Genomic DNA, 68,472 nt, shown 5'->3' with positions numbered 1-68,472 from the left:
GGTCTCAGGATACAATTTTGCCCCTAACATAAGGTCCAGGGCACATGCAGAAAGCAGAAGGGAGGGGCCAGGAAACCATGGGGACAGCCAGTGCTGACTGATGGACCATGTCACGTCTGCTGGTTCTTTCAAATTTCAAGTTATCCTCATACGTGCTCTTGGAGACCAGGCGTAATTAATCTACTTAAAAACTAGGGAGGCATTAGTCAAAGCGTTCATGTTTTAGTTATACAATATGGATAAATCCTGGAGATCAATTGTAGAACACAGAAACTATAGTTAAGAAAGCTTCATTGTATACTTTACAATTTGCTAAAAGGGAAGATCTTATGGTACGTGCTCTTATTGCAAAAGTTAATAATAAAGAGGGCAAGAGGAGACTTCTGGAGAGGATGAACATGTTTATGGCATTGATTGTGGTAACCATGATGTGTACTTATCTCCATCTCATCAAGTTGTATGCATTAGCAGTTTTTTATATGTCAGTCATTCCTAATAAAGTAGTTTAAAAAGAAAGATATTAATGTAGCTAGCATTGCACAGGCTCTGTACTCAAGACAGAACTGGTTTTGAATCTCAGTTCTCATCTTAGCTGACATGAATAAAATGATTTTTAAAATTCCTCCACTCTGTAGGATTTTGGTGAGGAGGTATGGACTTCCCAGGTGGCGCTAGTGGTAAAGAACCTATCTGCCAATGTAGGAGATATAAGAGACTCACGTTAGATCCTTGAGTCAGGAAGATCCCCTGCAGGAGATCATGGCAAGCCACTCCAGTATTCTTGCCTGGAGAATCTCCATGAACAGAGGAACCAGGCAGGCTACAGTCTACAGGGTCGCAAAAGAGTCAGATATGACTGAAGCAACTTAGCACACATGGAACATAGTATTTGGGCAAGCATTTAAGTGATGGAGGTGATAAATAAGCATTATTTTCCCTTAAACATAAACTAAAAACAAAACTAATAATTGTGCAGCACTTACTATTTTATATACCATACACACTGGAAAGTGCTTCACAGAGTAATTCTAAGATCAGTATCTCTAATACTAGTAAAGGGAGGAAATTGAGGCTCAGAGAAGTTAATGACTTGTTTGTGGTCACCGAGCTCATGGCAGAGCTGGGCTATGAACTTGGGTATTACTGATTCAGGCCCGGAGCATGTAACCACTGGTTCAGATAACATGAGGAACCCCCAGTGACACTACAGACACGACACTTGTGCTGGGAAAGGAGACCACTCTAGAGCCTATGGGTTCCTTTACTAACTCTCTCAGGTTGCAGAGTGCCCACCTCTACTGTGGACTCCTCCACAAACACTGAAGCTCCCAAGACTGGCAGCACTGATGATAGTGGATTCTGTGCCAAAAAGTCTGACAGTCTATCCCAGCCCCACCAGCAAGCATGCCTTCTACAACTGCGTGGATGGACATACCTATGAGGAGGCTTGTCAGATAGGCCTGGTCTTTGACACAAGCTGCTCTTGCTGTAACTGGGCTTAAGCTATCCCCTTGTAGGGTCTACCAGGGACTCTAGGAACAGAATGATGATTAAATGGAAGTTTTGCCTCAGAATGCCAAGTATCTACTTTGATTTATAAGTCTGTGTGATACTCTCCTGTTTGTAAAAGAGAAGTCCTGCCTTCCTGCTCCCTAGACGGCTGGAGAGGTTGGGGCTGGGAGAGGAGGGATAGTGACTGGGACCTCTCTGAGCATCTCTGTGGGAAGTTCTGGAGCTCTGGGCTCCTACTGAGGCAGAAGGGGAGTGGAAATGGGAAGGTCTCAGAGGAAAGAGAGATCAGATCCATATTCTTTCTCATACGTATGTTCCAAATGGACCTCCAAATGGCTGAACTCAGAACACTTAATTTTCTATATCTCCTCCTTCAGGAAGCTCTTCTTTCACCAGGGTTACTCATCTCCAGACTCCAGGGCTATACAACCCAAGCAAACCATACTTGTTTGAGGACAGAGCATGACAGCCAACTGCAGGACAGCCCACACACTCCACTTCCATACCTGTGAGCCTAGGAATAAAGTTCATCGGCATGATTTCAAAATTAGCTCACTTAAACAAAATTAGTTCATCATCTTCATTGCCACAACTCACCTGAATGTACCTTCAATTCCCTAAGGGAAAGCACAAAGAAAATGAAAATGCACATTACAGCAGGGGTGGGAGATCTCGCTCCTGATATCTCCAGGGTGGCATGGCCCCTGCTCCAAGGAGCTGAGGAAGAGAGCAGCTCACCAAGCCAGGAAGAGCTTCCACACTAACCAGCTCATTTTTTGGGTCAGGGAAGGGTGGTTCTGGGCGTCATGCTCTTTGGACAAAACCAGTGTAAACAACAAGCAGAACCCCTGGAAGTTAATTTCTTTCCTCCCCATCTCATCAGCTGAATACAAGCAGGGTTTCTATCCATCTCTGTTTGTCTGGGATAGTCCTGGTTGTTAACTATTGTCCTTGCCTCCTGTTGATTTAATAAATTTTACTGGTTTTAAAATTTTGCTTAATTTTTTTTTTTTTTTACTAGCCATAGCAAAGTTATCTGGAATGGATTTGACACACCTCCACTTTATACTACTTCCAATTTCTGCCATGGTCTGTACACATGGTTAAATCTAAATGTTCATTGGTGATAACCCATCTCTCTTTTCCTGGTTGTTTTCTGGGTGGTGCTGTGCTTAGTTGCTCCATTGTGTCCAACTCTTTGCAAGCCCATGGACAGTAGCCTCTCGGGCTCCTCTGTCCATGGGGATTCTCCAGGCAAAAATACTAGAGTGGGTTGCCATGCCCTCTTCCAGGAGATCTTCCCAACCCAGGGATTAAACCCAGGTCTCCCACATTGCAGGCAGATTCTTTACCATCTGAGCCACCAGGGAAGCCCTGTTCTTCTCTGACAAAGCTTAAATTATTGCCTCTTACAATGACCACTTGCAGATGCTCACTGACCAATGAGCGTGTGCTTGGATGGAAGTGGATAAGGACAGCTATTTCCTCTGGTTTGCCCAGCTAGAGTGGAGAAGGCAATGGCAACCCACTCTAGTACTCTTGCCTGGAAAATCCCATGGACAGAGGAGCCTGGTAAGCTGCAGTCCATGGGTACATGAAGAGTCAGACATGACTGAGCAACTTCACTTTCACTTTTCACTCTCATGCATTGGAGAAGAAAATGGCAACCTACTCCAGTGTTATTGCCTGGAGAATCCCAGGGATGGTGGAGCCTGGTGGGCTGCTGTCTATGGGGTCGCACAGAGTCAGACACGACTGAAGCGACTTAGCAGCAGCAGCCCAGCTAGAGGGGGAGGTCTTGATACTGCTGCTCTTTGGTGGGCCACCTACTGTGCTGTGCCCTGAACCATGGCCTGCAAGATGCATAAAATCATCAGGTCGCCAACATGGGATCAGTGGGAAGTTTGGGAAAATACAGGTTAGAATTATGTGAAATATGAACAGGAGAAATCAAGCAGTCACACCATTGAACTTGTAGAGAGTAATCCGAATGCTCTTGCTACAGGGTTTGTCATTTGTTGTGTGGCATAAATCTACAACCACTTATTTTATTCTCTGACAACACTTTCTATTTTTCAAGCAACTGCTTTTGTTAGCCATAAGCTATATACAATTAAAGTGACTATATAATGAAAAATTAAGTACTGAATTTTCATACTCCAAGAAAGTTGAGATGAATGTATAACTTGTATAAGATGTTAGTTGACATTAACTGTCTACCATAGGGTTGTTGAGTATTGCATGAAAACCAGAGGACACAAATCTGCTGAATAAGCATCACCATCTATTTCTAAATTACTAATTAGTTTAAGAGGATTTTACTTAAATTTGATTACTTAACAGAGGTAGTTACTAAAGGTATTTTATATCACTTGGTGAAGCATAATATGTCAATTTAGGTAAATATAAGAACACTTTTCCTATAAGAACAGAAGTACCAAATACATTTCTTTTTCTATTGTGTATGTGTGCACACAATTATTAAAGTCAAACTCTGTTTGCAGAATAAATTCACAAGCTTTTACACAATACCAAATTTATATTGATGTAATCTGATGCATTATATAGAAAATCAGATAAGTTAATTCTAATAATAGTTGAATTTTTTCACCTAGTTCATGAAATCAAAGTAAAGCTTTTTGTGGTTCATTTAGTCAAAGGTGAAACATCTGACATTATTGTAAATGCTATTGTAAATTCAGTTTAAAAGTTAAACATTAAAAATTATTTTTGTGGTGATGAATTTAAATATCAGTGGAAAACAACATTATGTAAAAAATATATATATTCTTTTAAATTTAAAAAACCCTACAGAGCAGAAATGTCCTGGGAGTTAGCTGAAGTCACAAATCACTCACTAATGTGTTTTAAAATGTGACAGTCTATCATTCAAGATAAAAGTTATAAAATTTTCAAATATTTTTATATGTAGAGAGCAACTGATCTAAAACTTTTTAGACAATGCTGGTGTTGAGTCAAGAAAATATACATCGATGTGACAGTACAAGCTTCTTCTCTTTGCTGCCTATTTTCTGTTTGATTTTAGAAATGTTTGGACCATTACAGAATTATTTCTTAATTAATTCAAAGTGTTCCACAGTGGTGCTGAACTTAAAAAAAATCTGTATGTCTTCTGCATTTTGGTTGCATTTTATTCCCAACTGGTTATAAATGTTTTATCAAAGTATTTAATGGAGAAGCTCTAAAACATTTTAATGTTTGAAGTTTTCATAAGCTAATATTATCAAAAAATAATTTTGCAAATAAGAAGACTCTGAAAGAGGCACTGAACAAATTAAACAGGAAGTGCTCAAATGTATATAACATACAAATTTGAAATTTTAAAATTTTGAAACATTTCAATTTGTAAAGAAGACCATTTTGATAGAGCTACTATTTTTAGTATGATTTTTAATTGGATATATTTATTGCTAATTAGATTAGAGGTGTACTGAAGAGGTGTACAATCTTGCATCTAAGTTTGGGGAAACATTCGAAAGAGTATGAAGATAGTTGTTGAAGAAATCTTCTATGGATGGAAGCAAAAATATAGCATCTGTGAAAATATTAGCGTTATAATATTAAAACATTTTAATAGAAAAAAACAGAATTGAGAATCTCCCCCACTTAGAATATCCCCCATTTAGCAGGCTTCTGAGGTGGCTCAGTGGTAAAGAATACACTGCCAAAGCAGGAGGTGCAAGAGACACAGGTTTAATCCCTGGGTAGGGAGGATCCCTGGAAATGGAAACCTGCTCCAATATTTTTGACTGGAAAATTCCATGGACAGAGGCACCTGGTGGGCTATAGTTCATGGGATCACAGAATTGGACACAACTGACTGACTGAGTACAAACATACCCATTTAGCAGAATTTCCTCTGAGCATCTGTAAGGAGAGTTTTCCTCAATTAAAAATTTTCTGGCCTAGAAAGAAAAATCAGGAGAGTTATTATGGACTGAATTCTATCACTCCAAAATGCATATGTTGAAGTGCTAACCCTAAGTACCTCAGACTGTGACTGTACTTGGAGATAAGGCCTTTAAAGAGGTAACTGAGGTAAAACAAGGTCATTAGGGTGACCCCTAATCCAACATGACTGGTTTCCTTATGAAAGATTGGGACACACACACAGACAAACAGAGGGAGGACCACATGAAGATGTGGAGAAGACAGGCATCTATCAACCAAAGAGAGAGGCCGCAGAAGAAGCCAACCCGGCAGATACCTTGAGCTTGGACTTCTAGACTCTAGAACTATGAGGAAATAAATTTCCATTGGATAAGCCATCTAGAGTGGCATTTTGTTGTGGCAGCCCTGGCAATCTAACATCAAAGGTATCAACATCTTTGAAATGATTAACCATGAAAAGCAATTTTAAAGATTTCAAGCAACATTATGAAAAATAATAAAACCATACTGAAAAATCTTTATTCTTCAGAAAAATGCCAGTAACACCTTACTTAGAAATATGGCTAACAAATTGATTGATGTTTGTGAATATATAGCAAGAATAATTATTTGATATTTTAAATATTTATTTACTGTGCATATATATTCACTTTTTAGAAAAAAATCTTTGCAAATAGTTTTAACAGAACTATTTAAGTTCATTTGTATAGCAAAACACTAAGCAAAAGTAAACGTTTCAAAAATTACATATTTCTTTTTAAAATAGGCATTAGAATTTTATTAATTTTTATTGGAGTATAGTTGCTTTTAAAAATTATGTATTTCTAATGCCCCTTTCACTCTCAAGCGTGTCTGGGTTTGGATGATAAATTATGTGAAAGGACTCAGAACTGTTGATCAGATATTCCACTGTAAACTGAATGTCCTTATACATTTGCAGAAAAGAAGATCCCAGATGTACACAGAGTGAGGACCCAGTCATTTTTTAAACGAACTAAAAAAGGAAAACTTGAACTTAATTTTTTGTGGATCTGACGTATTTCACAGCCATTACAGCACCTCTGGCCCAGAGATCTGCATCCCTCTGTGATCCCCGTGGCTTGCACTCTAGCCTTCTGTAATGTGTCTGGATTGCTGTCTTCATCTGGAGAGTCCACACACCACACGGCTCCTTATCGCATTGCTCCGGCGCTGCCAGGAAGGAAGTCACCTTCGGTATTCCCCCCAGAACTCTCTCCAAGTCCCTTCCTGCTGCTTTATTTATTTAACCAACATTTACATGGCACTGTATGAACAGGCCCGGTCCTCAGCACTCTAATAAACATCAGGTCGCTGGATTTCCGTGAGGACCCCCTGCGGTAGTCATGGTGATTATTCCCACTTTACAGGAAACCGGCGCAGAGAGGCTGGGAGACTTGCCTAAGGTCAAACGGCTGGAAAATGCTTTTCAAAGCTGCCGGCATGGCTCAGGTGTCCGTGATCTTAGTCCACACTCTGCTGCCCTTTGGCCCAACCACACCCTGAGGCCACTCTTCATCCCAGTCCAGGCTCCAATCTTTGGATCACACTCAGACCTGAGGGGGAAAGCGAGTGGAGCGGTCAGGGGGTCAGCACTCGGTGTTTTAGGACCTGGTCCCCTGACTGCAGCACACCCCCTTCCAGGAATCTGAAGTCATCACGCTGCGCCTGACTGTCTGATCGCCCTCGGGGCGGGGAAAGGACCTCCAAGCGGGAGCCGGGGTGGTTTGGAGTAAAATGACAGGTGGTGACCCAACCGCGCTGCCCCAGGCGACCGGGCGGAGCAGTCGGTTGCCCAGAGCTGTGTTGCGGAGAACCACCAGCACCCGCTCCTGCAAGGAAAGATCCACCCCGCACGCCGGGATGTGAAAGCGGCTGCCCCTCTTCCCCCTCACCCCCGCCCTCCCTTCCCCATCCCGGCCCCTGGGCGCTGGAGCCCAGACGGAGCGGCCCCAGGTGGCTTCCCTGGCGAGCGCACTTGCAGGCACCTGGGCGCTCTCTCCTTTCTTCTACCGGTGTCCCACCCCGCATCTTCCATCACTCCCCTTTCTCAGGCCGAGGGGTGTGGAGGTGGAGGCGCCCAGAGCAGAGGTAAAGGGCAGAGGGGCCAGCCAAAATCTCTTAGGTTTGTCGACTAAAGAAAGATGTACAACTTGAGAGTTGTGAGTTAAGTTTTATTTGGGGCAAAATGAGGACTGCAGCCTGGGTGGCAGCAACTCAGATAGGTGAAAGACTGCTCTAAAGTGACAGTAGAGGAAAGTCAATATATAAGGTTTTGGTGAAGGAGGAGTTCAATACCATGAAGCATTCAATTTACAAAAGGTGTTTTTTTCTAGTCATGAGGGTCTGATGTCACCATGAAGGGATTTAGTGCTTCTCTAGATACTTGGGCTTCCCTGGTGGCTCAGAGGTTAAAGCCTTTGCCCGCAATGCAGGAGACCTGGGTTTGATCCCTGGGTCAGGAAGATCCCCTGGAGAAGGAAATGGCAACCCACTCCAGTATTTTTGCTTGTAGAATCCCATGGACGGAGGAGCTTGGTGGGCTACAGTCCACGGGGTCACAAAGAGTCGAACACGACTGAGCGACTTCACTTTCACTGAGATATGAAGAGATGGAAGCACTGAGATCATAAATCTGTTCCTAAAAACATCCAACTATCTAAAGACCTGTCCCACCAGATTGCCTGGAGCACAGAGTGCCTCACTCCACCCTGAACTCCCTCAGGGATTGTTGAAGCTCAACAGCCCTAGTAGCATAGGGTTCAATCTTCATAGAGGCAGATGGCAAATGCCATTGTTGTCCAGTCATTGGCAATGCTCTTGGTAAGTGCCAATTTGTAGCTGATAAGTTGAAGAAGAAAGCCTGCTTGCCTTCCCGGCCTGGACTGGACAGGAAGGGTGGGGGAGCCCAGTGAGGAAATCCCCATCCCTGTTCCCAGAAGGAGACAAGTGACAGCGTGTTGGAGGTGCCAGTGATTCACATCTCCTGCCCTTCACAATTCTCCCAGCTACCTGCACTCTTCATCCACACCCACAGACTGGGTGAACCAGTGCTAAAGACTGGCAGTCCCCACCCCTCACCCCACCCCCCAAAACCTTGGTAGAGGCGTCCTATGTTGGCTTGAGCTGTCAAGGTCAGAATCCAAAGGTGGATTCTTGGCTGGAGGGAGCGGCCTGTCCTGGGTCCTGCCCTGGGAAAATCACCAGGGAAGTGAGGACCCTCTCACCTGCAGGGACCCTGGACTCCTAAGGCTGCTTGGTGCTGGCTGCCTGGGTTCCCTTCTAACCAGTCCATCTAGCTGGAGGCAGCTGCCACCATTTCCAGCAACAAGAAACAGGTGGCCACGCCCTGGCTAGAAAGAAAAAAAAGTGAAGTTGCTCAGTCATGTCCAACTCTTCGCAACCCCATGGACTGTAGCCTACCAGGCTCTTCTGTACATGGAATTTTCCAGGCAAGAGTACTGAAGTGGGTTGCCATTTCCTTCTCCGGGGGTCTTCCCGACCCAGGGATCAAACCCAGGTCTCCTGCATTGTAGGCAGACACTTTACCATCTGAGCCACCAGGGAAGGTGTTCCTTAAAACCCTCCTGGGTAGAAGCTCTGAGAACCCAGATGGAAGGCAGGAAGTCTATTGGACCAGGTGCTCAGACCTTGCGCATTATTCCTACTCATGGATGCTCACCTGCCCCACTCTTGTTCTGCTGTCTCTAGTTGCTCACTCCATCACCAGTTTTTTTTTTTTTTTAAAATCAGTATCAGTGTTATCATTTGGATCTGACAAGTGACCCAATCAGCTGCAGTGTCTCACAAAACATGCTCTGAAGAACAGCAGTGGTTTGCAAACTGATAACAAACAGAACACATTTGGGGAAATGTATCCTATATTCATACTACGTGTCACGGATTTGTTTCTACATTTCTAGTAGCCAGTAAAAAATAAAAAAATAAATTAGTTACACAATATATAATGTCTGAAAGAGCAGAACAAACCAAGAAGACAAGCCCAACTATTTTAGATTCTAAGAACAAAAACAGACTTCTCCCCAGGATTTTCATAAAGAGAACACTTCCCGTTATAACGGGAAGATGAGCATCCTCCCAGTAAACACAAGGCCTATTTTATAGACAGTTGCCTCCTATAGCATCCCTCAAAAGAAGGGGAGGGCCTAAGTCGAAAATGCAATCAATCAGAGCCAACCAATAGCAAGCCTATAACGTAAGAGCCAAACCTGGCCTTTCTGCTGGGCTCTCTGGAGATGGGCTGTCCAAAATAGTAGCCATGAGTCACAGGTGACTACTCAGCACTTGAAACGCGGCTCATCCAAACTGAGATATATATTTAAGCTGAAATACACACCAGCTTTGGAAGACTCATAAAGGAAAAAAAAAAGTAAAATATCCAAGTAACTTTTACATAATTGATATAAATGAGTAGTCCCATGATAAAATGATATTATAGATCAATTAGATTAGTTAAAATATTATTAAATTAACTTTACCTGTTTCTTTTTACTTTTCTAAATGTGGCTATTACAAATTTTAGAGTTATATGGGGGCTCCCAATATATTTCTACTGAACAGAAGCAATATTACTTAGACTATATTCTATATATAATAAATATATAAAAATATATAATATGATATAATTACATATAATATATATGCAGCATTTCCCCAACATATTCAGCCAAAGAACTTTTTTCGTCCTGAACACAACACTCATTGACACAACTTTGAAGGGCAGTTGAGGGAACACTGAGCTAAACAATATGTCTCACAGGACTACCCTGGTCCTCAAGTCTGTTGTGTGGCTTGTAGTTAAACTCTGAAGTCTCTTCTATTGCTATTTCCTCCAACTAATATCTAAACCACTATTTTCATCAGATTTCAAGTCTTTATCCCAGACTTAATGAATCAAACCCTTTGAGACTATTCTTTTAATATCAGTTAACTTTTACTGCATGATAAACCTCCCTCAAATATAGTGGCTTATAATAGTGACCATTTTACATGCCACACCATGGATGAACTTTGCAGAGTGAAATCAACCCATCACAAAAAGACAAACACTGTATGATTTCCCTTTCAGGAGGTATCTAGATTAGACAAAAGCATGGGCACAGAAAGTAGACTGTGGTTAGAGGGGACCGTGGGGAGGGGGAAATGGGCAGTTTTGTTCAGTTGGTATGGAGTTTCAACTTGGGAAGATGAACACGCTCTAGAAAGCTGTTGTGCAACAATGTGATTATAGTAAACACTGCTGAACTGTACACTTAAAAATGGTTAAGAGGGTGAATATTACAACACATGTTTTCTACCACAATTCAAAAACTTTAAATTAAAAAAAAAACCAGCAACAATGAATTTAGTGCTCAATTCTATGAATCAACTATTTGGGCTAGGATGGGCTGGGTATTCCTTCTCCTGGTCTTGGCTGGGCTGACATATGCCTCTATGGTCAGCTGACAGTCAGCAGTCTGGCCCGTTGTTAGGGCTGCCTGGCTATCAGCGAGGGCCAGTAAAGTGACAGGCCACATGTGTCTTGTCTTCCCTCAGGCTAGCCCTGCTCACATGGCAGTCTCAGCATTCTAAGACTGTGAGAGCAAAAACCACATGGCCTCTTCAAAACTAGACCAGGAACTCACACAGTATTATCCCTCCAACTGCTCTCTATCAATCAAAGCAAATAGCAAGGCCAAATCAAATCCTGATGCAAAGAGCTATAAACCAGCGTGGCTACTTTTACAATGGTCCACACTTGTTCTGTAGCCCCATTTTCCAGAATAATCCATTATTATCTGTTTCTTATGGTTTATATGTACAGAAGCACATTATTTTGTATTTCACTTTTTTCGCTTTCTCAGACATATCATCTGTAGATGAGAGCTATTTAATTTTTTTAGTGGTGAATTTTTGCATTATCACTTTGTTAAGCTTCCCTTGCCCCCATCTTTCCATAATCTTAGTACTAAATGCAGGATATTCTCAAGATGATCTTTTCCAAATACATTCTATTGATTCCCTCTATCTACCTCTGTCCCTTCCCTTTGGAATCCTTAACTCCAGATGCAGCGCTGCCCTCTCCTCAAGCTGGGCTCCCTTTATTTGGCTCTAATAGTTGGACCCAATTAAATCCAGACCAATTTGTGTTATAGAACTTAATTCACCAGATCATAATTTCCCACTTATTTACCTATCTGTACCAGTGACAGTGAGCCCTATGTCTTGTTTACTTGTATAACCGAGCATCCGAGCATCCTCATGGTACCTGGCACAATGTAGGCATTCATTAGGTCATTATTAAATAAATAAATGAACATTAATGAATAGTTTGATACAGGTACAGGCCGATGATTTTCATACAGTATCTGTCTACAAGGTTATAAGGGCTGGGAACTGTACCTCCTCCCTTTATTTCTTCCAACCTGTGACTAACCTTTTCCTGGAAGAATGCCTTCTTTTAATACCTATTACCTGGCTTCCCATATGCTCATTCCTATGGCAACACTCAGATTTCTGTGTACATGTTTATGAGTACCGCCTGTTAGATTCTGTCTCTCTATCAGAGTATTTCTTCTTTGGATGTACTTTAAGTGATGGGAACTCTCTGGAAACAAGTATCCTTACACTCCTTATTCCTTCTTGTACACTTGAAAAGCAAGATTGTGCAACTGTGGATACAGTGATTTATATATGCAAATTAGGTCAAATTTATTAATAATCCACTAGATCTAGACATTACTGACTTTTCTATGTTCTGTTAAAATGGAGAGATACTTTGACAGTTCACAGTGTGATTTTGAACTGTCAATTTCTCCTTTCAGTTTTGTCAATTTATATATGATAGAGATTTTCAATTTTGATATCTTTTGTTGATCATTATAATAACTGATCTAATATTTATTATTATACTAATTAATATTATATAATAATTCATAATTATTATAAAATGTCCTTCTTTATTCTCAAAGACTACTTATTATCTTTAAGTTTACTCTTTCTGATATCAGTATAGCTACACCAACTTCCTTTGGCTAGTGTTTATGTTGTATATTTTTCTCATCCTTATACTTCAGTCTTGCTATTTATTTGTGGTATGTGTCTCATAAGCAGCATACTTTTAAGCAGTTTTAAAACAAGAAAATAAATGACCAATCTTTGACTTATGCCTAGAGTATTTAGCCCATTTACATTCACTGTGATTACTGGTATAGTTAAGGTTTGCGTGTAGCTTGCTATGTCGCTTCAGTCATGTCCAACTCTTTGGAACCCTATGGACTGTAGCCTGCCAGGATCCTCTGTCCATGGGATTCTCCATGCAAGAATACCGGAGTTGCTTCCCTTTAATTTCATGGGTTGCCATGCCCTCCTCCAGGGGATCTTCTCCACCCAGGGATCAAACACATTTGTCTTAGGTGTCCTGAATTGGCAGGTGGGTTCTTTACCACTAGCACCACCAGGGAAGCCCCATAGTTAAGTTATCAGTTGAGTCACTCAGTCGTGTCTGACTCTTTGCGACCCCATGAATCGCAGCACGCCAGGCCTCTCTGTCCATCACCAACTCCCAGATATCGCTCAGACTCACGTCCATTGAGTCAGTGATGCCATCCAGCCATCTCATCCTCTGTCATCCCCTTCTCCTGCCCCCAATCCCTCCCAGCATCAGAGTCTTTTCCAATGAGTCAACTCTTCGCATGAGGTGGCCCGAGTATTGGAGTTCAGCTTTAGCATCATTCCTTCCAAAGAAATCCCAGGGCTGATCTCCTTCAGAATGGACTGGTTGGATCTCCTTGCAGTCCAAGGGACTCTCAAGAGTCTTCACTACAGTTCAAAAGCATCAATTCTTTGGCACTCAGCTTTCTTCACAGTCCAACTCTCACATCCATACATGACCACTGGAAAAACCATAGCCTTGACTAGACAGACCTTTGTTGGCAAAGTAAAGTCTCTGCTTTTCAATATGCTATCTAGGTTGATCATAACTCATAACTTTTCTTCCAAGGAGTAAGCGTCTTTTAATTTCATGGCTGTAATCACCATCTGCAGTGATTTTGGAACCCCCCCAAATAAAGTTTCTCACTGTTTCCACTGTTTCCCCATCTATTTCCCATGAAGTGACAGGACAGGATGCCATGATCTTCGTTTTCTGAATGTTGAGCTTTAAGCCAACTTTTTCACTCTCCTCTTTCACTTTCATCAAGAGGCTTTTTAGTTCCTCTTCACTTTCTGCCATAAGGGTGGTGTCATCTGCATATCTGAGGTTATTGATATTGCTCTCGGCAATCTTGATTCCAGCCTGTGCTTCTTCCAGCCCAGCGTTTCTCATGATGTACTCTGCATATAAGTTAAATAAGCAGGGTGACAATATACAGCCATGACATACTCCTTTTCCTATTTGGAACCAGTCTGTTGTTCCACGTCTGATTCTAACTGTTGCTTCCTGACCTGCATATAGGTTTCTCAAGATATAAGCATCTGAATGCAGAGTTCCACAGAAGAGCAAGAAGAGATAAGAAAGCCTTCCTCAGTGATCCATGCAAAGAAATAGAGGAAAACAACAGAATGGGAAAGACTAGAGATCTCTTCAAGAAAATTAAAGATACCAAGGGAATATTTCCTGCAAAGATGGGCTCGATAAAGGACAGAAATGGTATGGACCTAACAGAAGCAGAAGATATTTAGAAGAAGTGGCAAGAATACACAGAAGAACTGTACAAAAAAGATCTTCAAGACCAAGATAATCATGATGGTGTGATCATTCACCTAGAGCCAGACATCCTGGAATGTGAAGTCAAGTGGGCCTTAGGAAATATCGCTACAAACAAAGCTAGTGGAGGTGATGGAATTCCAGTGGAGCTATTTCAAATTCTGAAAGATGATGCTGTGAAAGTGCTGCACTCAATATGCCAGCAAATTTGGAAAACTCAGCAGTGGCCACAGGACTGGAAAAGGTCAGTTTACATTCTAATCCCAAAGAAAGGCAATGCCAAAGAATGGTCAAACTACCACACAATTGCACTCATCTCACATGCTAGTAAAGGAATGCTCAAAATTCTCCAAGCCCGGCTTCAGCAATACGTGAACTGTGAACTTCCAGATGTTCAAGCTGATTTTAGTTAAGTTATAGTTAAGTTTAAATCTGAAATCCTTTTTTTGGCTGCTCCATTCAACTTAAAGGAAAATTAATTGAGACCCAAGCCTAAGGGAATACCACCCTACAGAGCAGGAGGGGCTGTAATGGACCTTCTTCTTGAGGGGCAGGTTGTTGGTACAGCTTGTAACATTTGGCAGTGTAGGGGTGCAGATGAGGGAAACCCTTGGGACATATTACCTTGTCAAAGTGATAGTTCTGATCTAACTAGTGGAAATAATGCCACCTGGTAGGTGAAGGAACAAGTTCAGAATGAAATTTTTCTGGATATTGTGAGTATTGAAATGAGTGAGTATTGAAACCCTCCAGCTGTTTGCCCATGAAAATTGGAAGCTGCTGGATAGGTGGGATGCCCTCTTTGTCTTGAATTTTGCCTTTGACATTCCTTTGACACCTTTGACACGGTCACTGGGCTCAACCTCAAGACCAAAGACCCCATCAGTGTCTCACAAAGATTTGCATCTCTGCATCTTCTTACTGGCTGCCTCATTGAAGAGAAAGAGCTAAACCTACAATCTTTGTGATCCACATGCTTTATATTGTTTTATTTCTCCTTGAGAAGAACAACAATTGTGAAAAAGGGGAAGCAAAGAAGGAAAATTTTCAGATTATAAACTTCATTTTCAGGCAGATGAATTCTAGTGGCAGGTACACAGGAAATTTAAGAATCTGGACATTTGTTCCATTCCAAAGCATTGTTAGATATTCTAGTATCAGGAGTGAAGGTACAGGGGAAAGGGAGACAGGGTGAAGCATGTTAATCTGCTTCTGGAAATATTAGTTGCTTCAGTCATGTTCATTCTTTACAACCACGTGGCTTTTATCCCACCATGCTCTCTGTCCATGGAATTCTCCAGGCAAAAATACTGGAGTGGGTTGTCATTTCTTCTGAGAAGGACCAGTGAGATTGTTTGCTACAAATGCATGAGCTAGGAAGCCGGCAGGATTAAGTGATTTTCTCAAGCCCCTCAGTGTTAGTGGTAGAGGCTGCACCAGACTTCTCCTAAATTCCAAGTCCAGGATGTGTTTTCATCCATTATACCCTGTACTTGGATTAAGGGTTGTACCTGCATTTCGCCCTTCTCCCTTGCCCTACCCTCATCTCCACTGTAGTCCTAGTCCTTACAGTCCTTTGAGAGACTGTACCTGCTGTAGAATCATACTCCTGCTTTAGAATCATAGGCTGGCTTTACTGATGAAAAAAGACCAGAATGAAAGAACATTAATAGCCCTGTAAGGGCTTTCTCCTTATTGCAAAATTCAGACTTAAATTGAAGAAAGTAGGGAAAACCACTAGGCCATTCAGACATGACCTCAATCAAATCCCTTATGATTACATGGTGAAAATGGCACATAGATCCAAAGGATTAGCTCTGATAGAGTGAAGAATTATGGACAGAGTGAAAAATTATGGACAGAGATTCATAACATTGTATGGGAAGTGGTGATCAAAACCATCCCCATGAAAAAGAAATGCAACAGGCAAAATAATTGTCTGAGGAGGCCTTACAAATAGTTGAGAAAAGAAGAAGTAAAAGGAAAAGGAGAAAAGGAAAGATATAGACATCTGAATGCCGAGTTCCAAAGAATAGTAGGAAGAGAGAAGAAAACCTTCCTAATTGATCAATGCAAGGAAATAGAGGAAAACAATAGAATGGGAAAGAATAGAGATCTGTTCAAGAAGATTAAACATGCCAAGGGAACATTTCATGCAAAGATGGGAACAATAAAGGACAGAAATGGTATGGACCTAAGGGAAACAGAAGATATTAAGAAGATGTGGCAAGAACACACAGAAGAACTATACAAAAAAGATCTTAATGACCTAGATAACCATGATGGTGTTATCACTCACCTAAAGCCAGACATCCTAGAGTGTGAAGTCAAGTGGAGCTTAGAAAGCATAACTACAAACAAAGCTGGTGGAGGTGATGTAATTCCAGCTGAACTATTTCAAATTCTAAAAGATGATGCTATGAAAGTGCTGCACTTGATATGCCAGCAAATATGGAAAACTCAGCAGTGGCTTCAGGAATGGAAAAGGTCAGTTTTCATTCCATTTGCAAAGAAGGGCAATGCCAAACAATGTTCAAACTACCACACAATTGCAATTAGTTCACATGCTAGCAAGGTCATGCTCAAAATCCTCCAGGCTAAGCTTCAACAGTATGTGAACTGAGAACTTCTAGATGTACAAGCTGGATTTAGAAAAGAGAGAGGAACCAGATCAAATTGCCAACATCTGTAGAATCATAGAAAAATAAAGAAAATTCCAGAAAAATATCTAGCTTTGCTTAATTGACTATGTAGATCACAACAAACTGAAAAATTTTTAACAGATGGGAATACCAGAACACCTTACCTGCCTCCTGAAAAACCTGTATGCAGGTCAGGAAGCAACAGTTAGTACTGGGCATGGAACAACAAACTGGTTCAAAATTGGGAAAAGAGTACATCAAGGCTGTTTATTGTCACCCTGCTAATTTAACTTTTCTGCAGAGTACATCATGTGAAATGCAAGGCTGAATGAAGCACAAGCTGGAATCAAGATTGCCAGGAGAAATATCAATCACCTCAGATATGCAGATGACACCACCCTAATGGCAGAAAGTGAAAAGGAAATAAAGAGCTTCTTGATGAAGGTGAAAGAGGAGAGTGAAAAAGCTGGCTTAAAATTCAACATTCAAAAAATGAAGATCATGGCATCCAGTCCCATCACTTCATGGCAAATAAATGGGGAAACAATGGAAACAATGGCAGACTTTAATTTCTTGGGTTCCAAAATCACTGAGGACAGTGACTGCAGCTATGCAATTAAAAGACACTTGTTCCTCCTGGAGGAATCAACCTGCCTGACTTCAGAATATACTACAAAGCTACAGTCATCAAGACAGTATGGTACTGGCACAAAGACAGAAATATAGATCAATGGAACAAAATAGAAAGCCCAGAGATAAATCCACACAGCTATGGGTGCCTTATCTTTGACAAAGGAGATAAGAATGTACAATGGAGAAAGGACAATCTCTTTAACAAGTGGTGCTGGGAAAACTGGTCAACCACTTGTAAAAGAATGAAACTAGAACACTTTCTAACACCATACACACAAAAAAACCTCAAAATCAATTAAAGATCTAAATGTAAGACCAGAAACTATAAAACTCCTAGAGGAAAACATAGGCAAAACACTCTCTGACATAAATCACAGGATCCTCTATGACCCACCTCCCAGAGTAATGGAAATAAAAGCAAAAATAAACAAATGGGACCTAATTAAAATTGAAAGTTCTTTCACAATGAAGGAAACTATAAGCAAGGTGAAAAGACAGCCTTCAGAATGGGAGAAAATAATAGCAAATGAAGCAACTGACAAAGAATTAATAAAAATATACAAGCAGCTCATGCAGCTCAATTCCAGAAAAATAAACAACCCAATCAAAAAATGGGCCAAAGAACTGAACAGACATTTCTTCAAAGAAGACATACAGATGGCTAACAAACACATGAAAAGATGCTCAACATCCCTCATTATCAGAGAAATGCAAATCAAAACCACAATAAGGTATCATTTCACACCAGTCAGAATGGCTGCTATCCAAAAGTCTACAAACAATAAATGCTGGAGAGGGTGTGGAGAAAAGGGAACCCTCTTACACTGTTGGTGGGAATGCAAACTAGTACAGCCACTATGGAGAACAGTGTGGAGATTCCTTAAAAACTGGAAATAGAATTGCCATATGACCCAGCGATCCCACTGCTGGGTATACACACTGAGGAAACCAGAATTGAAAGAGACACATGTACCCCAATGTTCATTGCAGCACTGTTTATAATAACCAGGACATGGAAGCAACCTAGATGTTCACTGGCAGATGAATGGATAAGAAAGCTGTGGTATACATACACAATGGAATATTTCTCAGCTATTAAAAAGAATGCATTTGAATCAGTTCTAATGAGGTGGATGAAACTGGAGCCTATTATACAGAGCGAAGTAAGTCAGAACGAAAAAACCAATACAGTATATTAATATGTATATATGGAATTTAGAAAGATGGTAATGAATACCCTATATGTGAGAGAGCAAAAGAGATACAGATGTAAAGAACAAACTTTTGGGCTCTGTGGGAGAAGGCGAGGGTGGGATGATTTGAGAGAATAGCACTGAAACATGTATATTATCATATGTGAAATAGATTGCCAGTTCAGGTTCGATGCATGAGACAGGGTGCTCAGGGCTGGTGCACTGGGATGACCCTGAAGGATGGGATGGGATGGGGAGGGATATGGGAAGGGGGTTCAGGATGGGGGACACATGTCCATTCATGGGTGATTCATGTGAATGTATGGCAAAAACCACCACAATATTGTAAAGTAATTAGCCTCCAATTAAAATTAATTAATTAAAAAAAAAACACTTGTTCCTTGGAAGAAAAGCTATGACAAACCTAGATAACATATTAAAAAGTAGAGACATTACTTTGCCAATAAATGTCCATAGAGTCAAAGCTATGTTTTTTTCCAGTAGTCATGTATGGATGTGAGAGTTGAAACATAAAGAAGGCTGAGTGCTGAAGAATTGATGTTTTGGAACTGCAGCGTTTTGAGAAGACTCTTGACAGTCTCTTGGATTGCAGGCAGATCAAACTAGTCAACCCTAAAGGAAATCAACCCTGAATATTCATTGGAAGGACTGATGCTGAAGCTGAAGCTCCAATACTTTGGCCACCTGATGCAAAAAGCCAACTTGTTGGAAAAGACTCTGATGTTGAGAAAGGTTGAAGGCAGGAGGAGAAGGGGATGACAGAGAACAAGTTGGTTGGATGGCATCACTGACTCAACGGACATGAGTTTGAGCAAGCTCTGGGAGATGGTGAAGGACAGGGAAGCCTGGCGTGCTGCAGTCCAGGGGGTCGCAGAGTCAGACATGACTGAGTGACTGAACAACAATGACAAAAGGCAAAGATGAGTCAGATAACTTGACCCTGGAAGTATAGGGAGTCATGGCAGAATCTGTACCTGAAGCCAGGACTCTCGACTCCTACTGGATGGTTCATTTTTTGCCCTTAGTGAAATTACTCCTCAGGGAGACAGCTACAGGTATTAAATAGACATACACTATTATTCTTTCTGTTTCCATTTCCAAATGAGTAAAATGGGAGTAATGGAGTAAATATAGTACTGACCACGTGGGGTTTTAGTGAGAGTTAATGAGTGAATTTAATCATTAATAATTTACTCAGAGCACTGCTTGGAACACAGCACATGTTTTAAGTAAGCATTAGTAATTGTTAATATTAGCATGTAAGGGAACTAGAGTACATTTAAATCAGAGTTTTCCAGTTTTAAGGTTTCATTTTAGCAAAAAGCATTGATTGATAAGGTTTAAAGTTTCCTCTTAGTGAAACAGAGATACCGCTAAGAGATACCATCAGCCCTGAATTGCCTATAAATTACAGGTTTGCTGTAATACACAAGAATCTCATTCAGATCCTCCCCTTCCCTCTTCAGATTTAAACAGAAAAGTTATTTGGAAATATGTGATTTCTTAAGCAATCTGCAACTCTCCAGGGAGCTTTCTCAGTGAGAGTTTCCCACTCTATTCCTCTGGGAAGTAGGTTCTGCCCACCAGCTGACCTACTACTTCACCAACTAGGCCAAGTACCTGCCAGGTCTGGGACACTTCAAGCCTGGCCTCACCTCTACCTTTATACTCATCTGATCTATGCCTTTGCTGGAATGTGGGAAATGAGATCACACCATCAAAAGAAAGGATGTGAATCGCTATCAAGCTCTCGTTGACCTGAAAGACATGTAAATGATGAAAGGACTGTGAGTTAAAATCTTTTCACCTTCAAGAACAGGTTGAACAAAACCTTCCACAGCAGCCCCCAGGCAGAAATTCCAAACAGGCCAAGAAGCACACAGATTCTTAATGTTTCCAGTACAGTGATGACTCTAACATAAGGGAAATCGTTGGCTCATAGGAAGTGGTTGTCAATTGAAACACAGCTCCACCACCAAGGAAAATTTAGGAAAAGTCCACATTCCTATGGACTCAGATGGAAACAATCTTTCACTTAGAATCCATCCAAAGCTGGTGTTGATGAAGCATTGTGTCCTTAGTCATGGACTTCACTCCAAGGGGAGTAATTAGAACAGTAGAGACACTGAAACATAGCAGCTTGAGGTCACCTACTCCAACCACTCTCACAATTTAGGAAATAAGGATGAGAATAAAGAAAGTGAGCATGAGAGGCAGTGTGAGACTCCTGGCTTCCCAGTTACTCCAACAGCTGATGTTGAAATGATCAGTCAATCTTTCTTTCCATTTGTTCTGATGCAGCGCTTTGCTGCTTTTCCCTCAGTAATAGACAAATGAACATTCTCCTGGCTCTTGGCAACTGGGGCTTTGGAACTTCTCCATTAATTTTTCAAGATGACTTTCTATTTTGATTTTACTACAAGGTGTTTGGACCACCAAGGTCTTACTCTACCTTCTGTGGGTTTCTCTTAGTTTTGTTGCCATGGTATCCACTCCTGAGAACCACTCAGACTTTTGGTTGGGTCACAAAATTCCAGCTCCACTACAAGTGTGATGGGTTGGACTTTGGAAGCACCTTGGTTTTTGTGGGAGCATTCCTTAGAATAATCATCTCTTCACTGTCCTGATACAGGCGAACTATGTTCTGTATCATTTTGACTGGAAAGCACACAATCAGTCATTTATGAAAGATCACTGAGGCCATATAGAAAGCATAAATCCCTACAATCTCAATTGGAGATGAAGGATCTGGAGACTCTATTCTGGTGAGAATGCTGAAGAATGAAGGATGGGAGAGATTAATGTAATTCAAAAAATAGTAATGCAAGTCAGCTTAGAGTTGAAATTTATGGAATTTCTTCTATTCATGTACAGGAAATGTGTGAACCTTTTGAATGGAAGGCCAAGTAGATCAACAAGTCCAGGCTGATAGTCACCACTTCTGCAGTTGCTGGCATCCTCACCAGCCAGTCAGCCTGTGAGATTTCCCCACCCGTTCCAGTGAGCAATAACATGTCCCATAACTTCTCTGGGTATCGCTTATGCAGGAGACATTCATCTTGGGAGGGCTACTCTGGAGAGATCAGCTGTCTCTACAAATACCCAACTGGAAGCAACACCAACCTCAGTGTGATGAGTCCCTGCACAGACCAAAATACAGCCCAGGGATGTTATCAACTACATGGAGATACAGGGACAAAGGGATCATAAATTTAGAGCAAGATTAACAACCAGTACATTTTTCATCAAAGAAAATGAAGTCCATTACTCATTTTTTCATAAATTATAAAATGTTTCTCTCACCTTTCCCCTCTTCCTGTTCCCTTTTTGCTTTGCCTATTTTCTGCTATTTTAATTCTTGGACACGTATGCTGTACAGACTTTCAGTCATTCACCAATGAATCATACCAGAAAAATTATGAAAAAAAAGAAAAACCTTTCGTACTTCCCCTATTTCTGGTGGGTAAGGTATATCTAAAGTCTGTGTGTGTATGTGTGTGTGTATCAATTGCTCAGTCATTTCTGACTCTTGGTTTACATGGTCTGTAGCCCGAGAGGTTCCTCTGTCCTTGGAATTCTCCAGGCAAGAATACTGGGATGGGTAGCCATTACCTTTGCCAGGGTTTGAACCTGGGTCTCCTGTATTACAGGCAGATTCTTTACCATCCGAGCTACTAGGGAAGTCCAATAGCTTTTGGGCACTTATTTGCTGGGAGTGCTTGTTAAGTAGCTTCAGTCATGTCTGACTCTTTGCGACCTTATGGACTGTAGCTCACCAGGTTCCTCTGTCCATGGAATACTGGAGTGGGTTGCTATGCCCTCCTCCAGGGGATCTTCTCAATCTGGGGATTAAACCCACGTCTCTTATGTGTCCTGCATTGGCAGGAGTGTTCTTTACCACTAGTGCCACCTGGGAAGTCCTTAGTGGGAAATTAAGCTGTTATAATGAATTAACTAGTTCTTTTTTACTAAAAATTCACCAACTAATTACCCTGTACTGACAGTTTTATCAGATAAGAGACAAGAAAACAGCCAGCGCTTTTTTAATAAAAGAAAATGAAGAACAATTACTCATTTTTTTCATAAATTATAGAATGTTTCTTCCACCTTTCCCCTCTTTCTGTTCCCTTTCTGCTTTGCTTATTTTGTACCATTCCAGTTCTTGCACAGAATTTTAGCCATTCACCATTCAGCAATGAATCATACCAGAAAAATTACTAAAAAAACCAACCAAACAAAAAACCTTTAGTGGGGGGGTCCATCTAAAGCAGCCAATATGAGTGCTTATCTAGCCTTCCTGCCAAATAACCTTGAGTGTCCACTAGTAGCCTCAACCACTAGTTAAATGAACGAAGTCCTTCTGTCATATGTTTTTAGTGTGAAGGGTATATATAAAATTGTGTGTGTGTGTGTGTGAATTGCTCAGTTGTGTCTAACTCTTTGCTACCCCATGAACTATGGCCCACAAGTTTCCTCTGTCCTTGGAATTCTCCAGGCAAGAATGCTGAGGTGGGTAGCCATTCCCTTCTCCAGGATTTTTCTGATCCAGGGATCAAACCCAGGTATCCTGCATTGTGGGCAGTTTCTTTACTGTCTTGAGTCACCAGGGAAGCCCCAAAGCCTATATATTGGGATGTTATTGTCCTTCCAGTAGTTCTTGAGGTAATCCAGCAATGGCAGGCAGCTTAGCTAGAGGCCCTATCCAGTTGATGGCCTAGTAATTAGATATTAACCAAACTTCTTGGTATGGTTTTACTTGCTGTACAAATTTACCTACTATAAAATATTTGCAGTGCATTTTAGAGCATCACTGATATAGTTCTTTTGAAATCGTATGTCTCTATCTCAAAAGACTCCTTTTGATAACATAGCCACCCTACCAAAAAGTCTATTTAATATCTAATTATTAGGCCATCAACTGGGTGGGGCCTCAAAATAAGCTGCCTGTGATTGCAGGATTATGCCAAGAACTACTGGAAGGACAATGGGCCCCAGCTAAGAAGCTCATAGCTGGATTCCCAGTCTATGAACACACCATCATCCTGAGTAACCCTTGCAACCACGAAATTCATTCTTCTTCTACTGGCCCTGGCTCTCCTGGGTCCTCTACCAGTCTAGGTTCTGGGCCTACTATGAGGTATGCTCCTGGAAACCATAGAATGAAGGGGATAGGTAGGTTTCTCTTAGTCCATAAGTTTAACATGAAAAACAATACTCAACACTTCTTGGTTCATTTAACTGGTGGTTGGGGCTACTAGTAGACACTCATGGTTATTTGGCAGGGAGCCTAGACAAGCACTCATATTGGCTGCTCTAGTTGGACCCCCCACTAAGGGTTCTCATAGGCTGGATTCCAAATAAGAGAAAGTAAGAAAAAAAGATATCATCAATGAGATTATATCAATTTATAGATACTTCTAAGGAATTGCCAAGATATTCTTTGATTTGAGAACTTCTCCCCAAAGTGAAAAAAACATCTAAATATGAGAAAGAACCAAAATCCTAAATTAGATTTGGTATTTTTTCCTATTTCTAAAAAAAATGCCTTTGAGATTTCAATAGGTATTACATTGAGTCTGTAGGCTGCTTTAGGTAGTGTAGACATTTTAATACTACTAATTCTTCCAATTCATGAACACAGATGTGTTTATTTGTGTTTAATTTATTTCAGCAATGTTTTATAATTTTCAGTGTACAAGCCTTTAGCTTCCTGGATTAAGTTTATTCCTCAATATTTTATTCTTTTTGGTGCTGTTTTAAATGGGATATGTTTTCTTAATTTACTCTTTATCTTGTTTATTGTTCCTGTATAGAAATGTAACTGATTTTTGTACATTTATTTGTATCCTGCAACACGGCTGAACTGGTTTATTAGTGCTATTTGTGTGTGTGGCGGGGAGGGGGATATTTTTGCTTCCCAGGTGGTGCTTGTGGTAAAGAATCCACTTGCTGATGCAGGAGACAAAAGACTGAGGTTCAATCCTTGGATCAAGAAGATCCCCTGGAGGAGGGCACGGCAACCCATTCCAGTATTTTTGCCTAGAGAATCCCATGGACAGAGGAGCCTGGTGAGCTACAGTCCATAATGTTGCAAAGAGTCAGACATGACTGAAGCTGCTTAGCAAGCACTCCCAGCAGATAAGCACCAAAAAGCTATTGGACTTCCCTGGTGGCTCAGATGGTAAAGAATCTGCCTGTAATGCAGGAGACCCAGGTTCAAACCCTGGCAAAGGTAATAGCTACCCACCCCAGTATTCTTGCCTGGAGAATTCCAAGAACAGAGGAGCCTCTCAGACTACAGACCATGGTAAGAGTCGGCTACAGTCTCATGGGCTCACAAGAGTTGGACGTGACTGAAGCGATTTCGCACACAGAATGCACGTGGAGTATTTTGGATGGAAATATTGGGTTTCCTACATATGAGATTGTGCCTCTGCAAACAAATAATTTTAATTCTTTCTTTTTAATTTGAATGTTTTTATTACTTCTTCTTTTTTTAAAGATATCATTGACACATAACAGTGTGTAGGTTTAGAGGCCAAAGAAGGAGGGATGTGTGTGGTAGAACGCAAGCGGAGTCAGGTGTCTGGAAAACCAAGGAAATAAATGTATCAGCAGAAGAAAGTGATCAATTGTGTCAAATACTACTGATATTTAAGTACGATATTTAAGTGATATTTAGGTAAGATGAGGTCTGAGCACTGACTGTTAGATTTAACAACATCGCAATAAACTGTGGAAAATTCTGAAAGAGATGGAAATACCAGACCACCTGACTTTCCTCTTGAGAAATCTGTATGCAGGTCAGGAAGCAACAGTTAGAACTGGACATGGAACAACAGACTTGTTCCAAATAGGAAAAGGAGTACGTCAAGGCTGTATATTGTCACCCTGCTTATTTAACGTCTATGCAGAGTACATCATGAGAAACGCTGGATTGGAGGAAGCTGGAAGCTGGAATCAAGATTGCCAGGAGAAATATCAATAACCTCAGATATGCAGATGACACTACCCTTATGGTACAAAGTGAAGAGGAACTAAAGAGGCTCTTGATGAAAGTGAAAGAGGGGAGTGAAAAAGCTGGCTTAAAACTCAACATTCAGAAAACTAACATCATGGCATCTGGTCCCATCACTTCATGGGAAATAGATGGGGAAACAATGGAAACAGTGTCAGACTTTATCTTTTTGGGCTCCAAAATCACTGCAGATGGTGACTGCAGCCATGAAATTAAAAGATGCTTACTCCTTGGAAGAAAAGCTATGAACAAGCTAGACAGCATATTAAAAAGCAGAGACATTATGTTGCCAATAAAGGTCCATCTAGTCAAAGCTGTGGTTTTTCCAGTGGTCAGGTATGGATGTGAGAGTTGGATTATAAAGAAAGCTGAGTGCTGAAGAATTGATGCTTTTGAACTGTGATGCTTGAGAAGACTCTTGAGAGTCCCTTGGACTGCAAGGAGATCCAACCAGTCTACCCTAAAGGAGATCAGTCCTGAGTGTTCATTGGAAGGACTGATTTTGAAGCTGAAACTCCAATACTTTGGCCACCTGATGCGAAGAGCTGACTCATTTGAAAAGACCCTGATGCTGGGAAAGATTGAAGGCAGGAGGAGAAGGGGACGACAGAGGATGCGATGGTTGGATGGCATCACTGACTCAATGGAGATGAGTTTGAGTAAACTCTGGGAGTTGGTGATGGACAAGGAGGCCTGGAGTGCTGCGATTCATGGGGTCACAAAGAGTCAGAAATGACTGAGTGAGTGAACTCAACTGAAGGTCATTAATAGGGCACTTTCCTGGTGGCTCAGATAGTAAAGAATCTGGCTGCAATGCAGGAGACCTGTGTTCTATCTCTGGGTAGGGAAGATCCCCTAAAGGAAGAAATGGCAACTGACTCCAGTATTCTTGCCTGAAGAATCCCAAGGACAGAGGAGCCTGGCGGGCTACAGTCCATGGGGCAGCAAACAGACACAATAGATCGACTAACACACATACACACAGCACACACACACAGGTCATCAGTAAGAGTCGGTTTATTACATGGCTTGGTGGCAAAAGCCTGAGTAAACTAGGTTTAAGAGAGGATGAAAGTAAAAAGATAGTAGACAGGTACACAAACCTGTCTGAGTGCTTCTCAAAGGGAAGAGGTTAGAATTAAAAGATAATGCAAACTGGAAGCTGAGCTTACTGATTTAACTCAGTTTTATATATATGAAAGATAAAAATTTAAAATTTTTTATAAAATTTTTTATAAAAATTTAATTTAAAACTTTTTCAATAGCTCTCACCTCTCACCTCCCAATTTTTATGTTATTATTATCATTCAGTGAAAAAATTTTAACATCACCATTTTATAGTAGAGCTAAAGTCGTATTTGAATTAATGTGTTGTCCCCCAGGGGCTTAGCAGGTAAAGAATACACCTACCAATGCAGGAGAAAACAGGAGATACAGTTCAGTCCTTGGGTCGGGAAGATCCCCTGGAGGAGGGCATGGCAACTCACTGAACTATTCTTGCCTGAGAACTCCATGAACAGAGGAGCCTGGTGCGATCCCTGTGTTCATGGGATCACAAAGAGTCAAACGTGACTGAGCAACTAAGCTTTCACACATCACCAGTACTTATACTACAGCTTCTCTAATACTGAATTCTTCCTTTGTTTTGGCTTTCTTTGCTGAGAAGGGCTTATGCTGCCTTCCATTTTTTTGCATGTATGAAAAAACCTGACTTTTGTCTTTATACTTGATTATTAGCTTGTTGAACATAAAAGTTGTGGCTCACTTTTTTCCAAAATTTTTTCACAAGTTTTGTAAGTATTACTCCCCCACCCCCAGCATTGCATATTGAACTAGTTTTTTGCGTATGGTTTTTTTTTCATTTACTTTTTTTTATTGTTGTTGTTTACTGGTTTCTCATGGAATAGTTTTTTCAAATAGTGCTGCGGCTGCAACAGTTCTTGAGTTCATTCATATTTGAGAACATACAGTTTATACTTGAAAACTTCCTGGCAAAGTCCAATAAGACAGGCTAATACCTTCTTTTCCTCAAAACTATTCTCTCTGCTTTACCCTTTACTTCAGCAACTCAGGCAGCAACCAGTTCTGCATAAGCTCAGTCACCTTTTGGAGTTGTAGACCTTTGTGTTGCACTTCTTGCTTCTCATCCTGGGGCTTCTCAGATACAGACTTCTAGTGGAACATGGACAACCTAGACTTCAGAGGAGTTAATGTCATCCCTAGGGATCAGGGCACCATGTTGTCTCCATCTTTCTTCCCTGATAGTCTTAAAACAGATTTCACAGGACTTCTAAAGAGAGTCCCAAGGGATTGAGCATTCAGCTGTCCCAATTAGTGGGCAACTAAAAAATATACATTTATGTTGGCCCTCCTTCTTCCTGTTTCACTCCTCTATCTATTCCTCCTGCTCCAAATTCCACTTTTAAATAATTTATTCTCACATGAGCTGCTTTCAGGTAAACTTGGTTTTAGATAGTAAGTATTGGTCCATTGTGTTCTCGCATTGAATGTAGTAGTGAGGATGTTTGAGGCCAATGGATACTTACTATGCCTTTATAAACCCATATCTTCTAAACTATTAATACCTTTCCTATCCAGTGCCTGAGGAGTGACTTATTTATCCTTGAAGTTCCATAATTCAACTAGGATACACTTTGATTATGACGGTTCTTTATCATTTGCTCCTAGAAGACAGTTGAAAGGAAAGGGTTAATTTAAACAATACCCTGCAGACTTGTTTCCTGGAAAGAAATTTGGCCTGTTGCCTCTGAAAACCAGATGCATCCTAGGGTTTGACACAGTCTATCCTGGCAAAAAGCTGACATGTTAGACCAGGGCTTCAGCCAAGTTTCCACCAAGTAACAATGCTGTAATCCTAACAGTTATATCACACCAAGGGAAGGCCAAGTGTTCTTGCAATCAATCAACAGTGAGACAGTGGGTAGAGCTGAAAGCCAAGGTTTTGCAACACCATTGTGCTATTAGATCCTATACCCTAATCTCACTAGGAAGACTTTGGTTTTTAAAAACTAAGAAGTTTAAAAACTCCAGCATCCAAGATCCAGGGTCTCCCTCTTAGACCTAGACTTGCTCTCTACTAGATTGTTGTGTGCTGCCTGGGAACAAGATGGTCACAGGAGGATCAGTCACTTGCTATTGCTTTAATATGTGGGTTTTCTGCCAATAAAAATCAGTGCTGGAAAGCCTAGTTTACATGCTGCTTGATCAATCACCTTTAATTGCTTGACAGCTGGTGCAGAGATCTGGGTTTCTGCCTTGTGGCATCCAGAATGGCCTTCTAGAAGTGAACCAAGGGACTTGGGACTAAAAAAAATCTGCCTGGAGTATTGTGACCCATCACAGTCAAAGTTGTTGTGGCAGTCATGGAGTCTAGTGTCCCAGATTTGAGGATACAGAGAGATGAAAAGAGACTATGTAGTTACTGCTACTGCTAAGTCACTTTAGTCGTGTCCCACTCTGTGCAACCCCATAGACAGCAGCCCACCAGGCTTCCCCATCCCTGGGATTCTCCAGGCAAGAACATTGGAGTGGGTTGCCATTTCCTTCTCCAATGCAGGAAAGTGAAAAGTGAAAGTGAAGTCGCTCAGTCGTGTCCAACCCTCAGTGACCCCATGGACTGCAGCCTTCCAGGCTACTCCATCCATGGGATTTTCCAGGCAAGAGTACTGGAGTGGGTTGCCATTGCCTTCTCCGCTATACAGTTAAGATCACCCCTAATATTTGATGGTTGCTATTAATGATCTTAGAGGAAGTTGCTCAAAAGAGGCCTGAAGGAACCCTAAACTAGCATCTGTGATGAAATCACAACTTGAAGGCTCTGATTAGTTAAATGTGAAATGATTTCTTATATGGCCATATGCACATAGGATCAAACAAATAGGCCGCTCCTCTGACTCTTTTCTTGTGACTAGTAAGGTCAATTTAAAATGGCATGGGTAATTTGCATACCAGGGTGCTACACACCCCAGTTAAATGGGGACAAAGGAGGGGACAGAATTACAGTATGTGACCTATATCATTAGTTTCCCACAGTAATTGAAGAATAATCACATGTAGGGGAGACTGAACCAACAGAACTTCTGGGTAATTTCCTGATATGTTACATCTTAGAAGCCTGTGCTATTATGGCTTTTAAGTGAAGGGCTCAAACATGGTGGCTATTACGATGGTACTGAAATGTTGCTGCTGAACCATGAAAGACGCCAGGATTCTTGCCCTCTGGAGGAGAAGAATTCAATCTGGGACCAGAGACGAGGCTTGATTGCTCAGAGCTTTTGTGTAATAGAGTTTTATTAAAATATAAAAGAGATAGAGAAAGCTTCTGACATAGACATCAGAAGGCGGCAGAAAGAGTGCCCCCTCACTAGCATTAGCAATGGAGTTATATACTTTTAATTAGTTATTACAGTAAATCAAAAGAATGTCTGGAGGTTGTAAAGACTTTACTAGAACCACTCCCATAATTTACATTTTAAGATTACAGGATTAGCCAGAAGGTTTTTTCCAGAAACTGTCTTCAAGCAGGATATGTCATTGTTATACAATCCTAAGGAAGTAGGAAGGCTGAGAGGAGCTACTCCATGTCCAAGGTCAGGAGGGGCAGCCATGAGGAGATACCCCTTGTCCAAGGTAAGGAGCAGCGGCTGTGCTTTGCTAGAGCAGCCGTGAAGAGATACCCCACGTCCAAGGTAAGAAAACCCAAGTAAGAAGGTAGGTGTTGCGAGAGGGCATCAGAGGGCAGACACACTGAAACCATAATCATAGAAACTAGCCAATCTGATCACACGGACCACAGCCTTATCTAACTCGATGAAACTAAGCCATGCTGTGTGGGGCCACCCAAGACGGGAGGGTCATGGTGGAGAGGTCTGACAGAATGTGGTCCACTGGAGAAGGGAAAGGCAAACCACTTCAGTATTCTTGCCTTGAGAACCCCATGAACAGTATGAAAAGGCAAAATGATAGGATACTGAAAGAGGAACTCCCCAGGTCGGTAGGTGCCCAATATGCTATGGGAGATCAGAGAGAGAAATAACTCCAGAAAGAATGAAGGGATGGAGCCAAAGCAAAAACAATACCCAGTTGTGGATGTGACTGGTGATAGAAGCAAGGTCCAATGCTGTAAGAGCAATATTGCATAAGAACCTGGAATGTTAGGTCCATGAATCAAGGCAAATTGGAAGTGGCCAAACAGGAGATGGCAAGAGTGAATGTCGACATTCTAGGAATCACTGAACTAAAATGGACTGGAATGGGTGACTTTAACTCAGATGACCACTATATCTACTACTGTGGGCAGGAATCCCTTAGAAGAAATGGAGGAGCCATCTGGTCAACAAAAGAGTCTGAAATGCAGTACTTGGATGCAATCTCAAAAATGACAGAATGATCTCTTTTTGTTTCCAAGGCAAACCATTCAAAATCACGGTAATCCAAGTTTATGCCCCAACCAGTAATGCTGAATAAGCTGAAGTTGAACGGTTCTATGAAGACCAACAAGACCTTTTGGAACTAACACCCAAAAAAGATATCCTTTTAATTATAGGGGACTGGAATGCAAAAGTAGAAAGTCAAGAAACACCTGGAGTAACAGGAAAATGTGGCCTTAGAATATAGAATGAAGCAGGGCAAAGACTAATAGAGTTTTGCAAGAGAATGCACTGGTCATAGCAAACACCACCCTCTTCCAAAACAGAAGAGAAGACTCTACACATGGACATCACCAGATGGTCAACGCCGAAATCAGATTGATTTTATTCTCTGCAGCCGAAGATGGAGAAGCTCTATACCGTCAGCAAAAACAAGACCGGGAGCTGACTGTGGCTCAGATCATGAACTCCTTATTGCCAAATTCAGACTGAAATTGAAGAAAGTAGGGAAAACCACTAGACTATTCAGGTATGACCTCAATCAAATCCCTTATGATTATACAGTGGGTGTAAGAAATAGATTTAAGGGACTAGATCTGATAGACAGAGAGCCTGATGAACTATGGATGCAGGTTCGTGACATTGTACAGGAGACAGGAATCAAGACCATCCCCATGGAAAAGAAATACAAAAAAGCAAAATGGCTGGCTGAGGAAGCCTTACAAATGTCTGTGAAAAGAAGAGAGGCAAAAAGCAAAGGAGAAAAGGAAAGATATAAGCATCTGAATGCAGAGTTCCAAAGAAGAGCAAGAAGAGATAAGAAAGCCTTCCTCAGCGATCAGTGCAAAAGAAATAGAGGAAAACACCAGAATGGGAAAGACTAGAGATCTCCTCAAGAAAATTGGAGATACCAAGGGAATATTTCATGCAAAGATGGGCTCGATAAAGGACAGAAATGGTATGGACCTAAGAGAAACAGAAGATATTTAGAAGTGGTAGCAAGACTATACAGAAGAACTGTACAAAAAAAGGGTTTCATGACCAAGATAATCACGATGGTATGATCACTCACCTACAGCCAGACATCCTGGAATGTGAAGTCAAGTGGGCCTTAGAAAGCATCACTATGAACAAAGCTACTAGAGGTGATGGAATTCCAGTGGAGCTCTTTCAAAGCCTGAAAGCTGATGCTATGAAAGTGCTGCACTCAATGTGCCAGCAAATCTGGAAAACTCAGCAGTGGCCACAGGACTGGAAAATGTCAGTTTTCATTCCAATCCCAAAGAAAGGCAATGCCAAGGAATCCTCAAACTACCACACAATTGCACTCATCTCACACGCTAGTAAAGTAATGCTCAAAATTCTCCAAGCTAGTCTTCAGCAATACATGAACCATGAACTTCCTGATGTTCAAGCTGGTTTTAGAAAAGGCAGAGGAACCAGAGATCAAATTGCCAACATCCGGTGGATCATAGAAAAAGCAAGAGAGTTCCAGAAAAACATCTACTTCTGCTTTATTGACTATGCCAAAGCCTTTGACTGTGTGGACCACAATAAACTGTGGAAAATTCTGAGAGAGATGGGAAAACCAGACCATCTGCCCTGCCTCTTGAGAAACCTATATGCAGGTCAGGAAGCAATAGTTAGAACTGGACATGGAACAATAGACTGGTTCCAAATAGGAAAAGGAGTACGTCAAGGCTGTATATTGTCCCCTGCTTATTTAACTTCTATACAGAGTACATTATGAGAAACGCTGGACTGGAAGAAACACAAGCTGGAATCAAGATTGCTGGGAGAAATATCAATAATCTCAGATATGCAGATGACACCACCCTTATGGCAGAAAGTGAAGAGGAACTAAAAAGCCTCTTGATGAAAGTGAAAGAGGAGAGTGAAAAAGTTGGCTTAAAGCTCAACATTCAGAAAATGAAGATCATGGCATCCGGTCCCATCACTTCATGGGAAACAGATGGCGAAACATTGGAAACAGTGTCAGACTTTATTTTTTGGGGCTCCAAAATCACTGCAGATGGTGATTGCAGCCATGAAATTAAAAGACACCTACTCCTTGGAAGAAAAGTCATGACCAACCTAGATAGCATATTCAAAAGCAGAGACATTACTTTGCCGACTAAGGTCCGTCTAGTCAAGGCTATGGTTTTTCCTGTGGTCATGTATGGATGTGAGAGTTGGATTGTGAAGAAGGCTGAATACCGAAGAATTGATGCTTTTGAACTGTGGTGTTGGAGAAGACTCTTGAGAGTCCCTTGGACTGCAAGGAGATCCAACCAATCCTTTCTGAAGGAGATCAACCCGTGGAATTCTTTGGAAGGAATGATGCTAAAGCTGAAACTCCAGTACTTTGGCCACTTTATGCGAAGAGTTTACTCATTGGAGAAGACTTTGATGCTGGGAGGGATTGGGGGCAGGAGGAGAAGGGGACGAGAGGGGATGAGATGGCTGGATGGCATCACTAACTCGATGGACACGACTCTGAGTGAACTCTGGGAGTTGGTAATGGACAGGGAGGCCTGGCATGCTGCAATTCATGGGGTTGCAATGAGTTGGACACGACTGAGTGACTGAACTGAACTGAGTGGTTTTGCTGGTTTTTTGTTTTGTTTTGCATATCTTTGACATAACCTTAATTTGATACAATTCCTGCTCTTCATCCCAACCATATTCTCCTGGGTACCTCGTCCATAAGCCTCTTATCCTTATCTATCGGAGGGCAGACAGAAAGAAAATCACAATCACAGGGAACTAACCAAACTGATAAAGTGGACCACAGCTTTGTCTAACTCAATGAAACTATGAGCTATGCCATGTAAGGCCCCCAAAGACAGATGGGTCATGGTGGAGAGTTCTGACAAAATGTGGTCCACCGGAGAGGGGAATGGAAAACCACTTCAGTATTCTTGCCTTGAAAACCCCATGAACAGTATGAAAAGGCAAAAAGATACAACACTGAAAAATTAACTGTCCAGGTCAGTAGGTGCCCAATATGCTACTGGAGAACAGTGGAGAAACAACTTGAGGAAAAATGAAGAGACAGAGCCAAAGTGAAAACAACACCCAGTTGTAGCTGGAAGTAAAGTTCAATACTGTAAAGAACAATATTGCATAGGAACCTGGAACGTTAGGTCCATGAATCAAGGTAAATTGGAAGTGGTCAAATAGGAGATGGCAAGAGTGAGGAATCAGTGAACTAAAAAGGACTGGAAAGGGCAAATTTAACTCAGATGACTGTTACATCTACTACTGTGGGCAAGAATCCCTTAGAAGAAATGGAGTAGCCCTCATAGTCAACAGAAGAGTCTGAAATGCAGTACTTGGATGCAGTCTCAAAAATGACAGAATGATCTCTCTTCGTTTCCAAGGCAAACCATTCAATACCACAGCAATCCAAGACTATGCCCAAAGCAGTAACACTGAAGAAGCTGAAATTGAATGGTTCTATGAAGACCTCGGAGAAGGCAATGGCACCCCACTCCAGTACTCTTGCCTGGAAAATCCCATGGACAGATGAGCCTGGAAGGCTGCAGTCCGTGGGGTCGCTAAGAGTCGGACAAGACTGTGCGACTTCACTGTCACTTTTCACTTTCATGCATTGGAGAAGGAAATGGCAACCCACTCCAGTGTTCTTACCTGGAGAATCCCAGGGACAGGGGAGCCTGATGGGCTGCCGTTTATGGGGTCGCACAGAGTAATACACGACTGAAGCGACTTAGCAGCAGCAGCAGCAGCAGCATGAAGACCTACAAGACCTTCTAAAATTAACACTCAAAAAATATGTCCATTACCTCATAGGGGACTGGAATGCAAAACTAGGAAGTCAAGAGATACCTGGAGTAATAGGCAAGTTTGGCCTTGGAGTACAAAATGAAGTAGGGCAAAGGGTAACAGAGTTTTGCCAAGATAATGCACTGGTCATAGCAAACACCTTCTTCCAACAACACAAGACACAACTCCACACATGGACATCACCAGATGGTCAATACCGAAATCAGATTGATTATATTCTTTGAAGCCAAAGAAGCTCTATACAGTCATCAAAAACAAAACTGGGAGCTGACTGTGGCTCAGATCATGAACTCCTTATTGCAAAATTCAGACTGAAATTGAAGAAAGTATGGAAAACCTCTAGACCATTCAGGTATGACCTAAATCAAATCCCTTATGATTATACAGTGGAAGTGACAAATAGATTCAAGGGATCAGATTTGATAGAGTGCCTAAAGAACTATGGACAGAGATTCATGACATTGTACAGAGGGAATGAGCAAGAAAAAAAATGCAAAAAGGCAAAATGGTTGTCTGAGGAGGCTTTAAAAATAGCTGAGAAAAGAATAGAAGCTAAAGGCAAAGGAGAAAAGGAAGGATATTCTCATTTGAATTCAGAGTTCCAAAGAATAGCAAGGAGAGATAAAAAAAGCCTTTCAAGTGATCAATGCAAAGAAAGAGAGGAAACAATAGAATGGGAAAGACTAGAGATCTCTTTAAGAAAATTAGAGATACCAAAGGAACATTTCATGCAAAGATGGGCACAATAAAGGACAGAAATGGTATGGACCTAAGAGAAGCAGAAGATATTTAGAAGAGATGGCAAGAATACACAGAAGAACTACACAAAAAACATCTTCATGACCCAGATAAGCACGATGATGTGATCACTCACCTAGAGGCAGACATCCTGGAATGCAAAATCAAGTGGGCCTTAAGAAGCATCACTATGAACAAAGCTAGTGGAGGTGATGGAATTCCAGTTGAGCTATTTCAAATCCTAAAAGATGATTCTGTGAAAGTGCTGCACTCAGTATGCCAGCAAATTTGGAAAACTCAGCAGTGGCCATAGCACTGGCAAAGGTCAGTTTTCATTCCAATCTCAAAGAAAGACAATGCCAAAGAATGCTCAAACTACCGCACAATTGCACTCATCTCACACACTAGCAAAGTAATGCTCAAAATTCTCCAAGCGAGGCTTCAACAGTATGTGAACCAAGAATTTCCATATGTTCAAGCTGGTTTTAGAAAAGGCAGGGGAACCAGAGATCAAACTGCTAACATTCGTTGGATCATTGTAAAAACAAGCGAGTTCCAGAGAAAACATCTATTTCTGCTTTATTGACTAGACCAAAACCTTTGATTGTGTGGATCACAACAAACTGTGGAAAATTCTTAAAGAGATGGGAATACCAGACCACCTGACATGCCTCCTGAGAAATCTGTATGCAGGTCAAGAAGCAACAGTTAGAATCAGACATGGAACAACAGACTTGTTCCAAATCAGGAAAGGAGTACGTCAAGGATGTATATTGGCACCCTGCTTATTTAACTTATTTGCAGTGTGCATCATGTGAAATGCCTGGCTGGATGAAGCACAGGCTGGAATCATGATTGCCAGGAGAAATATCAACAACCTCAGATTTTCAGATGACACCATACATATGGCAGAAAGTGAAGAAGAACTAAAGAGCCTCTTGGTGAAGGTGAAAGTGAAAGAGGAGAGTGAAAAACTTGGCTTAAAACTCAACATTCAGAAAACTAATATCATGGCATCTGGTCCCATCACTTCATGGAAAATAGAATGGGAAACAGTGGAAACAGTGACAGGCTTTATTTTGGGGGGCTCCAAAATCACTACAGATGGTGATTTGGACCATGAAATTAAAAGACACTTGCTCCTTGGAAGAAAAGCTATGACCAACCTAGACATCATGTTAAAAAGCAGAGACATTACTTTGCCAACAAAGGTCCATCTAGTCAAGGCTATTGTTTTTCCAGTAGTCATGTATAGACGTGAAAGTTGGACTTAAAGAAAGCTGAGCATTGAAGAATTGATGCTTTTGAACTGTGGTGTTGGAGAAGACTCTTGAGAGTCCCTTGGACTGCCAGGAGATCCAACCAGTCCATCCTAAAAGAAATGAGTCTTGAGTATTCTTTTAAATGACTGATACTGGAGCTGAAACTCCAATACTTGGCCACCTGACTCATTGGAAAAAGACCTTGATGCTGGGAATGATTGAAGGCAGGAGGAGAAGGGGAAGACAGAGGATGAGATGGTTGGATGGGGTCACCAACTCGATGGACATCAGTTTGAGCAAGCTCCGGCAGTTGATGATGGACAGGAAATCCTGATGTGCTGCAGTCCATGGGGTCACAAAGAGTCAGACACAACTGTGCAGCTAAACTGAACTGAACCTTATAGAATCTCCTCTCCCAGTTCAACCTAGGACACCAACTAGACCACTTTATATAAGGAAACAATGCAGAGCAAATATTAAGAGATTTCCATTAAGGACACCCCTAGTCTTGGCACTGAATCCAGGACCTGGTGCTTAAGATTTGTTTGATCAATTTTCTCATCTACAAAATTGAGGTGACAGTAATAATCCTTTCATAGGCTAAATAAAATAATGATATGGAGCCCTCTGATGAACATTAATTGTTTTTTAGTCTTGCAGTATTCACTCTCCATTCTTTTAGAACTTCATTTTGTGGCCAATCCAGATGGAACTTTAAATCCAAGTGCCCTGTTCTTTCCTTAAGCAAAAGAGTGGCTCAAGCTCAAAGCTACACAATCAGACTATTTCTCCCAGGACTTGATTCTTGTGTGGACTGACGCATGAATAAAAAAATAAAATTGGAGCTTATTGGTCCTAGGCCCACCTCCTACTTTGCTAACCTAAGAAATGTGATTTTTGTTGTTATCAGTGGCACATCCCATATTCTTATCTTTGATTCTGTGAGCTTCCTCATATTCTTCTAATGTAATGTTTTGTGCTTGTTAGAGTTGGGTTTTTGGTTGTTGTTTGTTTGGTTATTTTAGTCACTAAGTCTTGTTTGACTCTTTTGCAACTCCATGGACTGTAGCCCTCCAGTTTCTTTGTCCATGGGATTTCCCAGGCAAGAACACTGGAATGGGTTACCATTTTCTTCTCTAAGGGATCTTCTTGACCCAGGGATCAAACCCACATCTTTTATGTCTCCTGCATTGGCAGGTGGATTCTTTACCACTGAGTCACCTGGGAAGCCCAAAGTTGGTTTTATTCACTTGCAAAAAATAAATTCTTAATAATATAAACATCAAGCATGATCTCTGGCATACATAGGTGCTTGTAATGTTTGTTGACATCATTTTTATAACTGAAATTCCTGGCAGCACTTCTACCAAACTTTCTTTAGTCCTATGAGTGGGAATCAAATACTCAGGACCTAATTATCACTGGGTGAATGGATACAATATAGTTTTTAAATGTGACAAAAATAAAAATTAGTCTATATCTACAATAAGCCTGCTAAGTTGCTGGCATCCCATGATGGGCACTCATATGTCCACCAACTGCTTTCCAGGTACTGTCATAAGACAGCATCATGGAAGCAAGCACAAGCAATATGCACTAGAGGACATAAGTATTTCAGAGGAAGGAGAGATCATTGAGCTTCAAAGAGAGGATCCGACCTGGGCTTTGAAGAACTGTAATAGTGCGGTAGGCACTGAAGAGAAGAGGACATTACCTGCAAATTATGGAGAGACAGTGTGAGCAAAGGCATGCAAAACATGTTGGGGACAAAGAATAGGCCATTCTGGCTGAAGCAGAAGTTTTTTTATAGGATAATAGTAGTGCATAATGTTTAGGAGGGTGGACTGGAATTAATTTTAAATCAAAAAAATTCTGTACAAGGTGACGATGTAAATATTTCTATCAAAAAAACTCTTCAATATCATCACTATCATCTCTCCACAGTACAAAATATTTTTGAACATTTTCTAGATGTAATTTGGACCTGTGGATTAGGGAGTTCTCATTGACCTCCAGAGAGTACATTTTGGGAACCATATGTTCTTAGATAAAATTACTGTATAATCATGGCTAAGGTTGTCTCACATTGGGTGGCTCAGAGGTAAAGAATCTGCCTGCCAGTACAAGAGACAGGGGTTCCAAACCTGGGTAGGGAAGATCCCCTGGAGAAGGAACCTACTTCCTTCTGGAAACTCACTCCAGGATTCTTGCCTGGGAAATCCCATGGACAAAAGAGCGTGGTGGGCTACAGTCCATGGGCTCAAAAAGTGTCAAACATAACTGAGTGATTGAGCACGCATGACTAAGATCATTTCAAAGAACAGGTGTGGGTAGAATGTTCATAAAGTAGCATCTAATAAGATGAAAGTTCCTTAGGGACTGATTGTACAAATTATACGAGACTAATTCTACAAAGGAAAAATATTTAAGAACAACTAATACCTTCCAAGGATTTTTAGTGTTTCAGCTCAGTTCAGTTCAGTTCAGTAGCTCAGTCATGTCCAACTCTTTGCGACCCCATGAATCGCAGCATGCCAGGCCTCCCTGTCCATCACCAACTCCCGGAGTTCACTCAGATTCACATCCATCAAGTCAGTGATGCCATCCAGCCATCGCATCCTGGGTCGTCCCCTTCTCCTCCTGTCCCCAATCCCTCCTAGAATCAGAATCTTTTCCAATGAGTCAACTCTTCGCATGAGGTGGCCAAAGTACTGGAGTTTCAGCTTTAGCATCATTCCTTCCAAAGAAATCCCAGGGTTGATCTCCTTCAGAAAGGATTGGTTGGATCTCCTTGCAGTCCAAGGGACTCTCAAGAATCTTCTCCAACACCACAGTTCAAAAGCATCAATTCTTTGGCATTCAGCCTTCTTCACAGTCCAACTCTCACATCCATACATGACCACAGGAAAAACCATAGCCTTGACTAGATGGACCTTAGTCGGCAAAGTAATGTCTCTGCTTCTGAATATGCTATCTAGGTTGGTCATGACTTTTCTTCCAAGGAGTAAGTGTCTTTTAATTTCATGGCTGCAGTCACCATCTGCAGTGATTTTGGAGCCCCCCGAAATAAAGTCTGACGCTGTTTCCACTCTTCCCCATCTATTTCGCATGAAGTGATGGGACCGGACGCCATGATCTTCATTTTCTGAATGTTGAGCTCACTTTCCAATAAATACATGCTTTGATGCCAGGCATGAAATGTCCACAGCATAAAAACCTAATCATAATGTTTAAATGGATGCTTATCAGCCCTGAGAACTGCCTAAAAACCTATCAAGCTTATACTTTTCATGGTGATGGTCTCTACCACCCCATTAGGAAACATGATGTTTGTCCTTATTAAGCAAGAGGAGGTGGTGAGGGGGAAGTGCAGGTTAGAGGTTCATGAGTGGTTGTTTGTAGGGGAGGTGATCTGTTGACTTACTGATTAGCTATATACACATCTGGATTACATGCTCTCTGCTTGGAAGATATCCTTTGTGATGACCTGGTTGTCAGATGGTATAAAAGGCAAATCCAGGCTCTGCAAGACCAGTACTGACAGCAACCATGGCAAAACTTATTCTCCTCACAGGTGAGTCCATAATTGGAGATGGAGCCTTATTCTTCCCTGATTTCTTTCCCTCTCTGGATCTGAAAAGCATGAAGTAGTCTTCACACATAGCTCTACATTTTTTTATTCTTCTTTCATCATTTCAAATTTCCAAGGGAATCCTGACATGCACAAATATATCTGCTTCTAATTCTCTTCTCAGTAGTCTATGGCAGCCATTTCTGTCTTCTTTGATGCCATGAGTACAGTCCTGAAAGAAAGGCTAGTTTTCTTCCAGTGCTTGTCTTACTCTCCCATCTCTTGTTGGGTTGTTTCCTTTCCTCTATCCATCTTCCTATGCCAACTCATTTTAATTGGTATTATTTTTATTCACATGCTTGAATCTATCTTTTGGTCTATCTTTTTCAGAGAAGGAAATCAGTAGGGTCTGAGATACAGTTATGCAAGTTGTCTTTTTTTCTACTGTTTTCAGGATTATTCCTCTTTTATCCCTTACTGTTCTACTATGCTGCTGATATATTATAAAAATATCAGAAATTCGATCATTTAAATGGGTAGATTCAGTACATTGTTTAGAGCCAAGTAGTATCCACAGCTTATTAGTTGCTCTAGAGCTGAGATTTACAAACTTTCTATAGCTTCAGCTTTTCCAGAGGATATCTCCAACTCAATTTATAAAACAATCAGATCAAAAGTGCTCCGGTAGAAGCCAGGGAGTGCCATCTGGAGTCTTGCCTCACAGTTTCTAGTTCTTCTCTTCTGCTATGAGTGTTCTTAAAGTTGGTTTAAATAAATTCCAAGGCTCTCAGAGATACTGAGTTCACTGATTTAGAGGATGCTTTGTGTGTGAAGGCTGTATTCATCCGAGTTAAGGACAGTGAAGCATGGATGGGTGTGTAGTCACTGAGTAGAGTAAATTTTGGATAGTTTCAGTAAGTAGATCTTCCATAGATAGTAGACTTCCAACTCCGCATTCAATAACATTTGTTACTGACATGGAAGTGGAAGAATAGGGAACCATGCTCATTTTTTACTAAGAGAAAGGAAGCGAAGCTTTATTGTTTGTTGTTGTTTAGTTGCTAAGTTGTATCCTACCCTTTTGCAACTCCATGGACTGTAGCCCACCACACTGCTCGGTTCTTGGGATTTCCCAGGCAAGAATACTGGAGAGGGTTGCTATGCTTTCCTCTAGGGGATCTTTCCAACCCAGGGATCAAACCTGTGTCACATGCACTGGCAGGCAAATTCTTTACTATTGAGCCACCAGGGAATCCCTTTGCATTCCTTGAAAAGCCTACTATTTGGCATAACCCCAGAGTGCCACTTGGGTTGTAAACATCTATGACCCATAGCATGGTACCTAAGGCCTCAGAATTATATTTGGCAAGATATAGACAACTGGTTGAGACTTCATGTTGTTTCTTTCTCTCTAGGTCTGGCCTTTCTGCTGAATGCTCAGCTAGGTAAGTCATGGACTCTGTATCCTTGACATAATGTTTTCTCTACCATAAACCTCCAAACTCTGTAAATTATACAAAATGCGATTTTTGTCTGTTTAATGTATTAAATGCTATTTTTTCATATCCCAATATTAACTTTTAAAAAATATATATACCAAGAGATAAGCTGTACTAGGGAAAGAAAGCTACTGTCTTCTTCACAAACAGATGGGTTTGATGTATTGGCTGCTACTGCTATCCTCTTCAGCATGATCACCTGAGAGTTATACATTGGTATTCACTGGGCTTCATAGGAGGACTCCCGGGCATCTTTTCTTAAGTGGTTCTCCAGCTTAGCCGAGATCACAAAGTGAATCTGTCAAAGTTCAAAATAACCAGCCTCAAGTCAGTGACTGGTTCCCACATTAGAAGCTTTGAACTCATTTGTGAAGGCGTTCCTACTAACCAACCCTGCACAGAGAACAGGCATCTGAGGGAAATGGAGGCAAACAGAGGCAAAGCTAACACTTTTAGCACATTGCAGTAGTACCTAACTCAGGCCATTGTTCTTACTTCTCACTATCCTCAGGTTCTGCCTACCAGCTAGTATGCTACTTCTCTAACTGGGCCCAGTACCGTCCAGGCCTGGGAAGCTTCAAGCCTGACAACATCGACCCCTGCCTCTGCACTCACCTGATCTATGCCTTCGCTGGGATGAGTAACAGTGAGATCACCACCACTGAATGGAATGATGTGGCTCTCTACAGTTCTTTCAATGACCTGAAAAAAAAGTAAGAGAACGGGGAGATATCTGAGTTACTATCTCCCAGGCCAATATTTCCCAGACATTAATTAATGTGCAAACAAGTCATTCTTAAAATGCAGTTCAGGTTCAGTGAGTCTCAGGTGGAAACTAAGACACTGTATTTATAACAAGCTTCCCAGTAATGTCGATGCTTCTTGTCCAGGAATTGAACTTCAAGTATTGAGGCTATACATAACATAAAACATTGCCTGCTTTAGCTAGTATTTAAAAATTAGTTCTGTTTCTTCCTTCCTTTCTCTATCAATGTCTTTTTTAATTGTTCCTTTCAAGGCAGGTTTTTTTTTTCTTTTTTAATTGGAGGATAATTACTTTACAATATTGTGGTGGTTTTTGCCTGACATTCACATGAACCAGCCATGGGTGTACATCTGTTCCCCATCCTTACCCTCCCTCCCACCTCTCTCCCCATCCCATTCTTCTGGGTCATTCCAGTGCATCAGCCCTGAGCACCCTGTCTCTTGCATTGAACCTGGACTGGCAATCCATTTCACATATGATAATATACATGTTTCAATGCTATTCTTTCAAATCATCCCACCCTCACCTTCTCCCACAGAGTCCAAAAGTCTGTTCTTTACATCTGTGTCTCTTTTGCTGTCTCGCATATAGGGTCATCATTACCATCTTTCTAAATTCCATATATATGTATTAATATGCTGTATTGGTGTTTTTCTTTCTGACTTACTTCACTCTGTATAACAGGCTCCAGTTTCATCCACCTCATTAGAACTGATTCAAATGCATTTTTAATAGCTGAGTAATATTCCATTGTGTATATGTATCACAGCTTTCTTATCCATTCATCTGCCGATGAACATCTATGTTGCTTTCATACCCTGGCTATTGTAAACAGGGCTGTGATGAACACTGGGGTACATGTCTCTTTCAATTCTGTTTTCCTCAGTGTATATGCCTAGCAGTGGGATGGCTGGGTCATATGGGAGCTCCATTTCCAGTTTTTTAAGGAATCTCCACACTGTTTTCCATAGTGACTGTACTAATTTGCATTTCCACCGTGTAAGAGGGTTCCTTTTTCTCTGCAGCCTCTCCAGCATTTATTGTTTGTAGACTTTTTTATAGCAGCCATCTGACCAGCATGAGATGGTACCTCATTGTGGTTTTGATTTGCATTTCTCTGATAATGAGTGATGTCGAGCATCTTTTCATGTGTTTGTTAGCCATCTGTGTGTCTTCTTCGGAGAAATGTCTATTTAGTTCTTTGGCCCATTTTTTTGATTGGGTCGCTTATTTTTCTGGAATTGAGCTGCAGGAGTTGCTTGTATATTTTTGAGATTAATTGTCAGTTGCTTCATTTGCTATTATTTTTTCCCATGTTGAAGGCTGTCTTTTCACCTTGCTTATAGTTTCCTTCGTTGTGCAAAAGCTTTTAAGTTTAATTAGGTCCCATTTGTTTATTTTTACTTTTATTTCCATTACTTTTGGAGGTGGGTCATAGAGGATCCTGCTATGATTTATGTCAGAGTGTTTTGCCTATGTTTTCCTCTAGGAGTTTCATAGTTTCTGGTCTTACATTTAGATTCTTAATCCATTTTGAGTTTATTTTTGTGTATAGTGTTTAAAAGCATTCCAGTTTCATTCTTTTACAAGTGGTTGAGCAGTTTTCCCAGCACCACTTGTTAAAGAGACTGTCTTTTCTCCATTGTATATTCTGGTCTCCTTTGTCAAAGATAAAGTGTCCATAGGTGTGTGGATTTATCTCTGGGCTTTCTATTTTGTTCCACTGATCTATATTTCTGACTTTGTGCCAGTACCATATTGTTTTGATGACTGGTTGCTTTGTAGTATAGCCTGAAGTCAGGTAGGTTGATTTCTCCAGTTCCATTCTTCGTCAAGATTGCTTTGATTATTTGAGGTTTTTTGTGTTTCCATACAAATTGTGAAATTATTTGTTCTAGTTCTCTGAAAAATTGTTGGTAGCTTGATAGGGATTGCATTGAATCTATAGATTGCTTTGGGTAGTATACTCATTTTCACTATATTGATTTTTCTGATCCATGAACACGGTATATTTCTCCATCTATTAGTGTCATCTTTGATTTCTTTTATGAGTGTTTTATAGTTTTCTATATATAGGTCTTTTGTTTCTTTAGGTAGATTCATTCCTAAGTATTTTATTCTTTTCGTTGCAATGGTGAATGGAATTGTTTCTTTAATTTCTCTTTCTCTTTTCTCATTGTTAGTGTATAGGAATGCAAGGGATTTCTGTGTGTTAGTTTTATATCCTGCAACTTTACTATATTCATTGATTAGCTCTAGTAATTTTCTGGTGGTGTCTTCAGGGTTTTCTATGTAAAGGATGATGTCATCTGCAAACAGCGAGAGTTTTATATCTTCTTTTCCAATCTGGATTCCTTTTATTTCTTTTTTGTCTCTGATTGCTGTGGCTAATACTTCCAAAACTATGTTGAATAGTAGTGGTGAGAGTGGGCATCCTTGTTTTGTTCCTGACTTTAGGGGAAATGCTTTCAGTTTTTCACCATTGAGGATAATGTTTGCTACAGGTTTATCATATATGGCTTTTATTATGTTGAGGTATGTCCCTTCTATGCCTGCTTTCTGGAGGTTTTTTTTTTTTTTAATCATAAATGCATGTTAAATTTTGTCAAAGGCTTTTTCTATTTCCATTTTGGAACTTTCTCTAGTTCTGTTTTATAAAGTTATACTTTTCTAAGAATTTGTCCATTTCTTCCAAGTTGTCCATTTTATTAGCATCTATTGAGATAATCATAGAGATTTTATCTTTCAATTTGTTAATATGGTGTATCACATTGATTGATTTGCAAATATTGAAGAATCCTTGCATCTCTGGGATAAAGCCCACTTGGTCATGATGGATGATCTTTTTATGATGTTGCTGGATTCTGTTTGCTAGAATTTTGTTAAGGACTTTTGCATCTATGTTCATCAGTGATATTGGTCTGTAGTTTTCTGTTTTGTGGCATCTTTGTCTGGTTTTGATATTAGGGTGATGGTGGCCTCATAGAATGAGTTTGGAAATTTACCTTCCTCTGCAATTTTCTGGAAAAGTTTGAGTAGGATAGGTCCTCCGTTCAGTTCAGTCACTCAGTCATGTCCGACTCTTTGCGACCCCATGAATCACAGCACGCCAGGCCTCCCTGTCCATCACCAACTCCTGGAGTCCACTCAGACTCACATCCATCGAGTCCGTGATGCCATCCAGCCATCTCATCCTTGGTCGTCCCTTTTTCCTCCTACCCCCAATCCCTCCCAGCATCAGAGTCTTTTCCAATGAGTCAACACTTCGCATGAGGTGGCCAGAGTACTGGAGTTTCAGCTTCAGCATCATTCCTTCCAAAGAAATCCCAGGGCTGATCTCCTTCAGAATGGACTGGTTGGATCTCCTTGCAGTCCAAGGGACTCTCAAGAGTCTTCTCCAACACCACAGTTCAAGAGCATCAATTCTTTGGCACTCAGCTTTCTTCACAGTCCAACTCTCACATCCTTACATGACCGCTGGAAATTTAGCTCTTCTCTAAATTTTTGGTAGAATTCAGCTGTGAAGCCGTCTGGTCCTGGGGTTTTGTTTGCTGGAAGGTTTCTGATTATAGTTTTGATTTCCGTGCTTGTGATGGGCCTGTCAAGATTTCCTATTTCTTCCTAGTTCCGTTTTGGAAAGTTATACTTTTCTAAGAATTTGTCCTTTTCTTCCAAGTTGTCCATTTTATTGACATATAGTTGCTGATAGTAGTCTCTTATGATCCTTTGTATTTCTGTGTTGTCTGTTGTGATTTCTCCATTTTCACTTCTAATTTTGTTGATTTGATTCTTCTCCCTTTGTTTCTTGTTGAGTCTGGCTAATTGTCTGTCTATTTTATTTATCTTCTCAAATAACCAGCTTTTAGCTTTGTTGATTTTGGCTATAGTCTCCTTTGCTTCTTTTGCATTTATTTCTGTGCTTATTTTTATGATTTCTTTCCTTCTACTAACCCTGGGGTGCTTCATTTCTTCTTTTTCTAGTTGCTTTAGGTGTAGAGTTAGGTTGTTTATTTGATTTCTCTCCTGTTTCTTGAGGTACATTTGTACTGCTATGAAACTTCCCCTTAGCATTGCTTTTACTGAATCCCATCGGTTTGGGGTTGTTGTGTCTTCATTTTCATTCTTTTCTATGCATATATATTTTTTTATTTCTTCTGTGATTTGTTGGTTATTCAGAAGTGTGTTGTTTAGCTTCCATGTGTTTGTATTTTTAACAGCTTGTTTCCTGTTGACATCTAGTCTTACTGCATTGTGATCGGAAAAGATGCTTGAGATGATTTCATTTTTTTTGAATTTACCAAGGCTGGATCTATGGCCCAGGATGTGATCTATCCTGGAGAAGGTTCCATGTGCACTTAAGAAAAAGGTGAAATTCATTGTTTTAGGGTGAAATGTCCTATAGATATCAATTAGGTCTAACTGGTCCATTGTATAATTTAAAGTTTGTTTCCTTGCTAATTTTCTGTTTAGTTGATTTATCCATAGGTGTGAGTGAGGTATTAAAGTCTCCCACTATTATTGTGTTACTGTTAATTTCCCCTTTCATACTTACTAGCATTTGCCTTACATATTGCAGTGCTCCTATGTTGGGTGCATATATATTTATAATTGTTATATCTTCTTCTTGGCTTGATCCTTTGCTCATTATGTAGTGTCCTTCTTTGTCTCTTACCACGGCCTTTATTTCAAAGTCTATTTTATCTGGTATAAGTATTGCTACTCCTGCTTTCTTTTGGTTTCCATTTTCATGAAATATCTTTTTCCAGCCCTTCACTTTCAGTCTATATGTATCCCTAGGTTTGAGGTGCGTCTCTTGGAGACAGCATATATAAGTAAAGTTTCTCAGTCATGTCCGACTCTTTGTGACCCCATGGACTGTAGCCTACCAGGTTCCTCTGTCCATGGGATTCTCCAGGCAAGAGTACTGTAGTGGGTTGCCATTTCCTTCTCCAGGGGATCTTCCCGACCCAGGTATCAAACCTGGGTCTCCAGCATTGCAGACAGACACTTTACCATCTGAGCCACCAGGGAAGCCCCAGACAGAATATATAGTGGTCTTGCTTTTGTATCCATTCAGCCAGTCTTTGTCTTTTGGTTGGGGCATTCAACCCTTTTACATTTTAGGTAATTATTGATAAATATGATCCCATTGCCATTTACTTTGTTGTTTGGGGTTCAAGTTTATACCCCCTTTCTGTGTTTCCTGTCTAGAGAAGATCCTTTCGCATTTGTTGAAGAGCTGGTTTGGTGGTGCTGAATTCTCTGAACTTTTTCTTGTCTGTAAATCTTTTGATTTCTCCTTCATATTTGAATAAGATCCTTGCTGGGTACAGTAATCTGGGTTGTAGGTTTTTTTCTTTCATCACTTTAAGTATGTCCTGCCATTCCCTTCTGGCCTGAAGAGTTTCTATTGAAAGATCAGCTGTTATCCTTATGGGAATCCCCTTGTGTGTTATTTGTTGTTTTTCCCTTGCTGTTGTTAATATTTGTTCTTTGTGTTTGATCTTTGTTAATTTGATTAATATGTGTCTTGGGGTGTTGCAATTTGGTTTTATCCTCTTTGGGAATCTCTGAGTTTCTTGGACTTGTGTGGCTATTTCCTTCCCCATCTTACGGAAGTTTTCAACTATTATCTCCTCAAGTATTTTCTCAAGGTCTTTCTTTTTGTCTTCTTATGGGACTCCTATGATTCGAATGTTGGGGCTTTTAACATTGTCCCACAAGTCTCTGAGGTTGTCCTCATTTCTTTTAATTCTTTTTTCTTCTCTGCTTCATTTATTTCCACCATTTTATCTTCCACCTCACTTATCCCATCTTCTGCCTCAGTTATTCTACTGTTGGGTTCCCTCCAGAGTGCTTTTGATTTCAGTTATTGCATTATTCATTAAGACTGACTCTTTTTTATTTCATCTAGGTCCTTGTTAAACTATTCTTGCATCTTCTCAATTCTTGTCTCCAGACTGTTTATGTGTAACTCCATTTTGTTTTCCAGATTTTGGGTCATTTTTACTACCACTATTCTGAATTCTTTTTCGGGTAGACTCCCTATCTCCTCCTCTTCTGTTTGGTTTGGTGGGCTTTTATCATGTTCCTTTACCTGCTGAATATTTCTCTGCCTTTTCATCTTGTTTAGGTTGCTGTGTTTGGGGTAGCATTTCTGTATGCTGGGAGTTTGTGGTTCCTCTTTATTGTGGAGGGTCCTCCCTGTGGGTGGAGTTGGACGAGTGGCTTGTCAAGGTTTCCTGGTTAGGGAAGCTTGTGTCGGTGTTCTGGTGGGTGGAGTTGGATCTCTTCTCTCTGGAGTGCAATGAAGTGTCCAGTAGTTAGTTTTGAGTTGTCTATGGGTTTGGTGTGACTTGTGGCTACCCGTATTTTTGTGCTCAGGTTTATCTTCCTGTGTTGTTGGAGAATTAGCTTTAAATGTCTTGCTCTGGAACTTGTTGGCTCTTGGTTGGTGCTTGATTTCAGTGTAGGTATGGAGGTTTTTGGATGAGCTCTTATTGAATAATGTTCCCTGGAGTCAGGAGTTTTCTGGTGTTCTCACGTTTTGGATTTACCTCTAGCTTATTCTTACAGCAGTCTCAAGACTTCTCCATCCACACAGCACTGATGATAAAACATCTAGGTTTTTGGTGAAAAGATTCTCCACAGTGAGGGACACCCCACGAGGTTCACAGAGTTACATGGAGAAAAGAAGAGGGAGAAGGTGACCAGAAGGAGAAGAGGGGGAATCAAAAGGGGAGAAAGAAATCTAGCCAGTAATCAATTCCCTATTTGCTCTCCACAAACTGGAACACTCAGAGTTTCACAGAGTTCCATAGAGAAGAGAAGAGGGAGGAAGGAGATAGAGGTGACCAGCAGGAGAGGAGAGGGAGTCAAAAGGAGAGAGACCAATCTAGCCTGTGATCAGTTCCCTAAGTGTTCTCCACAGCCTGGATCACCCAAAGAGATTCACAGAGTTAAGTAGAGATTAGAAGAGGGAGGGAGGAGATAGAGGTGACCTGGGGGAGAAAAAGGAGAGTCAAAAGGGGAGAGAGCAATCAAGCCAGTAATCACACTCCTAAGTAAAAATGGGTACTGAAAACTGGAATCTTAAAGGTACAGAATTGATAACAAATACTCAAAGGCAAAGATTAAAAATCTAGAGTAGAGGTTAGACTCTCAAAAATACAATATCAAAAAAAAAATCACAAAAGTTATTTTAAAAATATGAAATTTGCTTTTAAAATAGAGGGTTTTTTTTGCAAGGTAATAGTAAGTTTTAAAAATAAGAATTAAAGGAGTGATAAAGAAATTAAAATTTTTTTAAAAATTTAAATTAAAATATGAGAATAGTAAAATATATCTAGGAATTTCTCTGGAGCTGTTGAGGGCAGTATGGGGTCGGTTCAGTTTCAGATAGTTCCTTGATCCAGCTTATACTTCTCCTCAATGTCTATAGGTCCCTTCCAATGTAGCCAGTGCTAACTACAGGGTTTTAATCTGTTGCACCTGTCACTTCCAAAGTGGCTCCTTCTTTGTTTATTTTGGCTTCCTCTGCAAGTCTCTTCAGTATCTAACTTCCGCCCTGACACAAGGTGGTGAAGGTGGTCATTTATTAGGCTCACTTTTTCATTGTGCTGCAGGAGGGAGGAGCACCATAAACAAATATCACTGGCATGTGTGGGGAGTGTTCGCAGTGTCTGGGTTACACTGGGTTTTTCCCCGCCCACCGTGAGTGTGTGCTTTCCCGGTCTACACTGCTCAGCCTCCAAGTTGCTCTGTAAGGGAACTGTCAAAGGCAGGCCCTGGGTTCTATGCACTTCCCAGGTCTAAGCCACTCAGGTTCAGGTTCTCAGGTACTCCACAAAGATACAGACTTGGTTGGGCCTGCGTTTTGTGCCCTTCCCAGGTCCGAGCAGCTCAGGTGACCAGGTGCTTGGCGAGCTCAGTCTCCCCAGGTGGGGCCAGGCGTCTTATCACCTCCTCTGTCCCAGTCACTCGGTTTCCTGGGTGTGCAGCGGGAGCGCTGTCCCAGGTGTGTCATGTGTCTCCTCTGGGGAGCTGATCTCTGGCTGTGACCCTCCTGGTGGATGTCAACCATCCAGGATCTCAGGAAGACTTGGTTAACAACTGGAAGCCTGCTGTCAGTTTGGTAGAGGATACCATCTCTGGGGTGGAGATTGCCCCTTTCCAGCTCTGGCTGTCACCCACCTGCCTCCCTGCCTCCAGCGGGGGATGAGCCGGTGCACTGCCAGCTGGCTCTCCTCTGGTATTCGTTAAGTCCTTTGTTCTGTGAGCAGGCCTGCAGAGCTTTAGGTTAGAGCCTTTCACCAGAAAGTTCTCTTTCCTCCTTTTTTTCCCCCTCTTTCTGGCTATCCCACAGTTTGGATTGCTATCTCACGTTAGCTCCCTCAGATTGCCCTCAGGGCATTCAAGCCTGGTCCTTACCCTAAGCAATGCAGCCTGCACCTCCCTGCTCAGCCCCTGCTTGCTGGTGGTGGATGCTAGCATCTGGGCTACTTCTCTGCTGGGAGTGGTAGTTAGGCATGTAACCTGTGGGTTTTGTTTATTTGTTTTTTCCTCCCAGTTATGTTGCCCTCTGAGATTCCAAAACTCCCCACAGACCTGCCGGTGAGAGGGTTTCCTGGTGTTTGGAAACTTCTCCTCTTTTAAGACTCCCTTTCCAGGATGGCTCTCCATCCCTAACTCTTTTGTCTCTCTTTTTATTTTTTCTATTTGTCCTACCTCCTTTTGGGTGCCTGGAGTCCTCTGCCAGCGTCAGAAGTTGTTTTGTGGTATTTGCTCCGTGTTCAAATGATCTTTTGATGAATTTGTGGGGGAGAAAGTGTCTCCCCATCCTATTCCTCTGCCATCTTCTCAATATCTTTTTTATGACCTAGGAAACTGCAAACCATCTTAATTACTTGAATCAGAGAGCAGGAAGCAGAGGATACTGAAGATTAGACATAGCAGAGGTCAGGAAATCAGAAGAGTTTACTGTATTTTAATAGAGTTCTACTTTGGGGGAAAATGAAACAAAACAATCAAGAAAATCTTGGTATCTTTAAATTTCTAATTTGTTTGGTTAGTTACATCTAGGAGAAGTAAGGCTATGGGCTATTGCAAACATCAGTAGTGGCAGTATCTAGAATGTAGCTACTAGAATTTGAGTTGTGATGTGTGTGTGCATGCTAAGCCAATTCAGTCATGTCCCACTCTTTGAAACCATATGGACTATAGCCCACCAGGCTCCTCTGTCCATGGGATTCTCCAGGCAAGAATACTGGAGTGGGCTGCCATGCTCTCCTCCAGGGAATCTTTCCCACCCAGGGACTAAACCCACAGTCCTTACATCTCCTGCATAGGCAGGCAGATTTTTTTACCACTAGCGCTGCTTGGGAAGCCCAAGACCTTTCAGAGTGGTATTTCGTAAACTGTGATTTATTATTGATCTTGCATCAAAATCACATATGAGGCAGTTGATAAAAATCTCAGTCCCTTATGCAACTGAATCACAGTCTTTGAGAAAGGGGCTAAACACCTGAAATTCCAATGTTATCCTTCAACTCTGGCCCTTGTACTCTATTCTTATCTAAGCTGATGCTTAAGAACCACTAGTCCAGAAAATGTTCATGATTCTAAGCCAACTGATTCATATTCATTATCACAGAGTCTGAGAAAGTAATTATGTCCAAGCAACATTTACCATTTCAGCTGATAGGATAGAATGTAAGAATTGCCAGTACAATCCTATTTTTTAAAAACCTAGTCCTGTAGAACAAGAACTCACAAATGAAGGTCTTAAAGAGCTTAATCATGAAGTGAGGGAGAATTTTACAAGACACTTACTTGCTGCAGTTTAGCCCAGGAGTACTGGAAGCAACTTCAGATGAAAATGGGCTTCCAACTTTAGGCCCAAGAAACAGAGAAGGAAGAGGAACTTTGAGAGTTTGAAGCAGGGATAGCTGCAGAAAAGAACTTCCAGGACAAGATCCAGGAGGATCCTGCTCACCCATCAAGTGCTGCCCTCAATCCCACGTGAAGGCTTTGCCCTAACAGTGTTAGTCACTCAATCGTGTCTGACTCTTTGTGACCCGCCCTGGACTGTAGCCTTCCAGGCTCTTCTGTCCATGGGATTCTCCTTGCAAAAATACTGGAGTATGTTGCCATTTCCTCCTCTAGTGGATCTTCCCAACTCAGAGATCGAACCCGGGTCCCCCACATTGCAGGCAGATTCTTTACCTTCTGAGCCACCAGGGAAGCTCTGTAGTTTCATAAGTATCAACCTATTTTTTTTCTCAGTTTTTTACTATAATATTTTAAACTATAGTATGCTTATATGTCTCTTTTATATGCTAAGTTGCTTCAGTCATGCCCAGCTCTTTGCGACCATCTGGACTGTAGCCTGCCAGGCTCCTCTGTCCATTGGATGCTCCAGGCAAGAATACAGGAGTGGGTTGCCATTCTCTTTTCCAGGAGATCTTCTCTACCCAGGGATCAGACCTGCTTCTCTTATGTCTCCTGAACTGGCAGAAAGATACTTTACCACTAGTGCCACCTGGGAAGCCCATGTTCCTTTTAACTCATGGATGAACTGTTCTTTTATTCTAAAGGGGAAAAAAGCAGTTCTCTAATTTAGATTTCACTAAAGAACTCTGTGCATTCATAATGATAACACAAATAATTTTTATAAAGAAAGTGTTCTATAGTGATGGGAAATTGTTCTACAGAATATCTTATCAAGACAACATTAACGTTTATAATCAAGCCTGATACAAAGCATTGTTATTTTAAATTGAGGGATTCATGGATTTTGAAGTTTTTCTTTTCTCTACCTTGTTTTGCAGGAACAGCCAGCTGAAAATTCTCCTGGCCATTGGAGGCTGGAACTTTGGAACTGCCCCGTAAGTCCTCTATGAGAGAGTTAGATGTTCATTTAATTTGCTATGGATAACAGGTTAGCCCAGTGTGACCCATGTCCCTTCAGATTTCATAACCTGCTGCTGCTGCTAAGTTGTTTCAGTCGTGTCCGATTCTGTGTGACCCCATAGACAGCAGCCCACCAGGCTCCTCTGTTCCTGGGATTCTCCAGGCAAGAATACTGGAGTGGGTTGCCATTTCCTTATCCAGATTTCATAACCTAAGATGGAATATTAAGGTTGTATATTAAACAAATATGCTACTTAAATAAATTACTATACCAAAATCTCAGTACTAAATAGAACACAATTTATTGTATATGTTTACATTTAGATGGATATTCCAGGACTCCATTCACAGAGATTCAGTGACTGAGACTTCAAAACAATCTCTTCTTAAAGTATTTCAGAAGTACAATGCCTGAGAAGAGCGTTATAGCACTTTTCTCCATTTACCTTCTGGAAGAAAGGAAGAGAAAGTCATGAAAATAAATAAAGAGACTCTTTTAAGGGCATATGAACTTCAGAGACTATTTAGAGAGACAACACAGTGAGCCAAGGTAAACAGGTGTTCAAAGCAACAGGTCCAATTTGGGAGAAAAATCAGAGTTGGGTGGATAACAAAGTAAAGAGAATGTTGAGGTACCATGGCTGGCAGAGTAGTTGTATAAAGAAGTACAGGAGAAAACCAGCAATATACTTTTATCTGGGCTTTGGGTCCTAGTGAAAAGCTTTGAGGCAAAAATATGGGAGTTTGACTTTACAACAAGACACTGTGGCCACCAAGGCCTCACTCTGCCTTCTTTGAACCTCCCTCAGTTTCACTGCTATGGTTGCCACTCCAGAGAACCGCAAAACTTTCATTTCTTCAGTCATCAAATTCCTGCACCAGTATGGATTTGATGGGCTGGATTTTGATTGGGAGTACCCTGGCTCTCGTGGAAGCCCATCTCAGGACAAGCATCTCTTCACTGTCTTGGTGCAGGTGAGGAGGAAGGTGGCACCGTTGAGCCAAGAAAATTCAAAGAGAATTCTTTGTAAGGAGAATCTGGTGGTTCCAGAATGAAGTAAACTGAAGTTTCAACTTATTGGATCTTTGCATCACAAAGATTCTTGGATATCATGCTTATATTCAACAGCATTTGATAACAACATTACATGTGTTTTGTGCCAGGCACAATTTTATAAGCTGTTTTAAAGTCATAACTCATTTCATCTTCATATGTATCCTATAATAAAGATACTTGAAGTATCATAACCTTGAGAAAGCTAAAATATAAAGCTAAATGAAAGCTAAAATATAAAGACTTTAAGTAACCTAACATCAAACAACTAATAGGTATCATAACTACCCATGTAGTCTGGGTACTACATGGATACTAATGAGTACTAATTTTTTGAAGGATTCTTAAGGAATCTAGACATATGGCAAAACTCATGTTTTAGAAGGATTACTCTGACTTTAACCATGGAGGATGAATTAGAAAGAGGTACGGAGGCAGAGAGAGAGTTAGGAGGCCATTACAATAACTCAAGCCAGAAATGCTGAGAATCTGAACAAAAATCCTAACAGTGAGGACAGAAAGAAGAAGTATATAAGAGATAGTAGGAGGATAGAATCAATAGGATTTGGAGACCAATTGAAAGTGGGAAAAGAGAGAACTTCCAGTTTTCTGTCCTTAAGAATTGATTTGACTGTGATCCTCTTAACTAAGATGATAAATACAGGAAAAAGGTAGATCTGAAACAAGAAGAAAAACTCATTAATTTGTCTTTGAACATGATGAGTGAGAGGAATTTGTAGAGCGTCATAAGAATGTCCAATAGACACTGGATGAATAGATATTGGATGAATAAAAAACTGATGTTCAGGTCAAGAACTTGATTTGATATATTGTATTGACATCATCAACAAAGTTAAATAATTAAGAGATCACCGAGGAAAAATGAATGGAGTAAGAAAAGCAAGGATGGCTTTTAGATTTCAGTTCAGTTCATTAGCTCAGTTGTGTCTGACTCTTTGTGACCCCATGAATCACAGCACACCAGGCCTCCCTGTCCATCACCAACCGCCAGAGTCTACCCAAACCCATGTCCATTGAGTCAGTGATGCCATCCAACCATCTCATCCTCTGTCGTCCCCTTCTCCTCCTGCCCCCAATCCCTCCCAGCATCAGAGTCTTTTCCAATGAGTCAGTTCTTCACATCAGGCAGCCAAAGTATTGGAGTTTCAGCTTCAGCATCAGTCCTTCCAATGAACACTCAGGACTTATCTCCTTTAGGATGGACTGGTTGGATCTCTTTGCAGTCCAAGGGACTCTCAAGAGTCTTCTCCAACACCACAGTTCAAAAGCATCAGTTCTTTTGTGCTCAGCTTTCTTTATAGTTTAACTCTCACATCCATACATGATTACTGGAAAAACCATAGCCTTGACTAGACGGACCTTTGTTGACAAAGAAATGTCTCTGCTTTTTAATATGCTGTCTAGGTTGGTCATAACTCTCCTTCCAAGGAGTAAGCATCTTTTAATTTCATGGCTGCAGTCAACATCTGAAGTGATTTTGGAGCCCCCCAAAATAAAGTCTGATACTGTTTCCCCATCTATTTGCCATGAAGTGATGGGACCAGATGCCATGATCTTCGTCTTCTGAATGTTGAGCTTTACGCCAACTTTTTCACTCTCCTCTTTCACTTTCATCAAGAGGCTCTTTCTGCCATTAAGGGTGGTGTCATCTGCATATCTGAGGTTATTGATATTTCTCCCAGCAATCTTGATTCCAGCTTGTGCTTCCTCCAGCCCAGCATTTCTCATGATGTACTCTGCATAGAAGTTAAATAAGCAGGGTGACAATATACAGCCTTGACATACTCCTTTTCCTATTTGGAACCAGTCTGTTGTTCCATATCCAGTTCTAACTGTTGCTTCCTGACCTGCATACAGGTTTCTCAAGAGGCAGGTCAAGTGTTCTGGTATTCCCATCTCCTTCAGAATTTTCCACGGTTTATTGTGATCCACACAGTCAAAGGCTTTGGCATAGTCAATAAAGCAGAAATAGATGTTTCTCTTAAACTCTCTTGCTTTTTTGATGATCCAGCAGATGTTGGCAATTTGATCTCTGGTTCCTCTGTTTTTTTCTGAAACCAGCTTGAACATCTGGAAGTTCACGGTTCACATATTGCTGAAGCCTGGCTTGGAGAATTTTGAGCATTACTTTACTAGCGTGTGAGATGAGTGCAGTTGTGTGGTAGTTTGAGCATTCTTTGGCATTGCCTTTCTTTGGGATTGGAATGAAAACTGACCTTTTCCAGTCCTGTGGCCACTGCTGAGTTTTCCAAACTTGCTGACATATTGAGTGCAGCACTTTCACAGCATCCTCTTTCAGGATTTGAAACAGCTCCACTGGAATTCCATCACCTCCGCTAACTTTGTTTGTACTGGTGTTTCCTAAGGCCCACTTGACTTCACATTCCAGAATGTCTGGCTCTAGGTGAGTGTGAGTGATCACACCATCATGATTATCTGGGTCATGAAGATCTTTTTTTGTACAGTTCTTCTGTGTATTCTTTCCACCTCTTCTTAATATCTTCTGCTTTTCTTAGGTCCCTACCATTTCTTTTATTGAGCCCATCTTTGCATGAAATGTTCCCTTGGTATCTCTACTTTTCTTTAAGAGATCTCTAGTCTTTCCTATTCTATTGTTTTACTCTATTTCTGTGCATTGATCATTGAGGAAGGCTTTCATAGATTTACCCTTCCCCAAGATAGAGATTTTTCCTATGCCATCTGTTATACCATATTTTCTGCCAGTATCCAAAATTTCAATATTAAGTAATTCATTGGTTGAAAAATCAATCCACTTACTTGTTGAGCAGCTCTAGTGATCAAAAAGAACATCTATATTCTTAGTCAAGACATACTTCCAGTCACAATTAATAACTTCCAGTCATTGGTTCTAGTCTGTTCACTGAACTAATAAAGAATAAATCTTCTCCCTTTGACAATATATTGGTTGGTCCAATATTTGAAGACAGCTATAATATCTTGTTAATTTTTCTTCTTCTAGTTAAATAACCTAGTTCATTTAACAAGTATACATATGACAATTTTTAAACACATTCTTCACTGGAGCACACTCTGGTACACCCTAATAATGCAGTTATGAAAACTGAATTCAGTACTCAGCATGAGATTAGAGTCACACAAAATAAAGGTGGATTAACCTCTAGCATTGAATGGGAACCTATCACCTGGCTGTTAATAGCTTCCTCATTGACCAATTGAACATTTCACTTGTTGGGATGTCAGTCCAATAAAGTAGCTCATTTACTGGACAAAGGGAAGCAAATTTATGTACTGCTAAAACCTGGATATAAATTATTACAGCAACTATAACTTCATAGTGCAGTGATATGAGTAGAGCTCTGACTCATCATCTGGGACCTGGGTTTTAGTCATGACCTGGCTACTAACTTGCTGTGAGACTTTTGTGAAATTATCTAACTTATACACATATTAGTTATATAATTAATACCATCAATCCTGTCTACTTGATAGGAGAATTGAGAAACAAAACGCTGGACTGGAAGAAACACAAGCTGGAATCAAGATTGCCGGGAGAAATATCAATAACCTTAGAAATGCAGATGACACCACCCTTAAGGCAGAAAGTGAAGAGGAACTAAAAAGCCTCTTGATGAAAGTGAAAAAGGAGACTGAAAAAGTTGGCGTAAAGCTCAACATTCAGAAAACGAAGATCATGGCATCTGGTCCCATCACTTCATAGGAAATAGATGGGGAAACAGTAGAAACAGTGTCAGACTTTATTTTGGGGGGCTCCAAAATCACTGCAGATGATGATTGCAGCCATGAAATTAAAAGATGCTTACTCCTTGGAAGGAAAGTTATGACCAATCTAGACAGCATATTAAAAAGCAGAGACTTTACTTTGCCAACAAAGGTCCGTCTAGTCAAGGCTATGGTTTTTCCAGTAGTTATGTATGGATGTGAGAGTTGGACTGTGAAGAAAGCTGAGCGCTGACGAAATGATGCTTTTGAACTGTGATGTTGGAGAAGACTCTTGAGAGTCCCTTGGACTGCAAGGAGATCCAACCAGTCCATTCTGAAGGAGATCAGCCCTGGGTGTTCTTTGGAAGGAATGATGCTAAAGCTGAAACTCCAGTACTTTGGCCACCTCATGCGAAGAGTTGACTCATTGGAAAAGACTCTGATGCTGGGAGGGATTGGGGGCAGGAGGAGAAGGGGACAAGAGAGGATAAGATGGATGGATGGCATCACTGACTTGACGAACATGAGTCTGAGTGAACTCCAGGAGTTGGTGATGGACAGGGAGGCCTGGCGTGCTGTGATTCATGGGGTCACAAAGAGTCGGACACGACTGAGCAACTGAACTGAACTGACTGACTGAGAAACAAAAGTAAGATAAAATATGTGAAAGCATTTTGAAAAAGTAAAGCATTATATAAATATAAATTTATTAATAGTTAAGTAGTTAAAATCAGTTTCATAGATGCTTTACTATATTTGATTATTCTATAGGAAACACGTGAAGCTTTTGAACAGGAAGCCAAGCAAACCAACAAGTCCAGGCTGCTGGTCACCGCTGCAGTAGCTGCTGGCATCTCCAATATCCAGGCTGGCTATGAGATTCCCCAGCTATCCCAGTGAGTGACTCACTTTATCCTCAAACCTCCTGTAGGCATCACTCTTGCAAGGTAGACCTGTGGTTTGTCTTGCTACCCAAGGACTTTGTTCAGGGTGTTTTGGAAACGGTATCTTTTGCTCGTTTAAGTGTGGGACATAACTACTGTTGTTATTTAGTCACTAAGTCATGTCCAACTCTCTTGGGACCCTATGGACTGTAGCCCACCAGGCTGCTAGGTCCATGGGAATTCCCAGGCAAGAATACTGGAGTGAGTTTCCATTTCCATCTCTAGGGGATCTTTCCTACCCAGGTTCAGAACCTGTGTCTCCTGCATTGGCAGGTGGATTCTTAATCACTGATTCTTTACTGTTGAGCTACCAGGAATGCCTGTGTAAGTGTGGGAAATAGCCAGGAGAAATGCTTTACAGCCCTTTATTCTACCTCAGGTACCTGGACTTCATCCATGTCATGACCTATGACTTCCATGGCTCCTGGGAAGGCTACACCGGAGAGAACAGCCCTCTCTACAAATACCCAACTGACACTGGAAGTAATGCTTACCTCAATGTGGTGAGTCTCCACACAGATGCAGACCAGAGATGTTGTAAATTACATGCAGATTCAGGAACAAAACAAACATAAATTCTGCAAAAGTCTCATTTGGATAACTCTCCTAAGTGACCGATTTTATCTCATTTACTGTAGGCTCAGAAGGTAAAGCGTCTGCCTACGATGTGGGAGACCCGGGTTCGATTCCTGGGTTGGGAAGATCCCCTGGAGAAGGAAATGGCAATCCACTCCAGCACTCTTGCCTCGAAAATCCTGATAGGCTACAGTCCATGGGGTCGCAAAGAGTTGGACATGACTGAGCAACTTCACTTTCACTGTAACCTCACCAAAATATTTTTGAAAAAGTAACAAACTAATCTATGTCATGAGCATCATTAAATTTTACCTGTTAGGTCAGTGGACTAGCATAACTAAGCGTGGGGTCTTCAGCTGGGTAGGCCTCTAACTCACGTGCTACCTTTTTAGGAATACGCCATGCACTACTGGAAGAGCAATGGGGCCCCGGCGGAGAAGCTCATCGTTGGATTCCCTGCCTACGGACACAATTTCATCCTAAGAGACGCTTCCAACAATGGCATTGGTGCCCCAACTTCTGGCGCTGGTCCTGCTGGGCCCTACACCAGGGAGGCTGGGTTCTGGGCCTACTATGAGGTAGGTAGGCTGGGCTGTACAATTGGAATTCTAGGAATGCCGTGTCTTGTGCTGCACAATAGCCTTAGGGCTAGAACCTGCAAGAAGCTTGAATGTTCATTCTGTCCACTATTTACCTATTTTAACACAAATATTACTCCAAATGCTTCAGATGTATAAGTAACCTATCCATTTACCTAATCCAGTATGAAGATTAATAGTGTGCAATATCCCTTCAAACTACAATTGTTGTTCTTTGTTGTTTAGTCGCTAAGTCATGTCTGACTCTTTCGCAACTCCATGGACTGTAGCCTGCAAGGCTCCTCTATCCATGGGATTCTCCAGGCAAGAAAACTGGAGTGGGTTGCCATTTCCTTCTCCAGGGGATCTTCTTAACTCAGGGGTTGAACCCACATCTCCTGCATTGCAGGTGAATTCTTTATTGCTGAGCCACCAGGGAAGCCCATTCAAACAGACTGCATACTTAAGGTCATTTATATTAACACATTAGGGAATTAAGTAACTATCTCCCATACTGATGTGGGTTCCCAAAATCAAGCACTAAGAATAAGGCTAACATCTGAGTATTTCAAAAACAACTTGCTATTTACTGCAGATAAAAGGTCATAATTAGAAACCTGTGGAAAACCCCAATTGGAGACATGACAGAAAAAAAAAATCAAAGAGGAAGGTGTATGTTTTCTTTTTCATGGGAGTCATATTTAAAGGATTTGAATCTCTTGACTTTTTAAAGATCTGCACCTTCCTGAAAGAAGGAGCCACTGTGGCATGGGATGACCCTCAGAACGTGCCCTATGCCTACAAGGGCACTGAGTGGGTTGGTTATGACAATGTTAACAGCTTCAGAATCAAGGTAAGGTCAGCCCCTCCAATGTGCTTTCAGCTCAGCCCAGAGTCTCAAGAAATAAAATGACTCTTGGTGTCCTCGATCCTTAAATAGGCTCAGTGGCTTAAGGAGAACAACTTTGGAGGTGCCATGGTCTGGGCCATTGACCTGGATGATTTCACAGGCACTTTCTGCAACCAGGGCAAATTCCCCCTGATAAACACCTTGAAGGATGCTCTTAGCCTGAAGAGTGCAGGTAAGTGACAGCAGGGGAATGCCCAGGGTGTATAGATGCTCCTTTTCCAACTCAAGACAGCCTAACATCTTCCCACACCCTTTGCCCCCAGGCGTCTCCTCATTGCTGTTGCCTGGCTCAGAGAGGCACTTACATTCTTTCCTTGTTAGCAATTGTATGCTCTAATGAGAAACCAGGTCTGCTGGGAGGGTTTTCCAGGTCTGCTAAGATTTAAAAGTGTGGAAAAACCTCAAGAAATTAGGCTGACCTTCAATATTAGCATTTACTTTTCTATGAACCCCTTATTAAAAGTCTCCTTCAGCCTGCCTGAGGAGACTGAATAACAAACCCTAAGCAGTACCTGGTTGGGTTTAGGGTTTAGACATTAAGTTGTGTCCAACTCTTGTGACCCCATGGACTGAGTGTAGCCTGCCAGGCTCCTCTGTCCATGGAATTCTCCAGGCAAGAATATTGGAGTGAGTTGTCATTTCCTTCTCCAGAGGATTATCCTGATCTAGGAATAGAACCCAGGTCTCCTGCATTGCAGGCAGATTCTTTAATGACTGAGCTAAGAGGGAAGCTCATATTGACATATTTCTAAATCTATAATTCAGGGGAAGTACCAATTCTCTAAATTTTGTCCAGATTTTCTCTTAGAGATTATCTGCTCGCCACTTAAACCCAAATCCTAGAAAAGCATTTTGCATATACTGGATGCTCAGTAAAATTTTTTAGAAATAATTTTAGCATTATAAGAGAGAACTTTTAAAATTTAAAACCAGGCTGGCTTGAAATTAGAGCTGCTCTTAATTCCTAAGTATGGAGTTACCTTGTGAGCTTCTCAGGTGACAGGACCCAGAGTGAACAGCAACCCATCTCCAGACCTCACCTCAGGCCTGCTAGTTCTTCACCTCTAGGTGAATCTGGGAGCCTCTGCCAGGTCTGCTCTTTGTGCTGTTTCAGCCTGTAACGCCTCCGCTCAGCCCAGTGAGCCCAACAGCAGTCCTGGAAATGGAAGTGGGAGTGGAAATGAGAGCAGCAGCTCTGAGAGTAGAGGGTACTGTGCTGGCAAAGCTGATGGCCTCTACCCAGTGGCGGATAACAGAAATGCCTTCTGGAACTGCGCAAATGGAATCACATATGAGCAGAATTGCCCGACCGGGCTTGTCTTTGACACCAGCTGTCACTGCTGCAACTGGGCATAAAACTGACCTGTGTCTCCATTTCCTAGGGTACAAGTCTCCTTTGCCTAGCACACCTTGTTCCTACCTAAAGTTCTGCAATAAAATGCATCAGTTAAAATACGAGTGTCCTTGGCTTTAAGTGATTTGGCTGGAGACCTTTCTAGATGTGAAAATATAGGCTGTGCATGGGCTTGGAGTGGCAGAAGAGTGTGTGTGAGGAAGTCATGGCACCAACAACCTCACAAGTCTTTTATTTGCTTAGGTTGATCTTTATGAAGGTTGAAAGCTGTCAGAAGGAAATTTATGCATGTTTGGTGTTGGCAGGGGGTGAAGTCATGAAGAAGATAGGTCTCTAGTTTGGCGAGTGTCCTTGGTAGGGAGCCAAAGTGATTCTGGGAGTCTTAGGGGCACAGGCCTCTTGACTTGCTCAAGGAGCAGAAGGCCAGGGCATTCTCTCTATGCCTGCTGAAGTCCTGGAGCTGGTCCAACCCTCTGAATTGTCAGCATTGGGAAGGTCTGTGCAGTGGACTCCTCTGGGGATGTCTGCTTTTCTCAGGAGTGAAAGAAGAGGTCCCTTCCTTGAAACCATATATAGTGGTCACTTGCGGCTATAATTGTACTGCATCACATCCTCCCCTGGCTTGGCTGATTGACGGGATAGACATCAGACTCACAAGGGCTAATCAGATTATTACCCCTTGGAATCTACAACAGAGAACAAGGCTGCCAGGGTCTGAGAGTGGCTTTGCCCTATAATATGTAAGTTCAGGCTCTGCAGAGAGAAGCTAAGGAGAAGGGAAAGTTGCTGTGGATGCAGACCAAGAAGATTAAGGGGAGAGGGGGGGAGGGTGGAGGTGGTTATGGAGAAAAGCCACGATGAGAGATGGAGAGAACATTTATTGATGGCTTTCCAACTCTTGATTCTAAACATTCCTGAGGCCTAGAGAGATTTCTGCCTTTGGGTTCTGTGAAACACCTCTATAACTATATAATAAATTTCTCTTTGCTACACATGCTGACTTGTTTGTTTCTTTATTTGCAACTAAAAGGATCCTAATTTATGGCAGAAAGTGAAGAGGAACTAAAAAGCCTCTTGATGAAAGTGAAAGAGGAGAGTGAAAAAGTTGGCGTAAAGCTCAGCATTCAGTAAACTGAGATCATGGCATCTGGTCCCATCACTTCATGGGAAATAGATGGGGAAACAGTAGAAACAGTGTCAGACTTTATTTTGGGGGGCTCCAAAATCACTGCAGATGATGATTGCAGCCATGAAATTAAAAGACGCTTACTCCTTGGAAGGAAAGTTATGACCAACCTAGACAGCATATTAAAAAGCAGAGACTTTACTTTGCCAACAAAGGTCCGTCTAGTCAAGGCTATGGTTTTTCCAGTAGTCATGTATGGATGTGAGAGTTGGACTGTGAAGAAAGCTGAGCGCTGAAGAATTGATGCGTTTGAACTGTGGTGTTGGAGAAGACTCTTGAGAGTCCCTTGGACTGCAAGGAGATCCAATCAGTCCATTCTAAAGGAGATCAGCCCTGGGTGTTCTTTGGAAGGAATGGTGCTAAAGCTGAAACTCCAGTACTTTGGCCACCTCATGCGAAGAGTTGACTCATTGGAAAAGACTCTGATGCTGGGAGGGATTGGGGGCAGGAGGAAAAGGGGATGACAGAGGATAAGATGGCTCGATGGCATCACTGACTTGATAGACGTGAGTCTGAGTGAACTCCCGGAGTTGGTGATGGACAGGGAGGCCTGGCGTGCTGTGATTCATGGGGTCGCAAAGAGTCGGACACGACTGAGCAATTGAACTGAACTAGTAAAATAAGAATATAATGGTTCCTATTTTCTGGCATACTTGCTGAAAGTCAAACTCTGTTCTAAGTGTTTTACATGTATTTTATTATTTAATTCTCCCAACAACTTAGTGAGGAAGACAAGGTAACATTAATCCAAAACTGAATAACCCACCCAACATCTCAGTTCTCATTAATTGCAGAGCCAGATTCAAAAGAAGTCACAGTCCTAACTATTATGTTTCACTGCTTCCTTTGACACAGACCTCAGTGTTCTCAAGGCATAAGGCAGTACTGGTGTTAATGATGAGGTGCCTGCAGCTTTCTGGTAATGAGTATTCATTTATGAGTCTACAACGATTCTTTATTATTATGTACCAGATAATGTTCTAAGTACTAAAGACACAGTGGTAAACAAGATAAAGAGCTCACCTTTATGGGGATTACACTTTGCTGATAGGAATCTTAAGCAATAAATTAGTCAAAAAATAAAAACAAAAAAAGAGGAAAATGAGACAGTAATAAAAAAGTGACCAAGGGAAGAGCCAACTTTAGTCTGAGCAGTCCAGGAAGGCCTCTCTGGAGAGATCCCATATGAGATGAGCCTTGATATTATAGGAGAACCAATTGTTTTGAGATCTGGGAAAAGTGCATTTCGGACAGAGATGCACCAAGTACAAAGTCCTTCAGGTGTAAATGGAGATGAATGTTAGAAAAAGGATCAGGGATGACGTCAAAATCATGGTGATATGAGACAGTCCAGTTCATCATCGCTACACCTGCCTTACAAGAGATGTTGAAAACAACTCTTCTAACTCAAACAAAAAGGCAAAAGAATTCAAAACTTTGAGTAAAGCGGTAAATGGAATCAGAAAATTTCAACTTCAGAACAGATTGTTAAACAGTTATAGAGTAAAAGTTAAAGGGGAAAAGCAGTAAAATTACTATACCTACTTTAATTTGGTAATGAACTCACAACTTAAAAAGGGTTAATTTGAGACAACAAAAGCATAAGAGAGGAAGAGGAAAAGGACAGAATCCATACAGGCAAATAAGTTGCTAATAGCAGAAAAAGGACTATTTTACCTTGTACAAAACTATGCTATGTTTTGTACAAACCTCATAATAACCATAAAACTACAGCAGAGAAACAAAATGTAAAAAAAGAAACATCATAGAAAACTATCAAACTAAAATGGCAGACAGAAACACACGGGAGAAGAAACAGTGGAGATACAGAGCAACCAGTAAACAAAAGATTAAATGGCAGTACTAAGCCCTCACTTGGCAGTGATTACCTTTAGTACACGTGAATTAAGTTCACCAATTAAGACACAGAGTGGCTGGATGTATTAAAAACAAGATCCAATTATATGCTGCCTCTGGGAGACTCAGCTGTTCCGCTTTGGGGTAGTTATCTGAAGAATATGAAAACATAATTTGAAAAGATACATGCACCCATATGTTCACTGCAGCACTATTTACAATAGCCAAGATGTGGAAACAATCTGAGTGACCACTGACAGATGAATAGATGAAGAAGGTATGGTATGTGTATGCAATGAAATGGTACTCAGCCATTAAGCAAAAATGAAATCTTGCCATTTGTGGCAATATGAATGAAACCTAAAGATATCATTCCATGTGAAATAAATAAGATGGAGAAAGACAAACGTTGTATGATTTCACTCCTCACGGATATAAACATCAAAACACATACACACAGAGAGCAAATTGGTGGCTACCAGAAGGGAAGAGCAGGAAAGGGAGGAAAAAATGGGTAGAAAGGGTCAAGTATGAGATGATGAATGGAAACAAGACTTTTGGTGGGGGGGATGCAGAAGTATACACAGATGTCAAACAATAAAGTCATACACATGAAACTTACATAATGTTATAAACCAATGTCATTTCAGTAAAAAAAAAATAAATAAATAAAGGAGACCAGTGTTGCCAGGGAACAACTAGGGAAGGGTCAGATCATGCAAGGTGTTGAAACTTGGTTAAAAGTTTGGATTTTATTGTAAGTGAACTGTAAAGTAATTTGAAGGTTATATCATAATCTAAATGGAGCTGAGATAGGATTATAGAACATGGAAAACCAGCACTCATGATGATCTTAGCGGAATATTTGCATGACATACCATGGAGATTAAAGACATTGATATGAAGGACTAGTGTCCTCAATGAGCAGGTAAAGGCAAGAGCCAGTTAAATTGGATTATTAATGTAATTACATTTCCAGCCAAAGAATGATAAAGCCTGGAGTAAAATAGAACCTGATATGGAATAACAGACTGGTTCAAAATTCTGAGAGGAGTACAAAAAGGCTAGGCATCGTCACTCTACTTATTTAACTTATATGCAGAGTACATCATGCAAAATGCTGGACTGGATGAATCACAAGCTGAAATCAAGATTGCCAGGAAAAATATCAACAACCTCAGAAATGCAGATGATACCATGCTAATGGCAGAAAGTGAAGAGCCTCTTGATGATACTGAAAGAGGAGAGTGAAACAGATGACTTAAAACTCAACATTCAAAACACTAAGATCATGGCATCCAGTCCCATCATGTAATGGCAAATAAAAAGGTAAAAAGTGGACATAGTCACAGATTTTCTTTTCTTGGGCTCCAAAATCACTTTAGATGGTGACTACAGCCATGAAATTAAAAGATGCTTCCTCCTGGGAAGGAAAGCTATGATAAACCTAGACAGCATATTCAAAAGCAGAGACATCACTTTGTCGACAATAGTCTGTATAGTCAAAGCTATGGTTTTTCCAGTAGTCATGTACAGATGTGAGAGATGGACCACAAAGAAGGCTGCATGCAGAAGAACAGATGCTTTCAAAGTGTGGTGTGTTGGAGAAGACTCTTGTGAGCCACTTGGACTGCAAGGAAATCAAACCAATCAATTCTAAAGGAAATCAACTCTGAATATTCATTGGAAGGACTGATGCTGAAGCTGAGTCTCCAATACATTCTCCACCTGATGAGAAGAGCTGACTCGTTGGAAAAGACCCTGATGCTAAAGACTGAAGGCAAAAGGAGAAAGAGGCAGCAGAGGATGAGATGGTTAGATAGCATCACTAACTCAATGGACATGAAATTGAGCAAACTCTGGGAGATAGTGGAGGACAGAAGAGCATGCACTCCATGGGCCTCCAAAGAATCAGACACAACTTAGCAACTCAACAGCAAAAGAGAACACAGGAATTTGGGGGAGTCTTTTTGCAAGGAGTTTCCTATAATACTGAGGAGGGGATGTGAAGATGTGGAGCACTAGACTTGGTGAAGAGCATGCAGCTCAGTTCAGTTTAGTTGCTCAGTCGTGTCTGATTCTTTGTGACCCCATGAACTGCAGCACGCCAGGCTTCCCTGTCCATCACCAACTCCCCAAGCTTGCTCAAGCTCATGTCCATTGAGCCAGTGATGCCATCCCACTGTCTCATCCTCTGTCATCCCCTTCTCCTCCTGCCTTCAATCTTTCCCAGCATCAGGGTTTTTCCCAATGAGTCAGCTCTTCGCATCAGGTGGCTAGAGTATTGGACTTTCAGCTTCAGCATCAGTCCTTCCAATGAATATTCAGGACTGATTTCCTTTAGGATTGACTGGTTTGATCTCCTTGTAGTCCAAGGGGCTCTCAAGAGTCTTCTCCAACACCACAGTTCTAGAACATCAATTCGTCAGTGCTCAGCTTTCTTTAAAGTCTAACTCTCACATCCATACATGACTACAGGAAAAACCATAGCTTTGACTCTATGGACCTTTGTCAGCAAAGTAATGTCTCTACTTTTTAATGTGCAGTCTAGGTTGATTATAGCTTTTCTTCCAAGGGGCAAGTGTCTTTTAATTTCATGGCTGCAGACACCATCTGCATTGATTTTGGAGTGCAAGAAAATAAAGCCTGTCACTGTTTCCATTACTTCCCCATCTGTTTTCCATGAAGTG

General features: G+C 41.2%; 1 protein-coding gene across 1 annotated transcript; it reads left to right on the top strand.

The window, feature by feature from the left end:
• Nucleotides 1-40,402: 40,402 nt before the first annotated feature.
• CHIA (chitinase acidic) lies at nucleotides 40,403-62,741 on the top strand. The gene is made up of 11 exons (XM_052637414.1): nucleotides 40,403-40,427; nucleotides 41,840-41,869; nucleotides 42,435-42,636; nucleotides 53,519-53,575; nucleotides 54,410-54,575; nucleotides 59,149-59,273; nucleotides 59,701-59,824; nucleotides 60,290-60,475; nucleotides 61,209-61,328; nucleotides 61,416-61,557; nucleotides 62,500-62,741. Exons 1-11 carry the CDS (start codon nucleotides 40,403-40,405, stop codon nucleotides 62,739-62,741), a joined length of 1,419 nt encoding a protein of 472 aa, XP_052493374.1.
• The last annotated feature ends 5,731 nt before the right edge of the window (nucleotides 62,742-68,472 follow it).

The sequence above is a fragment of the Budorcas taxicolor genome, chromosome 3 (genome assembly GCF_023091745.1).
Source record: "Budorcas taxicolor isolate Tak-1 chromosome 3, Takin1.1, whole genome shotgun sequence".
Classification (NCBI taxonomy): Eukaryota; Metazoa; Chordata; class Mammalia; order Artiodactyla; family Bovidae; genus Budorcas; species Budorcas taxicolor.
Note: the sequence above shows the minus strand (reverse complement) of the source record. Positions and strands in the feature narration are given on the sequence as shown.

Excerpts from the sequence above, each read along its gene's own strand:
- CHIA (XM_052637414.1), top strand. The coding sequence starts at position 40,403 with ATGGCAAAACTTATTCTCCTCACAG. Across the intron at positions 40,428-41,839 it reads AAAACTTATTCTCCTCACAG|GTCTGGCCTTTCTGCTGAAT; the intron begins GTGAGTCCATAA and ends CTTTCTCTCTAG. Across the intron at positions 61,558-62,499 it reads TCTTAGCCTGAAGAGTGCAG|CCTGTAACGCCTCCGCTCAG; the intron begins GTAAGTGACAGC and ends GTGCTGTTTCAG.